Here is a 72089-nt window from a genome sequence, read left to right as displayed (position 1 = left end):
AGGGTCTTTGCCACTCTTGGTGTATACATGGAGTCTGTGGGTTTTCCTGGGGGTGTCTTAAGTTACTATGTACAAAATAAGTCGCCCAGAAATCACTGCCATTGCAGAAGTCTGGTAGCAAATCCCAGCCTACATTATAAATGCCAATACTCCTCTGATACTGACTTTCAGCAGTGCCAACTTCTGGACTTTGAAATATACCTCCAGCTTGGAATATAGGGAATATGAAGTTAATCCTATTTTTGGAAATTTACACTAGACCAAGTCTTTCCTTCTTTTACTCCCTCTGATTTCTCCTGAAGCTAGAACTTATTTTGCCAAGAAAACTATTATTCTTTTTTTTTAATGTTTGTTTATATTTGAGAGAGAGTGAGCAAGCAGGGGAGGGGCAGAGAGAGAGGGAGACACAGAATCCGAAGCAGGCTCCACGCTGTCAGCACAGAGCCTGATGTAGAACTCTCACAAATGGTGAGATCATGACCTAAGCCAAAGCCAGATGCTTAACAGACTAAGCCACCCAGGAGCCCCAAGAAAACGATTGTTCTTTAGAAAAATTCTGCCGCTGCATTTACTTCTCTATTCCAGGATAGTTTAATCACATGTTTGATGCAAATTTGTCATCAGCTAGGGACTATTGCCTTAAGAATTATAAAAATCTGGCCCTGATGATTTTTTAATTGGTCTAAAAATTTGGAATACATGAAAACTAAGAAAAAAGATTGGCTCAATTGCGTAAATGATACTTAAACAATTGCTTCATCTCCATAAATAGGAAGCAACAGCTATTATCACAAATTTTCATCACCACTTTGAGCTTCTAAGACCTAATTCAGTTGAATTAGGTTTCAATACCTGCTGATAGTTCATTATAGGAGAAGAAGTGAGTAATTTTATTGGGGAGCTGGCAGGGAGGGAAAAAAGAGTATGAAAGATAAATATATGTAGTATACAGTTTAGAGAAAAAATTTTGATCCAGACAAAATTTGAGCAATCTAGTCAAGTTACTTAACCTTCCTGTAATGCAATTATCTAGATAAAGATAAGGTACTGATACCTAATAATACCTTCAGATTTTTTCATAAGAGTTAAAGAAAATCAGTCTTACAAGTTTGACTTTGAGCCTGACATAGTTATGTTTATTGGGATTTAGTGAAGAGTAGTATTTTAATATGAAATAGTAAAGACACATAATTAAAGTTGAAAAAGTGGAATTCTATAGGATTCAATGAAAAACAATTTTGTTATTTTCCCCTCACCCTATCTTTAGTTATTTTATTTTATTTATTTATTTGGGGGGTGGGGAGGGGCAGAGAGAGAAGGGAGAGAATCCCAAGCAGGCTCTGTGCTGTCAGCAAGGAGCCTGAGGTGAGGCTGGATCCCACAATCCATGAGATCATGACCTGAGCTGATATCAAGAGTCAGGTGCTCAACCGACTGAGCCACCCAAGTGCCCCATACCTCATTCTACCTTTAAAGTCAGTATTTGGACTTCTTTCACTATACTCTTTGAGAAGATCTTGGCCCTACTTCAAAATATTCCAGTTAATCTTGGGAAATTTTTTAAGCCTTCTGGTCACATCTAGTTATAAAATACTCTCCTACCAGCACTAAAAAATGTTTCAATCCTGTGTAATAGTCAAAGGTCCAATCTTCATTTATGGTTCAACTCCTGTAGTTTGGGTCAGCTTCTGCTAAATGTATGCATGGGGCAAACTACCTTGAGATGACCCTCCTCACCTACTCAAACGTTTCTAGCCATGGTTCTGAGCCTGACTTTTGCCCAGAGATAATCAGGTTAAAATTAGGTCATTAGGGAAGGCCCTAATGCACTAGGATAGTTGTCCTTATAAAAAGGAGGGGCACTGAGGGTAGGTGGGGTGGTGGGGGAGAAGAGAAAATGGGTGATGGGCACTGAGAAGGGTACTTGTTGGGATGAGCAAGAAAGGAGGGGCATTTAGACCTAGAGACAGATACACACACAGGGAGAATGCCTTGTGAAGAAGACAGCGAGATGAAATAATGCTCCCATAAGCCAAGGAATGCCAAAATACTAGCAAAGCACCAGAAGCTAGGACACATGCCCACAACAGACTCTCCCTCATAGCCCTCAAAAGGAACCAACTCTGACAACACCTTGATCTCAGACTCCAGCCCCCAAAATATTCAAACAATTAAGTTTCTATTGTTTAAAGCTATTCGGTTCGTGATATTTTGTTACAGCAGCCATAACAAGCTATACATGTATTTTCCTAGTATATACACACTAATTTGTATATATATACTTAAGTATACTCACACATACATGTACCTGATATACAGAAATATTCAACCCTTTTGAATATTTCTTTTTGTGAATAGCCTAAGAATGTTTTATTTTACCTCAATTTTTTGCTCCAAGTGTGGTCTCATTCAATACTTTTAAATAGTTATAAAAGAAGAGAGTCAAATTCTGGAGTCAATTTGTCGTTTTTAGATGGTTTATCACTTCATGTCAAAGTTTTTAATTTTATTTTTAAATATTTTTAAGAGTTTATTTATTTTGAGAGGAGAGAGGGGCAAAGAGAGAGGGAGAGAGAGAATCCCAAGCAAGCTCTGTGCTGTCAGCCTAGAGCCCAACACAGAGCTTGATCTCATGAACTAGGAGATCATGACCCGAGCCAAAATCAGGAGTTAGACACTTAACTGAGCCACCCAAGCACCCATAATTTTTTTCAAGATAAAATTTATAATTTAAAATGGGAGTGGCAGGTATTAAAATTTGATGACATAGAAAGTGCTCTTCCATTTTAACAATTCAATATCACCAAACACTTGGACGATGAGGTTTAAGACAATTCTTAAAATTCATGGGTTAGAAATTAAGATTTACTCTGGAGAGTTAACTGGTCCATAATAAAAGAAACAGAATTGATATTTAAAGATACAAAATAATGGAATTACTAATTTCAAATAGCAACTGAGTTGAAATCATTTTTTCCCTTTCATTCAAGCATTTCCTGCTAATGTGGGGAATATCTTCTAAAAATAAGGGTGGCAAAGAGCCAGACGAGGTATAATAGGGTTTTGGATAGTCCAGATGTACCTCTCTTCTTACCAAACCCTTATCAGGTTAGGCATTCTGGAAGGTGACTTACTGGGAGGCAATTTAATTTATCTTCTCTGAAGTAACATCAGTCATTTATTTTTCCTAACTTGGCACACGTTATTTTCCCAAGAAAGACAAAGAATTAACTTCTTACTCATTTAGACATCCACTCTAATTGTTTTGAACTTTCTTGGCCATTTTTCTAGTCTTAAAATAAAACAGTAACATTTTTCCCCCAAAGGAGAATTAATTCAGACCACAAAAGGGATGCACTCCAGTTCAAGGGAATGTGTGAATTAATTAGTGTTAAAAGAAAAATGCTTTTTCTTATTCACATACCTTTTGTCTTGGTTCTTCCAAACAATGGCTGCTTTGTGCAGCATGTAAAAGAAATGGGGTACATTTTTCAGGCATGTTTGGCACAGAGAACGATAGACAGCATTACACCTCTCAGAGGAATTTCTATATGTTTGATTTAATAACTTTCTCCACACATCAATCAATTTGAATTCTCACCCAATCAAAACTTAAATTACAATTAAAAACCTATTCTGACAAATCAATAGTGGAACTTAACAGAAGTCTTTCAGGCTCTGCTGACAATATCAGCCCAGGCTCATTAAAACAATCAAGTCCTAGAGTTCCATTTTGGGGGTTTTAAGATTAAAGAGTAGGCATAAAGAAAACAACGAATTTAAGCAGGAAAATTTGGGGTGCTTCAGCAAATTGAAAAAGGCTTCAGCAAATTGTCAATATAACATCTAATTTCCAAATAATGTCTCAAATAAACAGGGCTCCCCTGAGGCTTTTGTTTTCTGGAAGCTGCTAACAAAGTTTAAATGTTGTAAAGCTTTGTCATTTTCATGCTAAGTCATTTCAGAGCACCTGAAAACCAATTTTTGAGTATGGCACATGAATGGGAATTAATCTTACAGTACCTTGAAAGCTCCAAGTAAGCTCTAAACCAAGGAGAGTTAGTGGCTCCTTCCTCATGGACAAACAACACAGTATCACATTGGGAGAGCACAGCGTTTCCTGGGTGACCCATGCTATTTATAAGGCTCAACCCAGGATTATACCAATTCCAGGTGAGTCAGTGGATGAATCGATCATTACTTAGATCAACCACCCTAATTTCAGCAACTCCTTCACAGAGCTGTGATAATCTACCGAAAATAATGTTTCCCTAATAAAGTTAAGAAACGCTGGCTTTTTATAGCCAGTTATTTATATCTGGCCCTTAGAAGACAAAGAAGTAGAATGGTCGTTCCCAACATTTGCAGCTGATTATTAGAATCACCTTTAAAACTCCCACTGCTCAGATCCCACCCCCTACCAAGTAAATCGGAATGCTAGAGAATGGGAGCCAGGCGTTGGGAATTACTAAAGATCTTCAGGTGATGCCAATGAGCAGCAAATTTGGGGATCCAATGAAGTAGAATTTTAAAGGAAATTAATGGCAGAAATACAGACAAGGGCTCAGGAAGAAAAAGACTACCCTACCTAGAAACCATAGGTCCAAATAGAAGGATATGTTTCCTTTTGAAATGGAGAATGAAAATGCATTAACATGATGTACACATGTGTCCCCACAACCCAGTGAGAATAAAATAAATGCCAATTTGTAATTCTATGAGAATGACCATAAATGCAAACTGCTTCAGCACACATTTCATAGTGTGTCAAAATGCTATAAGAAATATAAAAGGTACTGACTGATAAATCAATAAATGAATGACCTAGAATACATGACCTTGCACACTTTATTACTTAAAAAGTGGCAGCGGCCTTTAAGATCAGCTCATCAGCTCATATTCTTTGCCCCTGCTGTGTTCTCCCTGTAATGAAAGCTCCTTAAAAGGACCTTGAAAACTCCTTCGAGCACAACTGCCATCAATAGATTGATTTCCAAATATAACCAGGGGGTGATAAAGACGCTAGTTTTCAGAGAATATTGGGGGAGGAAACAGGAAGAGGACTTGTGCCCCGAGAACATGCTTGTCTTCTTTGGGAACTATCTTGAGGTCTATCTCTCCTCTCTACAAGGAAAGGCAGGAAGCATTGTGTACACTAAGACCAGGTAAATGATTAGCCAGCTTATTTGAGGGTACCAAAGAAAAATAATTTTTTTCTTTAAAATATTTACTTTATCCTGGGGCGCCTGGGTGGCGCAGTCGGTTAAGCGTCCGACTTCAGCCAGGTCACGATCTCGCGGTCCGTGAGTTCGAGCCCCGCGTCAGGCTCTGGGCCGATGGCTCGGAGCCTGGAGCCTGTTTCCGATTCTGTGTCTCCCTCTCTCTGCCCCTCCCCCGTTCATGCTCTATCTCTCTCTGTCCCAAAAATAAAAAAATAAAAAAATAAAAAAAAACGTTGAATAAAATATTTACTTTATCCTTAGGAGAGCGCAAGTGGGGTTGGGGCAAAGGGAGGGGGACAGAGGATCCGAAGCGTGCTCTGCACTGACAGGCTAACAATAGCAAGCCCGATGTGGGGCTCGATTTCACGAACCTGGAGATTATGACCTGAGCCGAAGTCAGATGTCCAACTGACTGAGCCACACAGGCGCCGGGGAAAAATAAATTTGACAAATAATGTCACGGAGAAGAAGCAGAGCTGAAACCAAAACCACATGTAAAAACCTCAGACTGTAGGTGACCAACCTAGTTTTGCAAATTGGTTTATAAAGCCTTCAGAGTTGGTGATCTACCTAACAGAGGTTGGCCTGTGGTAAGATAAACCAGCTCCGACTATGCCCCCCTGTTAGTGTGTTAGCGTACCCTGGAACATTTGCTTTCCTTCTCAGTCTCTGGTCATAGAGAAAACACCAATGTCCCTGTGGCATGTCCAGAGTCCCCCACTTCTGTTGCTTCTTGGACCACATGAACAACACTCAGGAAAATATCTGCTCCTAGGATCCTTTTGGATCTCAAGGGGCCTGATGAAGTTTCCTCAGGACTTTCTGCCTCCACCCAACGAAATACCCTGTGGCAGAGCTTTCTCCCCCTCAGGCCTGTTCCCTGCTACTCTTCGAATCCATTCTCTCATTCCGTCAACTATTTCTGTTGATAGCTACCATCTCTATTTGCTCCTCTAGCTGGTCTCACATGTCATAGGTGGAAACACTGCTCAGAGTGAGTTCTGCCCCTACTTTCTCACGCGACAACAAGTCCTTGTGGCGATAGTGATGCTGGAGAAGTGCATCTGTATCACTGATGACTGGGTCTGTAGGAGTACTCCCAAATTCTCAAGCACATTTGAGTTCACAGGTTTTACATACCCCAGACCTTTTCCTTTTAGGGTCCTTTTCTTAACTCTATCCTGGATTTCCACCCACTACTGAGGAGAAGCTGTCCCCCTAGGTAATACCATAGTGCTACCACCACACAGTACAAGTTAGTTGGTACATTCAGTTCTTGCTTTGCCACTTTTATATGATGGAGAATGATTTGGCGTCCTGGTCAAACATGGCAAGCTCCTGTACAATCTTTTGTTGATGACAATCATAATGCTAGTTTATTTTTTTCCATGTTATAGTTTGCATCATATACTTCTATGACCCAAAGTTTGGCAAAATATCAACTATTCACTTTTTTGGCATCTTATATTCACCAACTGGTATTAAATTGACTTAATTTTCCATATCCTCCTATTTCTTAATCTGTTGTTTTTTCAGGGGAGTCTGTTTTTCTTCAGATGGTGAGTCTACTGCTTTCTAAAATTTGATGATTTGACTATATTGGCATATTTTATGTCAAATTTACCTTTTATTTCTTTTTATTCCACAACTTAATTATTGAGCATCTTATATTTTCCAGGGAAGGTGACTGTCTAGAGACAAAAGTTTAGAAATGACCACATACAAATGATGATTCTTCCCACAGGGCTAGAAGGTGTCACCTAAGAAAATACTGTTGAAAGAGCAGAATAGAATTTAAAGTTTGAACCCCAAGACATTGTAATGATTCGAGATCAGAAAAATGAACAGACTCTACCAAAGGAAATTGAGATAGAAAGATAACCAAGAGATAATAGTGTCCTGGAAGCCAAATGGAAGAAAAATTTCCAAGGAAGCTGGAGCAATCAACTGTGTAAAATGCGCTGATAAATTGAGTAAAAGGAGGGCTGAGAATTTGCCAGTAGATTTCACAATATAATGTCACTGGTGACCCTAGTAAGTGCAGTGATGGACATATAGAAGCTGTGCAGTCATGTCTTTCCCATTCCCAACTGCTCAATTCCAATCTGTGATATACCTGATATTGAATGAAAAATACAATGCTGGCTCTAAGAAATGGCCTGTTTATTAAGTCTGAATAAGTGGCCCCCTAGTCGGTGAAATAGACACTTGTAACACAGGTTGTTATTGGAATGGGTTCATCTCCAAATAAGCAAAGACCATATCTTTATGCTTTGCTATCCTTCTTTTTCCCAACTCCTGGCAGTGCGTAAGACCCCAATGTGCAAAGGCCATAGCACCAAAGAAGACAGGTGCTGTTTTTGTCTTCATCCACACCATAAAGCTGGACACCAAAAAAAAAAAAAAAAAAAAAAGTGCTTAAAATGATTATGACAGACCATCTGCCCTTGATAACAATGGGGAAGTGATTTAAAGAGATTACTTCAGAATATGAGAAATAATGTACTCCCTATCAGTATGATTGGGAATTATTCCTTTGAATTGGTCACATCTGATGCTCTAGATCCACGTTGTACAAGGAGACATAATCTGTGTCAGAACTCCAGCTCTCTGCTTTTGCCACTAAATTACTGAGTGACATTGAGCAGGTCATGGAATCGTCCTCTGACTTCATTTCCTTATCTATTAATGGAACTGTAATGATACTTGCCCTTCCTTCTTCATAGAATAAGTGTGATGATGCAAAGCTAAAATTAATGTGAAAGAGTCTGTAAAAGCATGCATTGCTATGCAAAAGCAAAGTGGTATAATAAGATTACGATTAGATCCAAAGCCATTACACTAGAGACAAAAGAATATTTAAAAATCAAAATCCATAAATTCTTTCCTGTATACCTACAAATACTTCAAGTTATGGCAATGCAAAATGAAGAACACTCTCTAATATCAAATTTGTATTTCTATATGGGCTAAATACACTTGTTCTATTTTGTTTTTGATAAGCTTCAAATGCTAAGACTATATAATGAGTTCAGTACTGTAATATGAGGAAAATTCAAGAGAAACTCAAGATAGAAATAAAAATTTAAGGTACTAGATAAGACCTATGATAGGGATGGAAATTTTTGGTTAAATAAAAACTTATATTTGGGTGTTGAAGAGATATTTGTACTCTTGTTTCAACTACTATAACACTGAATATTGGATTTTTAATTTATGGATGAGTTCTGTGTTTATATGCCTTTTTATTTTATTACACAAAGCCTTGAGGTGCTCGCATGAGAAGGTACCCCATAAATTATGCTGTGCAACTTCATACAGCATAGCCATTAATCACGAGCGTTAAACTTTTCTTTTCTTCTGGCATTGAACAAAGAAATCTTGGACACATAAAGGAAACAGGTCAGGATAAGCTGCCATGACTATTTATTTAACTTTAAAGAGTTGCCTCAGAATAGGGAGAATGTGTTCAATTTATTGTTTCCGACTTCACTAATCGTCTTAGGTATGGGCAAGAGTTTTCTAAAACATCCCCCCCCACACTCAAATATTAGTTGTTGCATGAGATTTTCAGCATCCAACCTAGGATAATCTTCAAGACTGTTTCTAAATAAAGTTTTTAGTCACCCTTCTGCTCTTATAATATTTGGGGACATAGAAAATCAAAACCCTTATAAAATTGTTGAAATTTCTTATTACAATTATTATTCTTATAAAATTACAGACACAGAATGTTAATGTCTCATGGACCAGATTTTTAACTGAATACACAAGGGCATCTAAGTCTCTTAAGATCATAAAGCATCATTTATGCTTTACCCATATATGAAATAGCACTGTCCTTTCACTAGTAAGGAAAAAGATTAAATTTCTGATACCTAAAGTGTTTCAAACAGTTTAGTTGGCATGTTACCTTTTTGATAATCCCTGGAGAAGGTATCACATGTTGTAAATCCTCATTTAAGGATATATGTAGCAGAGAGGTGTGTGGGTGGCTCAGTAGGTAAAGTGTCCAGCTCTTGATCTCAGCACAGGTCATGATCTCCCAAACTGTGAGATCATGCCCTGCATCAGGCTCCATGCTTAGTGTGGAACCTGATTGGGATTCTCTCTCTCCTTCTCTCTCTACTCCTCCCCACTCATTCTCACACACTCTCAATCTCTCAAAATAAATAAACTTTTAAAAAAAGAATATATATAGTATAAAATATCATTTGTGAGGATGTGGTTAAAAGGGAACCCATGTGGACTGTCAGTGGGAATGTAAAATGGCATACTGTTGTGCAAAACAGTATTGTGGTTCCCCACAAAATTAAAAATAGGACTACCATCTGATCCAGCAATTCCACTACTAGGTATAATTCCAAAAGAACTGAGAGAAATTTTCCAAAGAGGTATCTATATATCCATGTTCATAACAGTGTTATTTAAAATACCCGGATGGGGCGCCTGGGTGGCTCAGTCGGTTAAGCGGCCAACTTCGGCTCAGGTCATGATCTCGCGGTCCGTGAGTTCAAGCCCCGCCTCGGGCTCTGTGCTGACAGCTCAGAGCCTGGAGCCTGTTTCGGATTCTGTGTCTCCCTCTCTCTGACCCTCCCCCGTTCATGCTCTGTCTCTCTCTCTGTCTCAAAAATAAATAAACGTTAAAAATAAAATAAAATAAAATACCCGGGGCGCCTGAGTGGCATGGTCCGTTAAGCATCCGGCTGGACTCAGGTCATGATCTCACGGTTTAGGAGTTCAAACTCCACATCGGGTCACACTGTCAGTGTTGAGCCTGCTTGGGATTCTCTCTCCCTCTGTCTCTGCCCACCCCCCCACTCATACTCTCATGCTCTCTCTCTCTCTCAAAAATAAATATATAAACTTTAAAAATAATATAATAAAATAACCAGGAGGTGGAAGCAACCCAAATGTCCATCAATGAATGAACGGATAAATGAAATGTGGTATATACATACCGTGGAATATTATCTAGCTTTAAAAAGGAAGTAAACCCTGGGCACTTAGGTGGCTCAGTTGGTTGAACATCCAGCTGCAGCTCAGGTCATGATCTCATGGCTCGTGAGTTTGAGCCTCACATCAGGCTCGCTGCTGTCAGCGAAGAGCCCACGTCAGATCTTCTGTCCCCATCTCTCTCTGCCCCTTCTCTACTTATGTTCTCTCTCTCTCTCTCAAAAATAAATAAATCTTTAAAAAAAAAAGGAAGTAAACCCTGTCACATGCTATAACAAGAATGAATCTTGAGGACACTATGCTAAATGAAATTAGCCAGTCACAAAAGAGAAAAATACTGTATGATTCTGCTCACATGGGGTATCTAAAGTAGTCCAATTCCCAGAAACAGAAAATATATTGGTGATTGCCAGGAGCTTAGGGAATGGGGAAATGAGACTTACTTTCTAATGGGCATAGGGTTTCCATTTTGTAAGATAAAAAATTTCTGGAGATCCATTACACAGTAATGTGAATATACTTAACACTAGGGTATACTTAAAAATGGCTAAGATGATAAATCTTATATTGTGTTTTTTAGCACAATAAAAAAACATGTAGCAGCTATCATAACAGCATCTGTATGTTTTGATATGCGTTACTATTTCATCTCCAAACATTATCTTAAATGAATGTCTTAAATTCGTAGTAAGAATCTGAAAATAAGCAATAGATATAAACAAATGGTAAAATCACCCAAGATAAGGATAGGCCTGATAAGAAAGGAATAGAAGCTGTAGAAGGGTGGGGGGAATATTTGGGTGATAGATAATAGCAAATGTATTATAACAGTCAATGCCTTAAGCTTTACAAGAATGGAACTATATTTTAATGACAGTGCTAGAGACAGCAACCATGTGGTTTTTATATACAATTTTAATTATTTGGTTGTGAAACCAAAAAAAAATGATTTTAGTGGGTTGTGATATTATAGTTTAGATAACTTCTTAATGAAACATTGTGCAATTTCTTGGTAGTTGTTTATTTAATTTGCGTGTATATACAGAGAGATATGTAAAACAATAATTTCTTGATCATTTGTTATATTATACATATATAAAATGATAAACATGCTAGAAAACAAATTTTAATTACTGTGTGATGTTTCTTTGGTTCCTTTATTGCTTGCTGTATTGTTTAATAAATAAAACATTACCAAGAAGAAGAAAATTCTTTTGCCCTAAGGAGCCTGGCTTGATTATTAACACATCAACAATAACTGCAGAGTATCCATAGAGAATGAGGGAACTGTGACATAAAAGTCCTTTTTTTGAGGGATATTTCAAGGAAAGGAACAAAGGGGGAGAAAGTTAACTTTTTTATGAGAGAAAGTGCTGAAGCAAGAACTTTATATTTTTTGTATAAGATATTTTACCATTAAAAGACAATTAACAGATGATGTAAAGAGGCAATAACATATAAAATATATAGAAGTTTGAAGGCCTAAAAGTTGTTCAGAGAAGGAGACAAATGGCAAGAACCAAAGGAAAGGAAATCTAGTATGTTTTGTAGAATGCTAAATTTAGAAAATATAACAGAAATACCAGAGTAGAATATTGTAAGAAAGAACAAAAAAGGAAGAGTGAGAGAGAGAAAGAAAAGAGCAAGCCAAAAACATGCAGACAGGTCTTTTCAATTACAAAACTACTGTAAAGGTTTGCTCCAAATAAAAATGAAGGGTAACTTCATGTTTACAGGGGCACCTGGGTGGCTCAATCAGTTAAGCATCCGACTCTTAGTTTCTGCTCAGGTCATGATCTCACAGTTCATGCTGATAGCATGGAGCCTGCTTGGGAATCTCTCTCTTCCTCTCTCTCCACCCTTACCCCCATCTAAATAAATAAATAAACATTTTTTAAATGAAGGGTATTTTGTATAACAAATAAAGCAATCATATATAAAACAAAAGACATCAGAGGGTGTGCGAAGATGGAAATGTCAGTGTGCGGTCCCTAATTAAGTCCCCCCCCTTTATCCAGTACATGGCAACTCTGTGATTGGATAAGATGTGTTGTTCTTGAGTGATGCCACTCTTTCTAGCTGGTCCCCCACCAGCAACCCCCAGGTAATACACCCATCTAAAGCTTCCTTCAGCAAGTGATCATGGTGTTTTTGGTGGCTCCCTCATCCAGCCTGGATTCCACTCTACCCTTGCACAGAGAAGTTCCTGGACATGTGGCTTACTTGTAGATAATGCTGCTACTCTGTTCCTTGATGCTAATCTTATTTCAAGAGTCAAATATTAGTGAGCTTGCAAAATAAATACATATAGATAATATGCTCCATTCAAATAGTCCAGGGCCAGGAAGTGGATGCAGAGGATCCCTTCTGAATGATTGTCTGGCTCTTCCAGTCCCATCATCAGGAGGTGCACTTAATCCTTCCTCAGTGGGTTTGCTTGAGAAAGCTTCCTTCCCTCTCCTCACCCAAGAGAGAAAATAAAAGCCACCTTCAACCTAGGGGTGAGGGGCGGGGGGGTCCAGAGCAACCACAACGTGTTCCACTCTGATTGGATACAAATGAAAACTCCATTGTTCTTTTTTCTCAATTAGTGTTTCTCAACTGCTAGGAGTTGACAGAAATTGCATGACTCTCGGTCTCATTTTTTCACTCTTCTCATGATGTTTTCACTCCAAGTGTCAATGTAGAAAATTAAAATAATTTGCTTACAACAGCTATGGGTTGGAAACACTATTCTCAATCATTTGATTGTTATTATAACTACTTTCACAATTTCTTTGATGCAACAAAACATTAATCAGGATCAGAAACATGGCTTGTCTCCTCAGTCTATATCCTAACTCAAACACCCTGAGTGTCTATACCTTAATCTATGCTGGTCATGCCTCATTCTATATTGCTGTATTCTGACCTTACCACATGATACTGCACTAGCAGGCTTCTATATTATCCCATATTTGACCTACAAGTCCTTGGAACTTCTCTTTACAATATCTGGCAAATTCTAATAACCATACTTCAGTATAATGGTTAAGGGAACAGACTTTGAAGATGAAGTAACTTTGTTTGGAATCCCAGTTCTGTCACCTCCTAGCTTTGTAATTTGCCTAGCTTTGTCTTCCTAAATTTTTAAATGAGACCCCGTTTTCTTCTGTGTAAAATAGAGGATATAGTACCCACCTCAAATACTTCTTCTCTATACCAAGTGATATTATATATGTAAAATATTCAATAAACAATAGATGTCATTGTTTCATGTATTAAAAAACAAAAACAGGGACATCTTGATGGCTTAGTTGGTTGAGCATCTGATTCCAGATCTGGGCTCAGGTCATGATCCCAGGGTCATGGGATTAAGCCCCACATCAATCTCTGTGCTGAGTAGTGGAGCCCGCTTAAGAATCTCTCTCTCTCTCTCTCTCTCTCTCTCTCTCTCTCTCTCTCTCTCTCTTGCATGCTTTCTCTCTCTCTCTCTCTCTCTATCCCTCTGCCCCTCTGCCCCTCTCCCCTGCTCATGCTCTCTGTCTCTAAAATAAAGTAAAATATTTTTTAATGCAAAAACAGCTATTGTTCATAATGTTACCATTGAATCAAAGCAAGATCTTGAACTGCCTTTTAAGGTATTTAAAAAATCATGAAATTACTTTCAAATTAGCAGTAAATGTACTTTAAATACTTTCTTTTGGGGGGTGCCTGGGTGGATCAACCAGTTAAGCATCCAACCTTGGTTCAGGTCATGATCTCCCACTCTGCGAGTTCGAGCCCCGAATTGGGCTCTGTGCTGACAGCTCAGAGCCTGGAGCCTCTTCAGATTCTGTGTCTCCCTCTCTCTCTGCACCTCCCTGCTCACATTTTGTCTCTCTCTCTCTCAAAAATAAATACACATTAAAAAAATACTTTCTTTCTTGCATTTTTCTTTATTTAGCAATCCTGATAAATCATATTAAGTAATTTTCAGTAAACCAAAATATTTGAAAAATTGAAGTAAATGTTTATACAACCACACAAGCAAATAGTTTATTAAACATCTTCCTCTGCTTACTCATGATAATGATTATTATAATTTTTACTCCTAAAAGCTCAACTCCCCTAATCATATTTTTCGAATGTAACATTTATAGATTTATATTCCCAGATATTAACAATAAAGAAACAGTCTTATCAATTTATGGGATACAGGTGAAGATAGGAAAAATTGGATAGAGAGTGAAATCACTACTGCATATACTAAATGTAGTGGGCTTTTTTCTAACCAGAGGAGGTTTTTATTAATGTTTTTTACTAAAACAACAACAAAAACAAAAACAAAACAAAACAAAATTTAAAAACCCTTGTGACAAAAACCAGGTGATTTGTTTTTAATTGCAGGTAACTAAAAGTTTGCTAATAGATGTTAGTAAGATTGATATGGGATAAATTGTATCCCCCAAAACTCATATGTTGAAGTCCTAACCTCAGTACCTCAGAATGTAACTGTATTTGGAGATACAAGATTGTATTTGGAGTGCCTTTAAAGTAGTAAAGTTCAAGTAAGGTCATTAGGGCAGGCACTAATCCAACATGACTGGTTGGATTATAAGAAGAGGCAATCAGGAGGTAGATATTCACAGAGAAAAGACCTTGTGAAGAAACAGGGACAAGGCAACCATCTACAAGCCAAAGAGAGAAGTCTCAGAAGAAACCAAGACTTTTGATACCTTGATCTCTGACTTCTAGCTTCCAGAACTATGAGAAAATAAATTTCTGTTGTTTAAGCCACCCAGTCTGTAGTACTATGTTATGGGGGCCCTAATAAAATAATACAAGATACGACCTTAAAGAAAATAAAATTAAATCAAACCTGTAGACTTTTATGATATATTAACTTATATCAAAGGTCAAGATACAGATACAAAGAAGTAGCACTCACAAATTTATGGAGTGCAGCTAACTCCAGGCATGTGTGAAATAGAAAGACTTACATGATTAACCCATGTGGAGGAGGTCAAGTAAAAACAAACTATTAAAGTTAAAAACTAGTGTGATAGAGATCTTTATAAGGTACTATCCTATAATGAAAGGTTAAAAATATATATAGTTCTAGAGAACAATAAGTCATAGCTGCAAAGTCTCATGTAAATTGTAAACAGTGTTTTAGGTATTGTTAAAGTACACTAACAAAAAAAATCAACCAAAATTAACTGGGATAAAATGGTTGCTTCTGGACAGAGGACAAAATTATTCATTCTAATTAGTATGGAATTATATATATTCTAAATATATTAATTTCAACCTCAAATATTTACTGAACTCATCCTCATTTACAGTAAATTTTCCCAATTAAATTTTCTCAGCCCTCTCCGACGTCACAGTTAATGTTTCAAGGAGCATCTATGATAATGTCTACGTTGCTATTGGCATCCTACTCAGCTAGTCAGAATTCACCAGCAGCCTGAATGACTATGTACATATGCCATGCTAACTGTTCTGTAGGTTTCAGCTCTGCTCTTTTCCTTATAGATGTGCAAAAGCAAAATGAAAAAAGAAATGCTTATTTTGAAAGATTTTAATTTTACCCTTATATACAGTATGTATATGGAAAATATTTTTAAATTTTCTATTTTACCAATACTGGGCAACCTCGTAGTGTCTTTTCCCTTATTTGTCACACATGTACATACATTCACCCGCACACAAATACATACTCAGAAGTTTAGAATTAGCACGCTCATTTTGTTCTCACATAAATAATGTAGCCTTTTTTCAACAAGGGCACAAAATTAATTCTGAGACCAAAGAAATAGATGGGAGATGTCTTAAAAATATCCAGGTGTCCTGATATTTAGATGATATGTAAGTCTTACCTGCCATGCCTACCATGAATATTGATTGGGCATCCTCCAATTTGACTCCTGCTAACACTCACTGTCTGGAGTTAGTGCAGACCTCACAACTAATTCTTTTCCCAGAAATTGTCATTGGCAGGAAAGAACGGCTTTACCCCGGATGTAAAATTGTAACACAATAAGGACTGTATATTTGGGCCTTGTCCCTGGTTCCCAGAACAGAGCTCCTAAAACCCTTGTAATTTCCTGGGTGATAGGAGTGCTAGGAGTACCTTTTGTTCTAATAATTGGTCTTCGACCCCTATTCCTAACACAGAGTTCCTAAATCCCTTGACATTTTCCTGATAAGACTGTCTTTTGTTTTAATAAGGTGACTCTTGGGGAGATTCCTGGAAAACTTTAGGACAGAGGCTGGTCACTAGAAAGACCCAGCCATGATTAGAAGCTTGAAACTGTTAGCCTAAGAGAATTTCTATCTAAAATGGAACCAGAAGATACAAAATGTAAAATCTCATGCATGTACCCTCAGAAAAACAAAACTTAAGGACTGAGATTGATTTCCCATAAATGCCTGATTTACAGAAAACTGATAATATTGGGATTTTCTTAAGTGATAGGGAGTTGGTCAGGAATTGTCTCATATCAACCTTGGGAAGATTTACATATGGTGTCCAAAGGCATGAACAAGGAACGACCCAGATTGGGTTGGTTTCATGAAAGAAGTTGAATGGAGATTTGTATGACTGGGCTGTTTTTTTCTGCTTGAGGAATTTTCAAAGTTGGTCTGGTTTTGTTTGTTTCTTTGTTGTTTGTTTTTTTAATGTTTGTTTATTTTTGAGAGAGGCAGAGTATGAGTGGGGGAAAGGCAGAGAGAGAGGGAGACACAGAATCTGAAGCAGGCTCCAGGCTCTGAGCTGTCAGCATAGAGCCTCTCATGGGACTCGAACTCATGAAAGGTGAGATCATGACTTGAGCCAAAGTTGGACACTTAATGAACTGAACCACTCAGGCGCCCTGGTCTGCTTTTTATTTTAACAGATTCTAACTGAATTCTCTGTTTTTTACATTCTCTGCCCATGAATACAGCTACCCCAAACCTACAATGGATTTGTCTATAGCTTGCTACAGTTTGCATGTCTCAAATTACAATTAATCAGCTATTCCAGAATGAACTCATTTTTTTCACAGTCTTGTGCTTGATTCAGTTTACTTCTATATTTAGGTGGGTCAGACCCCACTGCCCATTCTCTAGGGAAGGGATAGAATCTGGTTTCAGTCACCAATGGCCAATTATCTAGTCAATCATGCCTCCATAATGGAACCTCCATAAAATAATACTAACCAAAGGGGTTTAGAGAGCTTCCAGGTTGGTGAGCACATGGAGGTGTCGGTAGAATTCAGACCCTGAGAAGGCCTGGAAGCTCGGTGACCCTTGCCCAACCCTTACTCTATGCATCTTGTCCACGTGGCTGCTCTTGAGTTGTATCTTTTATGGGTAACAGTAAAGAAAACACTTTCCTAAGTTCTGTGAGCCATTCTAACCAATTACCCAACAGAAGAAGATGGTCATGGGAACTTCCAGTTTGTAGCTGGTCTGTCAAAAGCCAGAGTCACAACTGGCACCTAAAGTGGGGAGCAGTCTTGTAGGACTGAGCCCTTAACCTGTGGGTTCTGCACTAACTCTAGACAGTTAGTGTCAACATGAGTTAAATTGGAGGATACCCAATCAGTGCCCACTGAGAATTAAAAAATCACCTGGTGTGGGAAAAGCCCATTTGGTGTCAGAAGTGGTGAGAATAGCAGGCAAATAAAATAGTGTTTTCCTTTATAAGGTCATATCTCTTCCTGAGAGAGGCTAGTCTAGTACTCAGTGGCTAGTTGATATGGGGGTAAAAGACCTAGCTCTTTTTTTCAACATGTGATAACAGGGTGCTCCAGAGCTCCCCACTGAATTGGTTGAAATGTTTGTGGTGTACACATAGCAGTTCAATTTCTCTCATTGCCCCACCTTTCTTTCCCTACTCCTTCATACTGTGTCCAATTAATTTCTTGCATACAAATCCCCTTCTCAGAGTCTGTTTTCTGGGGAACCCAACCTAGGGCACTTATAATCCTAATTATGTAAAAATAAGCATTTAAGTACTTTTTTTTTAATTTGACTATGTATAAGCTAATGTATTAACAAAGCAATTACATGTAATATGGCCCTTCATATGTTAATGTAAGGTCTGACAATCAGATGGGATTGCAGGGGACCTTTTATTCTTCTACCTACTTCTACTGATTTTTTCAATTTTGCAAAGATCATAGTTCATTCTTACATTCAGAAAATACATACTTGCTATCAAAAGTTGTACAAGTAATCAATGGCATAAACTAAAATCATATTGTTATTATAAATTGAGAGGAAAATGAAAATAGGAAAATAATTCCTTACATTTCATCGCAGGGACTCATAAGATTCTTTGTAAAGATTATTAATCACAAAATGGTAAATGAGCACATTATAAAGTTATTGAGATAACCTCTAGAAGAAGCAAAAACTAAAATTATTAAAAATTATTATTTCTGGAATGTAAAACTCAAGGTATGAAGGTTGAGTAGTGATACTTCCTTTTGGTTTTCATTTATGATTTTTGGTACTATTTAAATGTATTTAATTATATGTGTTATTACTCCAGTAACATTTTCTTAAGTCCTTTGAAAAAAATAGCACACATGAAAATGGGCCACAAATAAAATTTTAAAGATTACAATAGCGATACTAGAGATATAATAGAATTTGGGGTCATTTATATCTTTACTGTCAAACTACCCTAGTATTATTTTCTGTAATTTATATAAATACATAAAATTTTGAATCGGCCTTTACCACCTCCTAGGTATGGAATCTTGGAGAAGTTATTTAACCTCTGTACACCATATTTTCCTTATTTAGAATATGGCAATAATAATAATAATACTTCACGTGAGAGGGTGAATTAAATGAGATAATGGATATGCATCACTTAGTAGTCTCTGCCCATAGGAGTGTTTGGTAAATGCTAACTTAAACTAAGGCCTGATTTTTTTCAACTTCTTCACCAATTTCATTTATCCATGTAGATTTATCAGTAGGTACCATATGTCCTAGTTAATACCTATCAGCCCAAAGTAATTATTTTTTTAAAAAAAATTAATGTTTATATATTTTTGAGACAGAGAGAGACAGAGCATGAATGGGGGAGGGTCAGAGAGAGAGGGAGACACAGAATCCAAAGCAGGCTCCAGGCTCCAAGCTGTTAGCACAGAGCCCGACGCAGGGCTTGAACTCATAGACTGTGAGATCATGACCTGAGCTGAAGTTGGAAGCTCAATCAATGGAAACACCCAGGTGCCCCAGCCCAAAGTAATTATTAAATAGTACCACTTTCACTTTCCAAAGTGTCCCAATTAAGTTGATGAATTATATGGTTATTCTACTCATCAATAATAACACTAACATAAAAAGAGAAAGAAATCAGATGTTCTTTTTTTTTTTAATTTTTTTTTAACGTTTTTTATTTTATTTTTGGGACAGAGAGAGACAGAGCATGAACGGGGGAGGGGCAGAGAGAGAGGGAGACACAGAATCAGAAGCAGGCTCCAGGCTCTGAGCCATCAGCCCAGAGCCCGACGCGGGGCTCGAACTCACGGACCGCGAGATCGTGACCTGGCTGAAGTCGGACGCTTAACCGACTGCGCCACCCAGGCGCCCCTCAGATGTTCTTTTCAAATTCTTAAGATACTTCTTTCCACATACTACTTAGCTAATATATGGTGAATCGTGAGTGAAGACTGTCCATTATTCGGAATAGACATTTCACACACAAGACACAATTACTGAAGGGCATCTTTGAGCAATCAAAAATGCCAACACTCCTATTAAAATTTTATAATGATACAAATAAAGTATTTCAAATTTGAGTTCACTGTCAACAATTCTAGAAAAGGTTAAATTTGGCAGTCATGATTATTTTTCCCATCAAAGCACTAGGTAGGAAAAATAATCACTAGGCTGATGCAGGATTGAATCCTGTTATTTCTGTCCTCTTCATCCTTCCTACACAGCTCACTGTGTTTCTTTGAAGTACATTTCAAGTTACCTGAATACAAAAATATACAATTAACTTTTATATTATGATGAAGCCATATGTGCACACTAGGACATTATGAGTTGACTCTCTTCTTGTTTTAAAAAGACCGTATCTTTTGAAAGATTTTATTATCAATGTCTTATTTTTTAAAATCAGGCGCATTATCTACTAGAATTACATTGATTGAACAGAGAAAATTAGAGTTTTACCTGTGCATTTTTACATGACCTAACTGTAATGTCTAATCACCTCAGACAAAGATATTATGTTCCAACAAAGTTGTACTTAGCAGAGCCTCTGCAAGGCTAGTCTTAGTAATTAGGACTCAATCTTCCAGCCATTATGCTCCCAACTACCAGCGACCCAGAAAACTCCTGCTGACATTGGAAGAACATAATGAATGCATAATAGGTCATTCCCAATCTATCCTCTTTTCAGATTCTGTGTATCTCTTCTTCACACAGACTCTCTTCTACCTAAATGAAAACACCAGATGCTGAAATATATGCCACAGGCATAGAGAGAATAAAATTGTAAGTAGACAATGACTCCAAATGGTCAATACTACTTAATGGCTCTACTTTTTAGTGTGAGCAGCATTAAAGGAGCTGTGCTCCATTCCAACCTCCCTAGTCATCTTTAAATTTTTTTTTGATCTCTAAAAGAAATCTATTATAGGCAAACCAATCCTCTCACTGCCCCCTCACACTGGTCTCCTGCCCCTACACATTTACATGCAATGTTTCCTCCAACAGGAATGCATTCATTCACAACTTCTGTACAACTTTGTCCATTCTCCTCTTCCAATCATACCTGATGTCTTTCCTAATCCATATCATAATTGGTGTCTCTTGTCAAGCATTTCCCGAGCCATATCACAGGCTGAGCTCTTCCATCTCTATTGCTGGCACTATTGCCTACCCCCTGATACTGTCTGTTTACCTAGATTTTAGTCTGTGTGCTTAAAAAGGCACAACTGTAGCAGAGACCAGCTAGCTGTTCGTCACACTCGTTTCCTTTTCTTCCTAGGCTTACAACTCTACTCCATTTTCCAGGCTTCCTTACAGTCAGATTTGGCCATATGATTGAGTTGTAGCCAATTATATCTGAATGGAAGTGATGTGTACCATTTTGGCTTAACCCATAAAAAACCTCCCACATACAATTGTTTATGTTCTCTTCCTACATTTCCCAACTTGGGTTGGACAATCATATAAATCTTGAAAGGCAAGGGTGAAGATAATGGAACCACAATGTGGATTCACCTTGTAGAAAAAGGTGTTCCCTAACTAGAATGCCTGCTTTGGACTGTTACATGAGTGTAATATTTGTGTTGTGTTAATAGACTGGTATTTTGTAATTCTTGGGTCAACAGTTGGCAATCCCCAAATTACTACAGAAATTGGAATCAGATGTGGCATTAGTGGTCAGGTAGTCAATAGCAAAAGAATTGATACTGGAGGCTGAAAAGACAGAGACCTTTGTTACACAAGAACAAAAGCGTTAGTGGAATGACCACTTGAGATACTCTAGGGAGTGCAAATAATATGCCTATTGAAGCTGTATCTCCAAGGAAATGATTGCAAAAAGTTAAGAGTGTATATTACATATTTTTTCTGCTTTTTTGCAAGGTGTCACGGTCTGCATGTTTGTGTTCTCCCCCCCTTTAAATTGGTATGTTGAAGCCCTATTCCCCAGTGTGCTGGTATTAGGAGGTGGATCTAACTCTTTTCTTAGCATATCTCTTGTATCTCTTTATTTTTATAACTTGTGTCTTAGTCTGTTTGAGCTGCTGTAACAAAACAAGAGAAAACATATATTGAGTGGAATAAATAGCAGACATTTATTTCTCGTAACTTTGGATTCTGGGAAGTTCAAGATCAAAGTGTCAGCATGGTTGAGTTTAGTGGGAGCTCTCTTCCTGACTGGCAGATGGCCACCTTCTTGCTGTGTCCTCACATGGCAGAAAAAGTAGCCAGTGGTTAAGTCTAAATGAGATCATGAAAGTGGAGCTCTCATGATGGGATTAATATCCTTGTAAGAAGAGCAAGAGATAAGAGCTCTGTTTTTCTGCCATGTGAGGACACAGCAAGAAGGTGGCCATCTGCCAGCCAGGAAGAGAACTCCCACTAAAACTCAACCATGCTGGTACTCTGATCTTGAACTTCCCAGATTCCGAAGTTATGAGAAATAAATGTCTGCTATTTAATCCACTGAATATATGTTTTGTTTTTTGTTTTGTTTTCTTTTGTCATAGCAGCTCAAACAGACTAAGACAGAAGATATAAAAATAAAGAGATAAAAGAGATATGCTAAGAAAACTATTAGATGGCTTGAAGGAAAAATAAAGAGGGATAATCCAGGCATTCAAGTTTTTGAAAGATTGGAAAATTAGAAACAACTACTTTTAGATGTCAACTACAAGAATAAATGACTGAAAGTGATTTTGAAAGATAAAAGCTTGCTGTGATTGTTCAATTAAGCAGTGTCACAGCCTTGAGCAAATCAGATTTAGAACATTTTTTTCTGTGTTAGTCTTTTGTATTTTAGATGTCCTAATTATAGTCCACTTAAATTGAGAAATATGGGCAAGAGGTTTTGAAGCCCTCTCTCAAACACTACTAAGAAAATATATTTACCAAACAAAGATAGGTTTTTTAAACCTATTACAATAAGGAAGGATATCTTCTTGGCTAAGTCTTAGTTGCATCTCAAATTATGAATTCTGGAAATTAGGAAATGATAGAAAGGTTTTAGGGCCTGGGTTGAGTGAATTTAAAGTAGATGTTGCAAGGCAGGGATCTGGTTTAGAATGGCCAGATTATGACATACAAGCTTTGGATATGTGTGTACAGTGGGTCAATGGCCTTGAAGCAGGCTTCATAAGCAAGCTGTTGTTCTTAATGAACATGTTAGTTGCTTTATAGTCTAATATTCCAGAAAAAGGTATTTTCTGGAGAAAGTAACTAACTTGTGCTTGGTTTCAGTACTACTTAAATAAGGACAGAGATCTATGCCTAGTCTCATCATTTGTTAATTCAGAGAAAAGAAATTATATTCACAGGTAGAGGAAAGTTTGGTTTAAGTATTGTTTAATATAGAGACAAGAAATTATGTTGATTTTGGTTATTCAATTCCCACTTTTGGTCTTCCTCTAACCTATTCTATAGGATGGATCATTTATCATCTATGGTCATGATCAATCCAAATGTGCATTGCTATTTGATAAGACACAGTGATATATTAGGTTTCCTTGTTACATGATAATCTACTGAATCCTTGGACATGAAGATAGCTGTATAACATCATTTAGGACTCTGAAGATAACACACTTGAGCACTGTGACACAGATATAAATACTAAGAAAAGGATTGTGATCAGAGTTTATAATCTACTTCTAAGCCAAGAGTAAAGACTGCCTAAATTAAAGCAAGAGAATAAATCCAATTCCCAATGTGAAGAGACTATAGTATACAATTTAGTTGTTTCCCAGATATTTTAGAAATAATAAAGACTCTAGAAGACTCTTTAGGGTTAAAGAGAATAATATAACAAGTAGGGCTGCTCTATTTTGAATCACCATGAATCCGGTCTCATGAATTTCTTAGGCAAGGAAATCTACAGCCTTAATGGTATTATCATACTCTCCCACCAATATGTGAACTATCACATTTAAGATATACTCGCACTTTACAGGCACATTATAAAGCAAGAAATGAGGAGACTTGAGGACAGAGAAAGAAGCGCAAAATTCCCTCTTAACAGCTAAATTTTGGGGTCTCAAATCAAGACCTAGTTTTTGAACTAACTTACCTAAAGATTTCTTTTTGTTTTTTTCTTTCATTTGTTTGAGAGAGGAAAAATGGTGCATCAAAATGGAGTCAGTACAATATCAGACACTATCCTAATATAGGCATCAGCTACTGAGATAACATCCTGATCCAGTGTAGCAGGTAGAAGCCAATGAATAAACTTTTCATGTACCAGTCTAATACCACTTGTTGGGAGTCAGTCACTCAATGTTTTTTTGTTTGTTTGTTTGTTTGTTTGTTTGGGTTTTTGGGTTTTTCAGAGACAAAATACCCTTGGGAGTTGTCTAATTATTTTGTAAATATTTAGTGCCACTCGGTAAGAGGGGATGGAAGTCAAATGGTGAGATTTAAATTAGCCAGATCATTGGTTAGAGCAATAGTAAAACAGCCTAAGATCAAGTTTAAGAAGTAAGACTTCTTGCAGCTCTGTTAAAATTAGGTGGTGACTTAGTTTGGCCCCCATAACAAAATACCATAGACTGGGTAGCTTAACCAACAGAGTTTTCTCACAGTTCTGGAGGCTGGAAGTCTGAGAGCAACATGCCATTATGGTTGAGTTCCAGAGATCTCTCTTCCTGGTTTGCAGATGGCTGCATTTTTGTTATGTCCTCACATGACAGAGAGACAGAAACAGAAAGAGAAAAGACAAAGCTCTCTTGCGTCCCTTCTCTCATTATTTGGGTCCCACCCTCATGACTTCAGCCAATCCTAATTATCTCCCAAAGATCCCTATCTTCAAATACCATCACACTAGGGAATTGGGGCTTCCACACATGAATTTTGGGTGGATAAAATTTAGTCCATAGCAGGTAGCCTTCGCTTGTAGACTATATTTTTTCTAGTCATATTCCAAGCTGTATTTCTGTGAAAAGTTTGTTACAAAGGTTAACTAATATGAAAAATTCCTAGATGTTGCTTTAATAAAGACAGAAACTTCCTACCCTAGGCATGATATCTAAAAGCTTTGGACTTTCGGCTGTCTGGCCTTTTGCATTGTTGCATTCGAAGAAGTTGCTTAGTAGTTGAGTCCAACCAACCAAAACAACTGGCTCATTAATTAGGAGAAATTGGTACTAACTGGGTCAGGTTGATTTATAGTTTAGCTAAATGACAGGAAAATTGTAGCAAGGCACTGGACATATATAAAGGATATGCTAGTGATGCAAAGAGCAGTATTGATAGGAGCTCTGTGAACATCATAGTTAAAGGATAATGAGTGAGGGAGAAAATAAAGAACAAGTGAATGCAGACTAAATCATGATAATATGTGGCTCTACTCAGTTGGATCTTAGCCTGTGGGTTATGCAGAAACTGTCTACTTCACACAATTGTTAACCTGATCCAAATATCTAGAAGCTGTCTTTTCTCAAAGATTATCTGCTTCTGGAGGACACCTAAAAATCAGCCTCTTAAGGCCTTTGTCCAGGAGTCTTCCAATGAGCTGCATATGGTTTATATCTCTTAAACTGGCAGATATAAATCAAGGATCGATCCCTCAAAGTTTTACTGTGGCACTAATGGTTAACAATGGCTAATAATGTCTATTCCATATGAATTCAAGGGCTGTCCATCTGTGAAATATCTTCTAGAAAAGCAAATTTCCACATGGAAATTAGCTACTTCCTCTGGGTTCAATTATTCAAAGATTCTTTAGGAGGATCTAAAGAAAGGCTGCCTGTACCTGATGATGATAAGACTGTACTACATAAACCCCATGAGATTTTGGCTGTGTCTGCTTACAATAGGACAGAGTCTAGGATTAAAGGTAATATTCCCAAATTTATGAATCAGTCTGTTCCTAACCCATAACAAAAAAAGGCAATGAATGTGAAAAAAGAGTCAATTTCATAATCATTAAGGTCAGTGGAAACACTTGAAACAACAGAAGTTCAAAGGACTTGGACATCTTTGAAATTTTTCATTTTAAGATTCCATTTGTGCTTTTCCCCTTTCACAAAGACTGAGCATTTTAGAGACTATGAAGTTTCTCAATAAGTAACAAGTCCTTGAAAATCTCTTGAACAAGAGCTCCAGCAAAATGGATGCTTCGTCACTAGAGAGGTAACAAGAACAAAAATAAAGCAGTTATTTGACTACCATTGCACCTTAGTTCTCTAGCTGAAAAACCTCCAATCAATTCTGAGAATAAACAAGAGATGGCCAAGATATAATTAAAATTTATTCTAGGTGTTTGGTAAATAAAATACATTTTGAGATCTTCAAAGTTTTGGAGCACAGCAAGGTAAGGGGCTTGATGAGAAAGGTGTGAAATGTGGCTGATTTAGTTGTTTCATAATATTATCTCTCATGAGCAAGAATGTCCTGGAGCAAGCAGCTAAATTATTTTTCACTTGGTCTCAATATTGTTTAACATAACAACAGGAAAGTAGGCTTGGTCTCAGTAATGTATACTACAGGGACAAGAAATTATGTTGGTTTCCATTTCCAAGAGCAAAGGACTAAAAGAAAACAAACAAGAGAACTATGTAAGAACCTTGGGAATTGTTCCTGACATTAGAACCTGCCAATAACAGATAGATCATAAGTCTACTATGTCTGTAAGATAAATACATTTCCAACGAAACTTTGGACTGGGGTTTAAAAATCTTTTGATTTCTTCAAGCCTTAAAACACCCCTCAGGCACAGTAAAATTGTACCAGCACATAATGATTGTGAAAATTGTATGTCCCAGGGAGGATATACTCCCCAATTCCTACTTCTGTTGTGGCTATGGAGAATAATGGACAAGGAAGACTCCTTCATTTGAAGGAACTAAGAGCTTTAGAAAATGCTAGACAAGGGAGCTCCTTCTAGAAAACAATCAAAATCTAATAAACTTCCTCCACAGGCAAGATAGAGGGTTTTCTCTATGTCCCTAAAAACCATTAATGTTGTAAAACAAAGACAACTGTGTCTTTCTCGATATTCCATATTGGTAATGGGAGTTTTTAGCCTGTTACTTTGTCTTTGTTTTACCATTGTACATAGAGCATGTGGGAACCATGGGTATGAGGTGGGGAGAGTAAACAGTTTGTCCTAGTTTTTCTTTTTAGTTCATAGACCACCAGAAAACATGGATTGACATCTAGATCTGAAAATGAGGATACTGCCCAACAAGAGATCCTGACTTGGAGCTAGGTGCTACCTTAGTTTGACTCGTTTGGGAGGTGTAAGGGCACAGTTTCCTGACCCTGTGTTAAAGTATTTTGATACCAAAGCAAAATTAACTTAGCTACTTGCTCTGGGACATAGTTGTTCCTGAAAGAGAAGATTGTGAGACAACCATCGATTGATATAGATATATAGAGATATATGTGTAGGTATACATGTAGACATGAAGGATATATGACCAGAAGAACAGAGTGGCGGAGACTAACCAGCAGCTCACCAGACCATTCTTTCTCCTCCCCAAGCTCACAGCAGACCATATTTCCTATCCTTACCTGAGGTTAGGTGTGTCATCTCACTGAGTACTAACCAACAGAGCCTGAGCAGAAATGATGTGTGCCTCCACTTTTCTATCTTCCTACATATGATCTTCCATGTTCTCTTCCCTTATGTGGATTGAGGTAGACAACCACAGTCACAATGGAAATCATCTAGCAAAAATGGTAGAATCACAATCCCAGAAGGGCCACCTGAAGGAAAGCCATCGGCTGACCAGAAATATAAATTGGATAGTTTTGTCAACTAGAAATAAACATTCTGTTGAGCCACTGAAAATTTGGAAAAAGATTGTTACAATAGCTAGCACCATTCTGATTAATAGTTTAGTTAAGTGACTTTTGGGACAGAGTTAACCTCAAACGCACTTGGTTCAGTAAGCAAAACAGAAGCAGGGGTTTCCTCCCTGTACCCACTCAGCCACACCCACACATGCTGGGTACTCTGAACAACTGTACAGAGTTGCACTCTATGCAACTACAGTTGCAACTGTACAGATTTCACTCTTATGTGGAGTAATCTTCATTACTCACCACTCCTTTTTTAAATAGACTATTTGAGCCTACAGGGCAGGAATTGTATTTTACATTTCTTTTTATAGTCTATCCCGTAAAGCACAGGGAGGGTACTCAATAATATCCACTGAGTCCAATGTAATTTCTTGATGCTTTGCATTCAAACAAACTCTTCTCCCTAGTAGCTTGAGGTGTCTCAAAGTCCTTTCCAGCAAAGATTGTGCTTCACAAAGTTCTTCTACTTTGGGGAAAAGCATGAATTCAAACAAGTTTCTAGTAAAGTAGACAGAAAACCTTACCAGGAAAACAAGGTTTTCAAATGACAGGTCAGTACTAACCTGTCAATATCCGCCAAGCAGTTAAGAAAAATCCTTAACTCTTACAAGTTCTATAAATAGGTGTCAGTCTCAGGTCAGGATACCCTGTTCACACTGCCCTCAAAGTGAATGTGCATGAGGAATTTCTATGTTTGGGACCACAGGGAATTCTATATACAAAATCAAATAGTAAAAAAGTTAAAAATCAATAAACATAGTCACCTATATGTAGTTCAAACAGCCTGGATCTTTTATTTTTAACATATTTGCCATTACCTCATAAGTAGGTAGTTTACAAAAACTGGCACATTCTACCAAGCAAAATCCAAAATTTGTACCAGGTAAACAGCCCTGAACCAGTCCTAATAATAGGAAAATCTAGCAAAAACACTCTGTAGTTAGCTAGCCATTTCTATAAAAGTATGATGTCTCTACACATAGACCAATGGAATAGAATAGAAACCCCAGAACTAGACCCACAAATGTATGGCCAACTAATCTTTGACAAAGCAGGAAAGAACATCCAATGGAAAAAAGACCGTCTCTTTAACAAATGGTGCTGGGAGAACTGGACAGCAACATGCAGAAGGTTGAAACTAGACCACTTTCTCACACCATTCACAAAAATAAACTCAAAATGGATAAAGGACCTGAATGTGAGACAGGAAACCATCAAAACCTTAGAGGAGAAAGCAGGAAAAGACCTCTCTGACCTCAGCCGTAGCAATCTCTTACTCGGCACATCCCCAAAGGCAAGGGAATTAAAAGCAAAAGTGAATTACTGGGACCTTATGAAGATAAAAAGCTTCTGCACAGCCAGGGAAAGAACCAACAAAACTAAAAGGCAACCAACGGAATGGGAAAAGATATTTGCAAATGACACATCGGACAAAGGGCTAGTATCCAAAATCTATAAAGAGCTCACCAAACTCCACACCCGAAAAACAAATAACCCAGTGAAGAAATGGGCAGAAAACATGAATAGACACTTCTCTAAAGAAGACATCCGGATGGCCAACAGGCACATGAAAAGATGTTCAACGTCGCTCCTCATCAGGGAAATACAAATCAAAACCACACTCAGATATCACCTCACACCAGTCAGAGTGGCCAAAATGAACAAATCAGGAGACTATAGATGCTGGCGAGGATGTGGAGAAACGGGAACCCTCTTGCACTGTTGGTGGGAATGCAAATTGGTGCAGCCTCTCTGGAAAGCAGTGTGGAGGTTCCTCAGAAAATTAAAAATAGACCTACCCTATGACCCAGCAATAGCACTGCTAGGAATTTATCCAAGGGATACAGGAGTACTGATGCATAGGGGCACTTGTACCCCAATGTTTATAGCAGCACTCTCAACAATAGCCAAATTATGGAAAGAGCCTAAATGTCCATCAACTGATGAATGGATAAAGAAATTGTGGTTTATATACACAATGGAATACTACGTGGCAATGAGAAAAAATGAAATATGGCCTTTCGTAGCAACGTGGATGGAACTGGAGAGTGTGATGCTAAGTGAAATAAGCCATACAGAGAAAGACAGATACCATATGATTTCACTCTTATGTGGATCCTGAGAAACGTAACAGAAACCCATGGGGGAGGGGAAGGAAAAAAAAAATAAAAAAAAAAAAGAGGTTAGAGTGGAAGAGAGCCAAAGCATAAGAGACTGTTAAAAACTGAGAACAAACTGAGGGTTGATGGGGGGTGGGAGGGAGGGCAGGGTGGGTGATGGGTATTGAGGAGGGCACCTTTTGGGATGAGCACTGGGTGTTGTATGGAAACCAATTTGACAGTAAATTTCATATATTAAAAAAATAAATAAATAAATAAATAAATAATTAAAAAAAAAAAAGTATGATGTCTCTAGAGTCAGCCAGAATGCTTTTCCTTTTTTTGTAGTCTACTAACAACCAGAGACCCAAGAAAATAAAACTATTTTAGTCACAATATTTCATTCTACTTTTGTTTTGTGTATCAACCACAGAATCTAAGCAAACCACACCTTGTGTCAGCATTCTAGGGAAGTCAATGGAAGAATATCAAAGAATTTCTGTGCCTTTAACTTTACCACATTAGCCAAGAATAATTAGCAATGGTCTGAAAGGAATTGTTTTTTTTTTTTTTAAGGCAACAATTCACACTTCAGCATTTATGCAAATTTGGGTAATTTAAATGTATGAGATGATTAAGAAAGAATCTTCTCTTTAATTCACCAAGAGTGTGCATGTTCTTTTCTCCTTATGCAAATTTCTAGGATAGTCTCTTCTTTGATTCTTTTCTTAGATCACCACACTGCTTAAAATAAAACATTGTAAATATACACAATAGAATAAGAATCTTGCGTATGGCTTCATATGAGACTATGTAAACATTTGGCAAGAGTAGCATTTTAACTATTGCTGAATTGTGACATGCTTGTGTGGGAAAATGGTGACGGAGGAAAATATGAAGGCAAATATCTATGGAAACTCTTCAGGATAATTTGTCAAGTCTGATAAATGTAGTGCCCACATCCCAACCCTTAAGTGTCTTACTGCTTTGTGCCCTTGCATCAATTAACATTTAATTTGACTTTTTAACAACCTCACTTATCACTAGTTTTTTCATGACTGTGAAGCTAACAAATGTTAGCTTTTCAAAGCTGACAGTTTATGATTACTTATAACCAACACAATTTCAGCGTAATGCAATAAGAGATTAATGGACCACAGGGATGATGCAGCCACAGGGCTTACTATAAAAAGAGAGATGAACTACAATCCTGGTGAATGCCTCTTCTGAATAAATATATTTGAAAACCATCTACACCAATGTCAAGAGGGAAAGCTTCAACCTAATTATATTAACAGGGGTTCTAATTGTACACTTCAGAAGTGATTTAAAGCCCTTGTTTATAAAAATTCTTTCACTAAATAACATATCTTGTATTGGAAGTGAGGTGAAAAATGTGTCAAGGAAAAGTTTGATTAAACAGTGTGAAGAAAGAAATAATTTTAGATTCAATTTAATAAAACAGTATCATTATCTGGCTACAGGAGAAAGCAATGGATTTGAAATGTAGATAGATAGATAGATAGATAGATAGATAGATAGATAGATAGAGATAGAGATATATGTATAATGTATCCATATGTTCAAAGTATATGTATAAATGTATATTTAGATCTAGATCTAGATAGAGATAGAGATAGATATAGATATCTCTTTGGTGTTTAGGAAACATACTGAGGTATTAACTGCATTGAACTGAAAAAACAGTTGCAGTCCTGAATTAATTAAGGCCTGAGAGAAGTCACTGAGCTCTCTTGTCAAGGATGCTCATCCATTTTACATTTCTAAAGGAAATTCCTTGAATAGAGGACAATGTTCAGAAGAAGGAAGAGGAGGAGGAGAGGGAGGAGGAGGAGAATAGTGGGGAGGGAGAGGAGGAGATGGTTCATGTAGGTATTTGGGTATCACCCAGAGATAGACAGATATAGATCATATTTATAAATACATAAATAACATTACTTTACAGGAAATCAGGGAACTTAGTATCACCACATGCTAAAGCTCTTCCTACGCTTCAAGATTCATCCAATAACTATTAGTTTTTCAATGCCTTGTCACTATCCCTCTCTCCAAATTCCCCAGAGCTTGTTATATGTTTTCTGTACATTTTAATATCCTTTAAAATTATTTGTATAGAGGCTTTCTCCTATTATTACATTGTAAGCTCCTTTTGCCAGGGCCAACAATAGTAATTGCTTTATGCATAGCAACTGATCAATAATTTTTGTTAAATGAAAGAAATATATGTATTTGTAATATATATGAAATACATGTGATTGGGTACTCAAATGGATATATAACTGAACAAATGGATATGTAACTAAATGAGAATATGAAAGCTTAAAAAATGAATACACAAGAGAAAAATTATTTTAAAAATTCAAAAAACATGGTTTGATTTAAGTGGTCTGAGTCAATTTGCTTTAACCATATATAACACACGTAGGTTATATAAAATATTACACATAGTCTTTGAAAAACATGAAAGAAAGAAAGGCAGTTGTTTTCAAATTAGACATTGTGTTTAATATCTATTATCAGCCAGGCACTGTGCTGAGGTCTAAAGAATCTGCAGATACATAAGACAAACTTCCCACTATCAAGGAGTATTGTTTAGTTAGAAAGGGAGTCATAAATGTATATAACTGATCAATCTGCCCTCCTAATTGGCCCTTCTCCAAAAAACTAGGGAAATGTCATTCACAGATAAAAAGTGTGCAATTTCTAAAAGCTATTTTCTAAATATAGAAAAACATAAAGGAAGCAATAATCTTGATTAGAAAGGCAGCTCCGTATAATGGTTAAGGACTCAAGTGCTGAGATCAAATGACTTAGCTTCAATTCCTCTCTCTCCTACTCATCAACTGTTATCTTGAACAAATTTCTCACCCTCTTTTTGCCTCCTATTTCCCATCTGTAAAACTGTATCATTATAATACTAATCAACTCTTCAGCTAGGAAGCTGAATACATTACTATAATAGTAAATAATTCCCATCATGCCTTTCAAATAGTAAGCCCTTATATAATGACAGATGATATTATTATCGTTAGTATTTCATTATTATAATTCCTTTGGGGAAAAGAATCTCTTAAGAAAGAACAGATCTTCCCAAAAGAACACTAGAATTCCCCCAAACCAAAGAAGTAGTGGCCTAGAAGAGGGGTACACTAGGGAGTGTCAGAGATTCTGACAAACAAGACACATACCATATCTAAGAAACAGGCATGACTTGGTTCTGGCCTGTCATTTCCAGTCAATCTGGTCAACAAAGTCTGGGATTTGCTAGAGTTTCATACTTTCTAAGAAAAAATTAAAATCTACAATGTTACATAAAATTTCCTAATTTCCACTGCAGTGATTGTTTTGTGGCCTCTCCTCTAAAGGAAAACTATGTTGTGATGGAGTTCAGGAGACACATTACCCCCAAATGTGGCACCTTGGCATATTGAATATTTTAAGCTGTAAGAGGTTGAGAAAACATCAAAAGCAAGAATGTCTCTCTGACCTTCCCTAGCCCTTCTTCTCTGAAGCAGGCCAAAAGACCCTCATGTGAGAGGTGCCCTCTCTATACCTGGAAAAAAAAAAAAAACATCCTTTTCTCTAAGAAGGAGTAATGCTTAGAAACACCCAAATAAACAGGACTTGCTAAGTTTCCTCATACTCCTTACTTGAACTTAACTCATATTCTTCAACCTAATATATTTCTCTATATCTTTGCACTCTTCATCAAACACGACATAAACACACAGAGGTTTAGCCATTTCCTTGGGTCTTATCTCCTTATGAAAGCTCCCATATCACATAAAATTTACATTAAGTAGTCTGTATGTTTTTTTCTTGTTCATCTGTCATTGTCAGTTTAATTTTTGGATCCCACTATAGACTTTAACAATATTGGAAAGGATGTTTTCCTCCCCCACAACTGCAAGAATTTCCCTAATCCTCACACTCATCCAACCCTGCTTTCACTCCCAAAAGAATAGAAGTCTCACTGAGGCTGTAGAAATATACACAAGCTACTAGTAGTAAGCAAATTCTCATCTATGTAAACAAACAACCAAGAATCACCAAACATTTGAGGAAAAGCAACAAGTGTTACCAAACCCCACAAAAGGAAAAAGTAACTTATGAAAACAACTTTCTTATATCAGAAAAATAATCAATTAGTATAATGAAAATATTCAGAAATTTGTGAATATTACAAAGAAGAAAAGAGAAGAACAGATTGAGAAGAAAAAAAGAAGAGGAAGAAAATAAAGAAAGGAAGCAAAGGAGAAGAAGAAACTGCTATGAAAATGAAGCAATGAGAATTCTTATTTCCAAAGACAATAGATTAATATATAGACCAAAATAGTAGAAGAGTCAAAGCTAAAGATAAATCAGCTGAAGAAGCCAACACAAGGATAATCTTCAAATATAATACAATAGAACAAAAAGTTGGAAAATTTTAAAGTAATGTAATTATATCTGGGAAGTCTGCAATAAAACTAATAGTGGCTTCAGAGGAAGAAAACAGAGAGAGGAAGAGGAAGAAATAGACCTGGGAAGAAAATTTCCATGACTTAAAAATAATTAAAGATTCCAGATAGAAAGAGTCCTGTGAGTAATTAGTAGAAGTTTACCTAGACAGTACATGAATGGTAGCAGTATATACCATCCCAAATATGTCTCTTTGGCAAAGGGACTATTGTGAGCTAATCACTTTGAGAAGGAGCAGATACAGGAGAAACTCCAAAAACAGAGTAGAAGTTATCCTTCTGTAAGGAAAATTTACATTTATCATACAGATTTCCATTTGTAAGTGTATCTCCTTCTCTATATTGGGAAGAGAAGGATTTCTCCAAATCACACACAGAGAGACACACACACACACACACACTCACAAACACACACATATCTTATCAATGGAGAAGGTACTAATTTATATCTGCATAACAAACTTGACCTTTGTTAGCCAGGCTTCTTCTGGTACCCTTCTCGTAACTGGCCTCCCTCACACTTTTCCTTTGTTTTTAGCCGAAGATGGTATTTAAACCAAACTTTTAAGCCACCTGTAAGAGGTACACATTTGTTCCTGGGTATCCTCCATGGACACATGAGTTGTATATGTTGATAAACTTCTGTTTCTCTCTTGTTAATCTGTCTTTTATTGTAGCATCTCAGCTAAGTACTTAAAAGGCTAAAGGGAAAATTATTTCTCCCCTACACATTTTCTGTTGAAATTTCTGAATTCCAAGGATACAGAGAAAATTCTAATATAATCCATAAAGACAAAAGAGGTTTTCCTAAAAATTAACATAATATTTTTAAAGAATACTAAAAATAAAATAGAAATATGTCATCAAAACTCAAGTATGAGGATAACTTAAAGACATTTTTAGGAAGCTCATTGAATGTTAACTCTTCTGAAGTAATTCCTTGAGAATTTACTTAGTGTTGTACTCCATGAAAATAACTAGATAAAATAAGTAGGATATGAGTCAGGAATATAGAAATATATAAAATATTAATAATATATTTGCAAACATCTGTTTTTTTAACACATAGAATGTGAAATTGCAAACAGATTTCTCAAAATTTAAACCTCTGTGGAAAAAAAAGGGAGGAGGTAGAAGAGGAGGAGAAGAAAAGTAAGCATAACAAATAGATACAACAAACAAAATGATACAGATACATTAAGAATAAGAGATGGATATATATATATATATATATATATATATATATATATACACACACATATATATCTCCAGATAAATGCTCACCCCTTCTCTTTGCCATAAAAAAAGCAGCTGTGATAAGAGAATTCAATGTCCAGAAATAATTTTAAATGATATGAGAAACAATCTACCAAAAAATACTTACAAATAGTTATATATCTTTATGGAACATAAAATATTAGCATCAAAACATAAGACAAAACTCTAGAAGTATAACGAGAAATTTATAAACTAGTTTTCATAGTGGCAAACTTCCATACATGCCTCTAAAAATGGTTAGATGAAATACATAAGAATTAGAGAGGATTTAAATAAGGTAACTTGTAAGTATAATATAAGTTAAAGTAAAAAAACTTTCACCCATTAAACAGGGAATAAACATCTCCATGTAAGAATAGAACTTTCAAAGATTGTTCACAAAACAACTAAAATTTCAAAAAGTACAAATCACACAAAACTGTTATTTCTTACCAAATACAGTAAAACTGAAAACTAAGAACTCAAGGATAAACTAAAATAAATACCTAGGCACTTGTAAATTTAAAAAAAACACACTTCTTGTTTTTTCATTATCCACCGTCTATGGTTTTTGTTTTGTTTTGTTTTGTTTTGTTTTGTTTTGTTTTGTTTTGTTTTTTTTAGAGAAAGCATGGATGAGCAGGGGAGGGGCAGAGGAAGAGAGAGAAAAAAGTCTTAACCACTTTCCACACTCAGCTCAGAGCCCAACATGGGGCTTGATCCCATGACCCTGGGATCATGACCTGAGTCAAAATCAAGAGTCAGTCATTCAACTGACTGAGCCACCCAGGATCCCCTACCATTTACATTCTTAAATCACAGGAAATGCTTAGGATTTGAAAAAGAAAAATCTATTTTGGCAGGGATTCTCAACACCTGGGGAACTTTAAAAGTTTAAAGCCCAGATCTCAGCCCCTGAGCAGCAAGCAGTATATTAAAAAGCTTTTTGAGGTGATTCTAAAATACTGTGGGTTCAGAGAAGCACTGGTCTATGCAATAACTAGTAGATAATCTTTCATGTGGGGTTGAAGCTTTGGGGAAAGGCTGACAGGTCACAGATTTGGGGATTGGGAATAGCAAGTAAGATACTAAGGTCTGAATTCATCTGGCAGACCATTTTATTTGACCCAGCAGAGTGGGGTTTTTTCCCCTAAGTATAACTTTAGATATCTTTAGTCATTTTCTGTATGTCACAGGCCCCGTCATTTCCTATTTCTTGCACTGATCCAATTCACACATTTAATTATCTGCCTGCCTCCTGCTATTCAGGGTAGTTAAAATCATGAGAATATGTAAGATGACTCAGAGAAAAAGAAGGCCAGAGAGTCCTGTAACTACTTTGAATAGATAGGCAGTGGGAAAGACCCAAGAAAGAAAATCAGAAGATGGGGCATGTGGGTGGTTCAATTGGTTAAGCATCCGACTTCAGCTCAGGTCATGATTTCGTGTTTTGTGAGTTTGAGCCCCACCATCAGGCTCTGTGCTGACAGCTCAGAGCCTGGAGCCAGCTTCAGATTCTATCTCTCCCTCTCTCTCTCTGCCCCCCCCCCTCCATTCACTCTCTTTCTCTCTCTCTCTCTCTCAAAAATAAATAAACATTAAAAAATAATTTAAAAAAAGAAAAGAAAACCAGAGGAATTGTAGAAGAGGAGAAATCAAAGGGTAATTCATTACATAAAATTAGTAAGAGTCGTGGGGTGCCTGGGTGAGTCAGTTAAGTGTCCAACTCTTTATTTCAGCTCAGGTCATGATCTCATGGTTCACGAGACTGAGTCCCTCATAGGGCTCTGCACTGACAGTGCAGAGCCTGCTTGGGATTCTCTCTCCCCTCTTTCTCTCTGTCCCACCCTCCCTCAAAATAAATAAGTAAACAAACAAACAAACATTTTTTTAAAAATTAGTATGAGTCAATGACTGTATATGCAACTAGAAACTTAATTTAGTCCTTAATTTATGGTCCTTGGTGCCACCACTGGTTGGAAGGGTTGAAAGGGAAACATTTGATAAAATTCTATTTTATGTGTATATGTTTTGCACGAGAGGAAAAGGAAGTTTGCAAAGTCATGGGTTGAGCTCATAGCGAATCTTTGACTAAATGCTCTACAACTAGTAAGTAAGATCTGTAAGTTTCTACCTAAAAATAAAGTGATTTGGCAAGGTCATCCTGCCCTCAACTGCAGCGAGCACCTGCTGGATTTGATGTTAAGGAAACACTCTCTTTTTCATGTCTAATTAATATTGTCTTACATAAAGACTGTTGAAGAGACTGCCAATTAGTGTCACCAGCCAGCAACTAAATTTTCACACAGTTTTAGACTGCATGGAAAATCAGGTAAGTCCTGGAATGAAATGGAATGTTTGGTCAAACTTTTTCTTCAATTTATAATAATTAAGAAAATAATCACACATCCCTAAATACTTATAAACTTCCATATAATAATTCTGGAGAGAAAATACCAGATGCAGGAAGACTGTGAACTCAAATACATGGCAAAATTCCTCTTTAATATCTTAAGGTCAAGGACTGGTCATCTTTGTATCTGTACTACTTACATAGCTTAAGATGCTTATTGTCCCAAAGGCTAACAAGAAGTGTCCTTCTGATTTAAGTCATTGTTGCTCAGATTTTGTTTCTTTTACCTAAACATTCCAATACAATGTTATACACTGAGGCAAAAACTGTTTGTTACTTACCCATAACCATTCTACCATTACCTTCTTTGCCAGGACAGAGGCAGTCCCCTCTGAGACTAAATGTGTCAGAGACTTGCTTTTCCATCTTCACTTGCTCCATCATGAGTATATAAAGATGCCATCCTCTCCTGTGACTCTTGCTGGGAAGGTTATGGGAGTAGTTCTTGTTGAGAATTTCTCCTTCATTAAAAGATGGTTAAGAAGTTTCTATTTCCTTTTCACATTTTAGCATGCTGTGTGAAGATGCAAACTTGGAGCTATGCAGCCATTTTGTAATCATGAGTAGAAATAAGCTGACCAACATCCCTGACACCTTTGAGCAGTTAACACCAATACTGTAATCACCTGCCTTACTCTGTACTTGTGAGTAAGTGAGCAACTAAGATCCTAAATGTAAGCTACTTTTAGTTTAATGTTATTTTATTGTAGCTGAAAGAATTCTAACTTAAACACTCATCTAATAGGATTGTTGTGAGAATTCAATGACAAAATTTATGCAAAGTGCTTAGCATAATGTCTGTTATGAGTACTAGAAAACTTTAGCTAATATTACTAGTTTTAGTAAGTATACATTATAATGTCTGCCCAGACCCTTCCCTTCTTCTGGTGCCATCAGTCTCCTTATTTCGAGGAACTGCTCCCCCTCTTTCAAATTTCCATCACATACTCCAATGGGAACTGCCTTCTTCTAAAAAGATCCAAATTCATAGGTTACACTGTTGGTCCAGGGGTGGAAATTAGTACCAGGCTGAGCTAAGCAGCATGCTTTATCACACTGGTTGTATTCATTGGTCCATTAATTGATAATGTGTGCTTCTTGATCTCTGGGCACTCACAATTTTAGTTAGGCTCATGGGGAAACCCTGTCTGAGAGGATGAAACCAACACACAGAGAAACAGAGGTAAGAGAAAATAAAGATAGCCTGATTGCATCAAGCCCCTGGTTTTAGTTTCTCAGTTCCCATTGCTGCCCTGGTTATTGCCTTCCTGTAGCACCGGTATATATCCCTTCATTCTGTGAACTAGCGCAGGATCATCTTAGCATCTCAGTCAGCATTGAGTTCCAGTCACTGACCCATGGCAGTTATGACGAACACATTGTTCTCTACCTTACAAAATCTCACTCACCCTTTATTAAATGTCAACTCTCTTCATTCATCAAATATCTATGTAGTATCTACAGTATTGCAGGCACTGCAATAAGCACTACATACACAAAGACGACAACCTGCCTGTAAGTTGCTTTGACCGTCACTGATATACACGGGTCATGATCATTACCAAAGAGAATATTGCGTGCTTGAAAGAGCTGGGGAAATATGGAGTGAGGGAAGCAGGTAAGAAGGCCTTTCACTCCAGACTCAGATGCAGATCCAGGGGATAAGGAACAGTTTCCCAAATGGGATGACAACTGAGAGTCTGCCAGGGAGATTTCAATCAGGGAAGTAACTCTACTTCCCTGATTGAACTACGTGTTGAATCTCCAGGACTTGGTGACCAGTTAAACGGCAGACTGAAATAAACTTGGCTTTCAAAACTTGGGTTAACTTGGGGTCATCACTAAGTTAGCAACTATAGAAAGAGAAGTAGCTTGTGGGAGATAAGAGGATAAATTATAGACACAATGAGTTTCAAGTCAAATAGAGATAGTAGGAACTTTGCTATATGGGCTGAAACTAAATTTTTTAAAAGTGGCTTGGTGTATATATATATATATATATATATATATATATATATATATATATGAATTATCAGCATATAGATGATAATTGGGGTCATGAAAGTGAATGGCATTGAGAGAAGAGAATGTGGAGGAGGAGAGAAGAGGTACAAAAATGGAACCCTAGGGGACATAGCATGCCTTGAAAACCAACAGACGAGAATTGCAAGAAGAGAGCAGTCAATAATTCACACCCAGAGAGGGAGAAAGTAAAGTAAGTCTAGTATTAAAATATGTCCTTTGATTTCAGCAACAACCTTGACAACAGCGGGTTCAGTTTGTAGAATATGGATGGGCTGTAATTTATGAAGCCTTTGAGAGGCTTCATTATCAAAAGCAGGAGAAAGATCAGGTAGTACCTAAAGTCTTTACTTTTGTGCTTTGTTGATTTAATCATAGGATAGACAGTTGAGCATGCTTATATGCTTAGAGGAAGATCCATTAAATAAAATAAAAGATGAGTCAAACAAAACAGGGCAAGAATACTGAGGATGAAGATGATGTCAACAGGAATCAGATCAAGCTGGATTCAGTCATTCCTCTACTTTAAACCTTCCACAGTCTATAAGGCCCTACATTACTTTGTCCCCAAATAGCGCCCCAGTGATACCTCTCCTTCTATGTCCCCTGTTGTTTGCTCCACTTTAGACACACGGGTCTCTGCTATTCTCAAACATGCCAACACACTCCAGCCTCTGAACTTGTGGACTTTCTCTCCACTGCTCCTAGAAAGTGCTTTTCTCAAAATAAGCATGGCTCCTTCCCTAATTTCCCTCAAGTCTCTTGGCAAATATCACCTCATCGGTGAGGCCTTCCATGACCACTCTAGTATGTTAAGTAGCAACAACTCCCTTGTGCCTCACATTCTCTAGCCCTCTGAACTTGCTTTATATTTTTTCATAGCTCTTATCACATTCTGGTTTATTACAAATCTTTGTGCTTTGCTTATTATCTGACTTCTTCCCCTAATATGTAAATTCCATGATGAACGTTCAATTTATTTTCAATGCTATAGCTCCAGTGTCTAAACAGTGACTGGCAGGGGCGCCAGGGTGGCTCAGTCGGTTGAGTGTCCAACTTCGGCTCAGGTCATGATCTCACAGCTTGTGAGTGCGAGCCCCACGTTGAGCTCTGTGCTGACAGCTCAGAGCCTGGAGCCTCTTCAGATTCTGTGTCTTTCTCTCTCTCTTTCTACCCCTCCCCCGCTCACACTCTGTTTCTCTCTGTCTCTCAAAGATAAATAAACATTAAAAACATTTTAAACAGTGATTGGCAATTGATAGATGCTGAAATAGTGGTTAAAAAAATGAATACATTAATGAAAAGGACGTTTTAGAGAGGATCACTACATTAGAAGAAAGTGAAGCCTGCTGGATGGGGAGGAGAAAAAGGAATAGAGACCAAAAATCAGACTTCCAAAAAGTAAGAGACTCTAAGCAATGCAGACATAAGGGGTTATAGTCAAAGCTTCAAGCACTCAGGCTTAAGATCTCAGAATACATGCAGTCATGAGGGATGCCAACATCCAGAGTGGGCCTGAGGGTTGGATACCTGATGTGTGGTTGAAGGGAAAGCTCTTTGGAATTAGGGAACCAAAAGCTTCTTCTGCTGTTTTGGGTGTGTCAGGGACATAGTAGCAGTTTACTGAGGTTGTGGCCAGAAGTGGTGTATAGATGTAGACAATGAAGGGCACCTGGGTGGTTCAGTCGGTTAAGTGTCTGACTTCAGCTCAGGTCATGATCTCAGGGTTTGTGAGTTCAAGCCCCACTTCGGGTTCTGTGCTGACAAAGCCTGGAGCCTGCTTCAGATTCTGTGTCTGCCTCTCTCTGCCCCTTGCCCACTCACACTCTCTCTCTCTCTCAAAAGTAAACAAACATTTAAAAAAAAAAGTCTATATTTAGACAATGAATGAATACTATTCCTTAGTGAACTAGAGATTTCCAAGGAATGAGTGGTGATAGCAAGGTGTGAGGTGGAGAATGGGGGCAGAGATTGTTGGGATGCAGCCACACGGGACAGTTTTGAAGCAAGGTGACAATGGTTGGCCTGGATTTCTAGAAAAACACAACCTGGTGATCTAAACAGCTAGAAGGCTTTTTTGGTTTTTGTTTTGTTTTATTTTGTTTTGTTTTGTTTTACATGGTGAGCTGTCTAAAACTTTTCTTTAAGCTTGAAATAAAAGAAAAATGATGATGCCCCTATAGAATGGAATCCAGAGGAACCTCGCTGTAATAAAGAGTCCAACTCTACCTTTAATGTTTGACTGCTGACACCTCTTAACTTCCCTCCTGCCCTTGAGATCCTCATCTGGGCAAGCTGATAAGAAAGCCTGGGTGCTCTCTCCTTTAGTGTTAGTAAAAGACACTCAATCCAAGCAAGCCCCTGTGTATGCAGGGCTACCCTCATTCTAGCCCCTCTCCCCTTAACCACAATGAAAATCTCATGCCAGTCTTCTTTCCTTGTTTTCACAAGCCATTTTCAGGTCAGCTTAGGAAGCCTCCCCCAAAAGCTTCATTATATAATTAATAAACGTTTCCATATCCTCTGTGTGAGTATGGCACTCTCAGTCCTGACGTCTGATCCAAATACAGGGTAAGGGTCCATCCTGTTTCTGCAGTGTGCCTGCAGAACCCAGCTACAAAGGAGACTTTCAGCAAAGCCCTCACTGATCTCATCAGGCAGAATTAGTCACTCCTTACCTTAATGCTCTCATTTATGTTTATTTATATCATTAGGGCTCACTAAGTTCTAATATTTATTATAATTGACTATGCACTCATCTATTAGTCTCATTAAGATTCTTGAGGATAAAAACTGTATCTTATTTATCTCTATATTCCCTGGAACCTTAATACAAATGCTTAATAAATATTTGATTTATTGAAATTTTTGGAAGGCGCAAGGGCAGAGTGGCATACCCTTGGGGAATTGGAAGTTTCAGTTTTGATCTGTAGCTTTAAAAATATCCCCTGAATGTATTTTGTCTCTTCTGGGCTCTGAGAGTTCATGATATGGTTCAAATCATGATATAAAAACAGCAAAGCACAATATAAAGACCACTTTAAAAAGATCAATTCCTCCTAAGCTGTTTCTCCTTATGGAATTACTAAACAGAAGGCTTAGTTGAAGATCCCTGAAAGTTCATTTATTTTCTGTAAGAGCTATGAGAATGCTCATAAAACCAGTTTTGAATAGGAACCCACCCATATGGTTTATGCTGTTTTTCAGGCAGTTAGCCTAATTAAGCCTCCTAGGCAGGTTAGAGTCCCCCTGTGGAAACTAAATTGAGTTTAAATACAGAATTATCTCAAAATCTATGAGCTTTTGATTGATGCTCCAGTTAATTTTGACAGTTGAAGTGGCTTCCTGCTTATCTTCGCTTTAGGAAGATGAATAATTATGGAAATGACCTCATTAACTCTTTGATGCCAGTCAATGGAATTTATAGGAGTTATTATGTCTAAACTGGAGAAAAATAATGTCTATCAGGCATATTTGTTTCAAATTTTAATCTTGCTTCACTTCACTGTCATACCTACAGGCACTGCCAGAAATGTTACATTGTGTGTCCAATGACATAAAATGAGGTTAAGAAAAAAAAATCTCCACTCAGATGAACATGGCTCTCACTAGTAGCAAGACTCCTTATATCTTAAGATATTTTATCTTAGTTTGGTAAAAGATTTCATCCTGTGTGCCTTCATATCATCTCAGTCTGGATAAGCAAGCACTGAATCACCCTAACACAATCCTTACTGTGAAGAAAGGAGTACCTTATGAGAAGTCTAAAGGAAAAAATAATAATAATACATGCAATTGAGGGGATAACCAAATATTTCTTGGAGCTAATTTTGTTGTCATAAAAAGAGGGGGTTAGACTAGGAATTTAACCTAAATGGTGCAACTGAGGTTATACAGCTAACGTTTCCTAGGTTCATCAAGGCTGCATTGCTAGCAGTGCTCCGTACATTTCCATTCATTCCTAACCCCTTACAGAGAAAAAGTTTACTCATTTTGCTTTTTGAGAAAGGAAGGTGTATCGAAGGTGAAAATGATTTAAACAAGAATTCTCACACACAACATATAATCCTCAATTTTCTCATTTAGAACATAATACCAACAATACCATTCCAGAGAGGTCTAAGAATGATCTCAGGTGATTTTAGTGCATGTGAAAGCACCTTTTAAATGAGAAATTACTAAATCAATGTATGATATGTAGAGCAAACGTTAGGCAGATTTGTTCATTAACCACTTGGATCCCTGAAAGCACAACTTGGGGGAAAAAAAGGAATTCTACAATGGGATTCAACAGATTTAGATCATTTGGACTAAATGATCTTCATTTGGATTTCATTCTAATGTTTATTTATTTTTCAGAGAGAAAGACAGAGTGCGAGCAGGGGAGGGGCAGAGATAGAGAGGGAGACAGAATCCAAAGCAGGCTCCAGGCTCCGAGCTGTCAGCACAGAGCCGTATGCAGTGCTCTAACCCACGAACCATGAGATCATGACCTGAGCTGAAGTCGGACGCTCAACCGACTGAGCCACCCAGGCGCCCCTGGACTTCGTTCTAAGAGCAATCACTTACCCTCTCTGAGCCTCATCTCTAATGAGAGGCCAGGGTGTTATGATCACTATGGTAGACTACAAAAATGATCCCCATTTCTTCCACTCCCTCTATCCCAAGGTACTTGGTGGTCCCTTCCCACTTAATTCCTGGGGTTTGGGGCTCTAGGTCTTAATTTGGCCAATTGAATGATCCAGAAATAACAATGTGCCAGTCTGGAGCCCATTTCTCTAGAGGCCTTGCATACCTCCATTTGCTCTTTCACCCCTGTCATCACTCTGGCCTGCTGGAGGGTGAGAAACACACGGCACAGAGCCCCAGTTGTCTAGCTTGCCCCAGCCCAGCCCTTCCTAGCTCAGTCAACAGCTAGCCAACACACAGTCAACTCTGGCCACAATTAGCTGAACTGCCTAGTGGACCCGGATTCATAAGCAAGAAATGGTTATTCTTTGCCAGTGAAATTTTGTGGCTCGTTTAATGACAATATTTTGCTGATAGATACCTGATACAGTCACCAGCTTCCCAGGCAAAACCATAGCATCACTACATATCTCAAATAAAACCACATAAGTAAAAATTGTTTTAAATATTATAAAACTCTTTGCAAATGATAGAGTAATCTGGATGATGTATCATCTTACAAATCTAGGTAAAATCTGCGATAGTTCCCTAGTATCTATGGGGTACATATTTTCTCAATATTTCAGAGTATTGTTTTATACAATTTATTCATTTATTTGCTTGTGTATGAGAAGTCCAGAAATACTTCAATTTCAGAATTCTAGTAAAAAGTATAATAAAATTGCCTACAAAATTATTTTATGGGACTGTGACATAGTTTTTGGATTAGAAATAAAACACAATAATTCTAGAGAATGAGTATGTCCATCTTACACATCTTCAAGCAAGAACATGTAAATCATTCCAGACAATTGTCAATCATTCCCTTTAAAAATCTTCTGGGGAGTCTGCATCTTTTGGTTAATTATATCAGGTTTTGACAATCCCATCTTTCAGAAATATTATGCACTTATAACTTAAATTTCTTTTGTATTTATCTAAGATATTTATTTTTTAATTGCATTTAACATAGAAATTAAAGAGACTAATTGTATTCTCACTGTAATTCTTTGAATACACTTCAGGATAGTTACGCCCTGTCTTTTGTCTTTAGGCTTACCAGTAGCTGATTTTATTTTAATTACGAGAGCATGTATTCTAACATATACACCTACTAAGCTTTTAATATTTCTATCATATAATCTCACATTTCCAGTCCTAGAGTTTTGAATCTATAAAATGGAGATATAATATTTCCAACTTTGGAAGATTTCCCTTTGGGACACAGACATCCCAGTATGTCCCTAAGCACACTCAGTCTTTCATGTTCAGTCAGCTTTCTAAGTATAGTACCAGCTCTGACAATTATAGTGAATGAAATTCTCTAAACGCAATTGGGAGAAAAAATGTGCATACCCACTAGGAATTTGCTGGAAATTTTGGAGCAGTGCTAGTGGCCAAATAGCAAAATTCAAGCTCCCTCCTACAGTCATGATTCATGGACCACCATCAGTGCTCAAGAGCCTAGGAGTAGACTATGCCCTCCCCCTGCTCTGATACACCCCCTCACCCGTGTACTTTCAAGGCTGCCTATTGGTTGTTACTATCCCCAAGGACCATTTTTCTAGGAGGTTATCTACTACTTTCAATAAGAGACTTTGCCTAATGAAGGCAAGGGGGTTAAACAGAATACTGCTTGGTTTTCAGTGCCATGCAGGGTTCTAACAGAAGCATGTTAAACAATTGTGTTGAACTGGAATTGTATTTAAGAGTTTATTCAGCTGGTTAAATGTCTTGCCTTACGTAAAACACAGCACCTCTGAGAAACACCGGTGAGGATTGTGTTTTCACAAAAATATTGGACTTGCTTTGGGCAATGGTACAAGAATTCATAGAAGTGGTAGAATTATGCTTTAATGAACCATACAGAACATCAAAATTGCTTCATCGCATTAGAATTTCACTTAAGCAGAGAATTACAACTGCTAATGCACAGAAAAGGAGGCTTTTCTGGGGTTTAGATTGTTGGTTTTCTTTTTTTTGTTTTTACTAAAATATACAGAGAAACTCTTTCCCACCATCTCTTCTCCCTACCTGAGTACTTCAGAAGGTATTTTTAATCAAGTTCTGTTATCTGCCCTGTAATATTGGAAAAATAGCAATGCCAGTTTCTATAACATTTGTCAGGGTTCAAGATTCATATCTACATCAATATCCCTTAATCTCTCCTTAAGCTCCAAACTTATATTTTCAAATGTCTGCCTCTGCCACTGACTAAATATGTGATTGCAGATGAGGACATTTACCTTCCTGGGATTTAGTTTCCTCCTGTGTAAAATAAAGTCATTAAATGATGGGATAACCTTTATGATCCCACACAAGTTCAAGAGCCTGTGATGCGAGCACCACCTCAATCTGAAAGGTACCTCATACCCAAAAGACCAAAAATAAAGCTAGATGTTTTATAAACCCGATTATTCTCAGGTGTTTTCAATTTGGGTATCAACCTGGGATCGCTCAGCATTAAAATCTCAGAGTAACGGTGCCTTCCTTACCCTTCTCTCAATTCTAAGCCCACAATGTCCCTCAAATGCCACTTCTCCCCTTCCCTTCTTTGGAGAAGGCACATCTTCATTGCCTTTCCTGAATTGGTGAAATAGTCTCCTGACTGATCTACCTGCTAGCAGTTTCTTCTACTTCTAAATCATCTGTCACCTCAATATCAAAGTCACTTCCTTCAACCACAGATTTGATGAATCCATTCTTACTACAAATGGGTCTTCTTGTCTTTCAGGGGAATACGTTCACGTTTATTATTGTGGCAAGAAAGTTGTTCCAAAATATAAACCTACACTGACATTTTTATTTCTATTTACTGTCCACCTTCTACAGGTTACTATTCCCCAATCCGAGGGATGATGAAGCATCTACTTTTGCACGTGGTTATGAAGATCAAGTGAGACAATGCATGCAATGCAAACTTAGAACACTATCTAGTACAAAAAGAGTGCTCAATTAGTGTTAACTATCAGGACAATTACTGTCCCTATCCTAAAAACTTTCCATGCCTGCTTTTCCCTGTCTCATTGCTCCCCCTGGAAGGGCTCTTTTCATTGACTTTCCATCACATGCAACCCTGCCTATTCCTTAAAATCCAATTGAAACACCTCCTCCTCTGTGAAGTCTTCAGATGTGTCAAAATTAATCTCCCTTGAACTATGTCTACATGGCGTCTCCCTTAAAAACCTACTGTATGAATTTTCAGCATGCCCCAACCTGCAGACTATTCATCCATTTATTCACTCATTCTAGGAACATATTTTGAGTGCCTACTATGTAGCCAGCGTTGTTCAAGGCTCTAGATATAAGGAAGTAAACAACAAAAAGTGTACTTTCTGCTTTCATCAAACTCACATTCTAATGGGGAGAGAGAGATAATGAAAAAGTAAACATGTAATACAACAGCTATTATGAAATGTCTAGGACCGAAGCAGAAAGACCAACACTGTAAACCCAATCATTTCTTCCCTACTGGAAGTGCCTTGTCTCCTGAGACCATCTCATTCTCCTTTCTGCTCCTCATCATGACACTGTGTGTATTGCTTGAACTTGAGTTTGTAATGAAAATAATATTTTACACAAAATCCTTAAACTTTCTGTTTCAGTTGCCTCCTCTGAAAAAGAAATTAGCAATGCTTATTTACATGTTATTAGGGAGATAAAATGAGATGTCTATAGAGTACTGGTATTTTACACTGGCAACAGAGAAGCTCTATCAGATGCCATTGTTGTTGTTTTTAACAAACATTTTTTTTAAGTCCTGTAATACTCAACTCATAGGAATATTCCTTTTAAAGCCTATTTTGAAAACTTTTAATAGATTCAGTAAAATATTATTCTGGGCCACCTGTGGAGAGGTGGAAATAGACTTATTATATCAAACTGGACATTTTTATGGTGTTCATTAAAATCGGGTTATGCTCAGAAAATATTTAAACATTTCCAACAGATTTGCAGACAAAAAGGAATTAAAACATTACTTTTTGAATGAGCTATTTAAAAATAATAATAACCATGTTCAGGAATAGCTATAGATACTAACTGCAAGTAACTATAGAAAAGCCATCAACCCAACTCAAGGGGTTATTTATGATGAAAGAGACCTTACAAATCTTTTGATCTCACCCTTTATTTTACAAATGAGATCCATAAAGGAGAAGTGACTTCCCGAATATCCCACAAAGAGTTGGCAGAACAGGCACCGAGCTTTGACTTCTAGCAGTCCCCTTCAAAGAAAAGCAAAAACAGCCCTGCTTTTTCTTCCTTCTGACTAGAAAGGAATCTGTTGCCTCACAAAGCAAAATTATTTCAGTCCACCACACTCAAAGACTTTTCTGAAGTACGTGCATATATACTTCCATAGTTTCTGCCTTTGGGTAAACATATGACATTAAAGAGGGACTTTCTGTTAAGACCCAAGTGGTCTGTTTGGGCGTTTAAAGGTTTCCTTGAACTTTTATTCTTACAAGGGAGCATGGTGAACACTTTTCCAGGCCCACCCTTTATGCAGCAATCCAACACATGTTAATCAACTCTCAACACTCTTTATTATGCAGCACTCCTAGAGACTGCCTCTCCAAAAGAGCAGACAATGAGCACTACAGGACATAGGCCTTTTTTTCCACATAATAAAGTCTCAAGAAGGAGCAGAGAAGCAAATGGAGTTTAATATAAACACTGAATCACAGATGAAAGAATCCAATCAAATGCTGACAAAAGAAAAACATCAGAACAGGGTAGGCAAGCAACAACCTGCACAAAACCCCATAACCACCCTGACAACCAAGCTTTCACACCTACTCTGGGGAAATTCAACACCCCATTAGAGGGGCTGGAGCATACTTCCCGAAGGAAAACTCTATAAGCAGTAAAGAGAAGTTGATGAGACATTTTCAGAATCATCGTTGTACACATGACACCCAAGATGTTTACACTCCTTTCTCTTTTAAGTTCTTTGGGGGATTTATAATGAGGAAATATGAGAAATCAAAAAAGTAATAAGCCTCACTCCCATATAGCTGTGAGGAGAATAAAATAAGGCCACTTCATAAAATTTCTCCTTCGTGATATTTCCCTTTCAAAAATGCCAAAGAACTTCTTCAAATACAGTATTTTGGGAAAGGTTAACTTGCATTTCTGTTGCTTTGAATGAAATAAAAGTTGTTTTATGCTAACAATATTAGTAATAATTATAAGCTAAAATAAATGATACTAGTAATGACAATATTTGCAATCAGACACTGTCAGCATCTTCCTCTGCACAACCCAGTCCTGGCCACCACCATTAGGCTCATTTTCTGAATGAGAATCCTCTGTGCCCTCCCTGGTTCCAAACTTGCCCTGCTAACTGAGTGAACTTTTAAATGAAAATCAGAGTACGTCTTTTCTGTTTATCCTCTACAATGGCTCCTTCCACTCAGAAGAAAACCCAACATTTCCCCCTTGCATAGGCCGACCCTGACTGATCTGCCCCCTGCCAGTCTCTCTGACCCCATCCTTCCTCTATTGGTTACCAGTCTCCTGCCACGTTGGCGTTTCACTGTTTTTCACACCTGCCAAGCTTCCTCTCATCTCACGGCCCTTACCCTTGTTATTACCTCTGCCTAGAACACATTTCCTCCCTGGCTTTGTGTTGCTCTTTCATTCTCCCTATTCCAGTCTCTACATGCATGTCGCCTTCTCTTAAAGGCCATCCTTCCTCACCCTCTCCAAAACCACCAGCCAGGCCTCCAGTCTACCTCCTCGACCTTATCATCTCATCTAGGCCTTCCATCTCCAATGCACTTATCACTGTCTAATATTAGACTATGCATGCACAAGTTCACTTATTTATCATGTGTTGTCCTTCACTCTAAGATAGGCAGCAAGCAGCAGGGACTTGTCTTATTCAAAACCATCTCTCCAAAGTCCAGAATAATGTCTGACACCTAATAGACACTCTATAAATAGTTACAAAATGAATCAATGAACAATAATAAAAATTTGGCAAGTATCTACTATGTGCTGATACTTTATTTATATTACCTCTAATCCTAAACACAAGAAACTCTGCCAGATAAAGAGTGTTTCCATTTTCTTATCTAAAGAGAAAAGAGTTCAGAGAGCTTGAGTAACCTTCCCAAAGTCACGCAAATAACAAATGCCTGAGCCAGGATTTAAATCCAGATCTCCCTGATTCGAAGGTCTATTTTCTTTCCATTATACAACACAATGCTTTGAAGATACCAACAAAGTTAATACTAATAATAGCAAATATTTATAAGGTACTTACCAAGTGCCAAACACTGTTGTAAGTACTTTATATGTATCAGCTCACTTAAAGCTCACGACAACCCAATGATATTGGTACTTTTATCTCATCCCACAAATAAGGAAGCTGGAGCTCAGAGAGATAAAATTTGTTTGCCCAGGATAACACAGGCAGTCAGTGGAAGAATTGAGATTCAATCCTAGCCCATCCAGATTTAGAATCTGTGCTTCTAACTTCGATGCTATAAAGTGAGAGAAGATGTTTCCTTTGTATTATTTCTAAGGCAAAACATTTGAGGCACAAAATGGTGTTAATATCTCCATAAAGGTCACACTGAGACAACTCTGCAACAGCACATCTGCCCACCAGTGTCCAGGACCCTGAGTACACACAAGAGCTGAGGACTGCTTAGAAGAGGCATGATCAGGACGCCTGGGTGGCTCAGTCATTAAGCATTCGTCTTCAGCTCAGGTCATGACCTTACACTTTGTGAGTTCGAGCCCCATGTTGGGCTCTGTGCTGACAGTATGGAGGCTGGAGCCTGCTTCGAGTTCTGTGTCTCCCTCTCTCTCTGCCCCTTCCCACTCACACTCTGTCTCTCTCTCTCTCTCTCTCTCAAAAATAAACATTAAAAAAAAAAAGAAAGAAAAGTAAACACATGGTCCTCTATACTGGGAGCCAATAATAAATAAAAAAATAATATCCTGTAGAGCATTTCAATGTATAGTTTACATAGCACCTTAGCATAAACTCCCTTAATTGATTTTTAGAAAGGTATTCATTTTAAATAAAATTGCCATTCCAACCAACCTACTTTATACCAAAGTGCCTTGAACTAAATTTGTGCCAGATGACTAGTAGCTGGATTCCAAGCCCATTTTCCAAGTGAGGAAATTGAAGGTCATGGAAGTTAGTGGACAAACATCAAATATGTCTTTAGGAAATAAAACTAAATTATTGGTTCCAAAGCAATCCATAAATAGCTTTGCCCAATGGCAGTATCGTAGCCAATGAGGTTTATCTGAGGTGTGATTATTGCTAATTGACACCAAAGCAATCCATAAATGAAGTAGAAAAGTTTGCAGGGAAAAGCTAACACATTTGCCCTGAGGCTGTTACCTTTAGAAGGTCTTGTTTTTAAGACTGGACTTTGACTGACATCTGGAAACTTAGTTTTTAAAATACTCACTAATTGGTAAGGTCTGACTGCTGTGCCAGCTTGCCAAGACTGTTTACAAAAAGTTTTGTTTTCATCTTTTTACGGTCAGCACCCTCTTTAGAATCTTACAGTCTGGACTTTGGTTGGCCTGGGTGCCTCTGTGATCAACTTCTAGGGAAAACCATGAATGAATCACAGCCTTCCCTGGACAGGTGTTGATGTATTTTTACTGCAGGAGAGTATGACGTGTGTGACCCTTCACGGAAGGCAAAGGGCACAAGAAGCCAGTCCAGGGATTTCTCCAGACTCTGCCTGATGTGATTTTTCAGATGTGTTTTTACTGATATAGCTGTACATCCTTACTATGCTGCTGTAATAAATCTTAACTATGAGTATGATGCTGAAATCTGTGAATCCTAGCAAATCACCAAATATGTGGGTGGTCTTGGAGGTCCACAAAACAGAAAGGCAATAGAAGAATAATGGAGACAAGGGAGAATTGGAGGCATCTCTGGGGATAGACCTGAAAGCCAAGAGATTCAATGGGGTTACACACCTTGTAACTACCCCCAAAGTAGAAAACCAACACCCATGACCATGGAATTCACTCATGCAATTCCTCTAATAAAGAAGTGTTAGTACAATAGTCTCCTCCTAGTCATGGTTTCACTATCCCACAGTTTCAGTTACCCATGGTCAGCCGTGGTCCAGAAAGAGATGACCCCCCTTTTTTTTTAAATTTTTTAAATTATGTATAGTTGATACACAATGATGTAACATTAGCTTCAGGTGTAAGACATAGTGATTCAAAAACTCTATTTGTTATGCTATGCTCACCACAAGTGCAGCTGCTCTATCTTTTATTGGGAGTCTTTAGGCAGGGAGGGAAGAAAGGACACATATTTGTTCGTGCCAACATCACTACCCATTTTTAGGACATAAAGATCAGCCCTGTTTGCAGAGCCAGATCTTTCCCTCCTCCCTCTCCAAAGTATCTGCATCAGGGATGTGACTTGGTGAGAAGAGTCAGGAGGAAAGAGGAAAGGCCAAATTTCTGAACAATCTTCTTACCTGTGTTATTAAAATGGCTGCAGAGCAGACACACAGGATGATGTTGAACCTTTGGTCTCATTTGTGAAAACGTGTGCAATTTTTTCCCCATGCTACACTACCTACAAATCACCAAATTACAAATTAACCCTTTGTGATCCTTGGTGTAATGAGCCATTTCTTTGGGGCTTTCTCTTTCTGGGAATTGGGAGGGAAAGAAGCAAGGTATCATTCTGTTCCTCAGTATTTCGGTCCCAACATGCAAATACAATTTTCTATGTAACTTTTTTGTGGTACCTACCAAAATGAATATTTAAATTAGATAAGATATATGAAGAAAAAGAAGGAAAATACCATGTCTAAGTAAAAAAACAAACCTCATCCCCAAATCCAACAATGCTATTACAATATCATTGACTATATTCCCTATGGCGTACCTTCTGTCCCCATGACTTATTCATTCATAAATGGAAGCCCGCATCTCCCACTCCTCTTCCCTCATTTTGTTTATCCCTCCATCCCCTTGCCTCTGGCAATTATCAGTTTGTTCTCTATTTATGGTTCTGATTCTGCTTTTCACTTATTCATTTCTTTTAGATTCATGTATGAGTGAAAGCATATGGTATATCTCTTTCTCTGGCTGACTTATTTCACTTAGCATTATACCCTTTAAGTCCATCCATGTTGTCATAAATGACATAATCTCATCCTTTTTTATAGCCATGTAATATTCCATTATAATATATACCACATCTTCCTTATCCATTTGTCTATCAAGGGACACTTAGGTTGCTTCCATATTTTGGCTATTGTATGCAATAAACATAGGAGTGCATATAGCTTTCAATTAGTGTTTTTATTTTCTTGGAGTAAATACCCAGTGGAGTTACTGGAGTTACTGGATCATATGGTTTTCCTATTTTTAATTTTTTGAGAAACCTCCATCCGTGTTCCACAGCAGCTACACCAGTTTGCAGTCCCACCAAACGTGCATAAGACTTCCTTTTTTCTCTATATCCTGCCAACACTTGTTATGTGGTTTTGATTTTAACCATTCTGATAGGTGTGAGGTGACTTCTCATTGTGATTTTAATTTGCATTTCCCTGATTGTTAGTGGTATTGAGCACCTTTTTGTGTTTCTTTGTTGGTCAGCAGATGATCTTCTAAGGTATCATCAGAAGACCAATAATAGCCTAACACTGTATCCCAATGCCTACATCATTCACCTCACTTCATCTCATCATGTAGGCATTTTGTCATCTCACATCATCACCGGAATAAGGGTGAGTACAATACAATAATATATTTGGGGGAGAACCCACATTCACATAACTTTTATTATAATATATTTTTATAATTGTTCAATTTTATTATTAGTTGTCATTAATTTCTTACTGTGCCTAATTTATAAATTAAATTTTATCAAAGATACATATGTATAGAAAAAGCTATAATATAATAGGGTTCAGTTCTATCCACTTTCAGGTACCCACTGGGGGTCTTGCAATGTAATCCCCAAGGAAAAGGGGGACTAGTGAATCTACTCACAATCAGTTAAAAGGAGGAGAGGAGGCTCCCTGAACAATTGAATATAAATTCCAACACTTTCCAAGAGAGTTGAAATTATAGGAGAGAAATTGGCTTTTCTTTGCTGAAACACCGCATACTGATTAGCAGCCCAAAGAGGCAAATTTATTCAAATCTACCTCCCTAAAACAAATGTCATCTTCCCTGGGGGAGTAAAATGGTGTGGAACTATATATAGGGTACACCATTTAAAATTCCTTTTTTAGGAAAATTCCTCTACACATTTCTTCACATTAGACGTATTTGTAACCTGGATAGGAGCTGAACCTCATTTCAAAAGTGATAGCTAACTAATCCTTTGGGTCTCAACCTGATATCCTATTGTGTAATCTATGCATATACTATGCGATTTATATTGTACAATCTCTTTTTTTTTTTTTTTTTTTTATTTTTTTTTTTTTTTAAATTTTTTTTTTTCAACGTTTTTTATTTATTTTTGGGACAGAGAGAGACAGAGCATGAACGGGGGAGGGGCAGAGAGAGAGGGAGACACAGAATCGGAAACAGGCTCCAGGCTCCGAGCTGTCAGCACAGAGCCCGACGCGGGGCTCGAACTCACGGACCACGAGATCGTGACCTGGCTGAAGTCGGCCGCTTAACCGACTGCGCCACCCAGGCGCCCCTATTGTACAATCTCTTAATAGATGTCTATTTGATGGCAAATTCATTTTGGTGTTTTAATAATCAAGCTCATTTCTAGTACAATGCACATTAGCTTTTTTTTTTTTTTTTTAACACATCTCCTATATTAAGCTTCTCATAAAGAAACTAACCTCCCATACACTTACACACATATACACACAGGCACAAATCCCTTCTATCAGGAAAATTTTGGACTCAGAAAGCACTTAAATAGAGCTGGCACCCATCTCAAATGGCTAAGAGAGAGCTAATTAGAGCTACAATGGTAACTGTCACGATATAAGAAGGCCTAAGAGTCCAATGCTTCCATCACAATACTGACAGCGTTGTTATTTCACAAAGGGCAGGGCTAACATCATGCCAACAGGGGAAATATCTTTTCCATATACTAGAGTAGACTAGTTTTTCTTGGGGGAAAAGTGGATGAAAAAAATGTGTTCTCCTCTTAGGTAGCTGGGAGCAAAAGTGAATGTAATTAAACTCACACCATCACCTTTACCCACAGTACCAAGCCTACCAACACTCCAGCTCACCTTTGGAGTCATCAAACCCTGTGCTGTGGACTGCATGTGCTCCCCCCAAATTCAGATATTTTGAATAGGATTAATGTGCTTATAAGAAGAGGCATGAGAGCTTGTTTCCACCCTCTGCTCTCTGCCACTTAAAGACACAACAAGATGGTGGCCATCTATAAGCCTGGAAGCAGGCCTCACCAGACACCAGATCTGCCAGGGTCTTGATCTTGAACTTTTTTAGCCTCCAGAAATGTGATAAATAAATGTTTATTGTTTAAGTCACTCAATCTATAGTACTTTGTTATAGCAGCACAAGCTAAGCCACCCTAGTTATAAAAGGAGTATCAGGCTTTAGAATGTTCAGAGACAGAACCTGCTTCCATGAGAAGTGAAATTTCCTAAGAGATGGCAGGGTACCAGACTGCATACGTCTGAAAACATGGCTCTAGAGAAAGAAGGGAGACTTGAGAAGAGTGGAAAGCAGCACTGCAAGAATATGTACATAGCTTGCACTTCTGTAAGAGATCCACCTTCAGAACACCTCCTTCTCATTATGCACCTCCATCAGTGCAGTATAATTGGTTCTGAGGAAAACTAGCGACTGAAGATATCAATTGGAAACAACAGCTGAGAATTTCCCAGTCATCTTATGAAGATTTTGTAGGTGAGAATTGTAAGGTTTTTTCCCCACTGAGATTACTAAGGGCACTACATAAGAGCATAGATTTCCAGTATCAGAAAGAAACCCTCCTAGAACACAGACACAGTTAAGACAAGTCTGTCCAGATTGTAAGTTTCCAGAAGTCAGAAATAATGTATTCATTTTAAGGTGCAATTTTCTACCCCAGGCAAGTGGGCCATTAGATGCTTAGCAATTTGTTATTGAAAAATAAACAAGAGTTGATTGCTATATATAAAATGCCGCCATCTCTACCTCTGTAGGTATATCCATCTTGTGTATCCTCTGCAACATTTTCTTTAATTCTTCTGGCTACATACAGTCTCTTTCTCCTTAGGATGCCCATTGCACGCCATTATTTTGGTAGTAAGTATCTTAGTTAAGCTTGAAATAAAGACATCCGTTCATTTTTTCCTCATCCTTTCCCCTGCCGTACTTCATTCCTGACCCCATATACTATAAGCCCCTTGACTATCATATACATCTTTCTGCCCGTAAACCTTTCTATTATGGTACAGAACAGAATGCCTTACCTACAGGGAGTTCAGATTTTCTTAATTTGATTTTGTACACAAGCAAAATGGTCTGCAGGTTATTTTTTTCTGCTTCCACTCTACACAACAGATTTATCCTTAAATAACATCACAATACTCATTTCTGATTTTATTTTGTAAAATAAGTAATTACTGTTACACTTAATGATGCACATTACATAGTTATATCATAATATCGCACATTTTTCTATTCCTTGCCACTACTAACAACTAAAATCTCTTCATTTATAAACACTTTTATTATTTTTGGAAAGACCTATTTCTTCTAGCCTGTGGATGTGCTCATTTCATCTACTCACCTGATGTTATACCTCAGATTGAACTGGATATACTCTGTGGGGATTCTGAGGATAAAGTTTGACTCACTAGATGACTAGTTAATCCACACCGGCCAGAAAACTTCTGACTTCTCATTTGTAAAATGAGATTTAAAAACCTTTATCATTATTTATTAAGCACTCACACTATACCCAGGGAACCTAATAAAAGAAACTGCACTCAAAGAGCTTAAAAATAAGACCTGTACTTGCCGTAAGGGAACGTGGTGGGAACTCTCATCTCAGGTCATTCCATTTCAAGTGCTTTACATATTAAAAGGTTCCGATAGCATATGGGTTCAGATACACAATTTGTAAGAAAACTGGCAAATTATTCCTAGGGGAGAGATTTCATCCTAGCGACACAAAAGTGCCAGGATTAGAGACCCCACAGCTAGAGAGCCCTAATGACAGAGAGAGAAAGGCAGAAAATACTAGAGGTTAATTCAGAGTAATAAAAGTTTTGCAGGGAAAATAAGGCCTTTTCCTTTGCAGAAATATGAACAAGTTCTACACATCATGAGTAATTCTCTGAATACTTACTTGTATTTTCTATAAGTTGGATCCATTTAGTTTATCATCGCACTGAGTACAATAACCATCAACTCTTTATTCAGGTCACAAAATTCCACCCAAAACAAATCATGACCAGACTCCTAAACAGACACATATTTTTAAAAATCCTAATTTGTCTACTTTTCACTCCAGAGAATGAGGCAGATCATGTCTACCCTTAGCTGCCTTGTATTAAATCAAGTCAGAGAGTGTCAGCTTTATTTACAAAACTGATTCATCAAAAAAAAACCTCTCTTAGAATTGAGAATTCATTTTTATCTTTGGCCTTATTCCCTTTATTTACTTCCACTTATGTTAATGTAGTATTTCTTGTTCTCTCTTGCTGTGGAATTAATAAATTAAACCCAAGGTAATTGTTTTCATGTAATCAACAGCAGTAGTCCAAGCACTAAATAATTCTAATAAGAAGCATTTATGGTGAAGTCAAAGTTTTTTAATGAACAACTCTTTTTTCAGTTTCCTTTTCAATTTATGCTTAAAGAAGATCATTTGTTTTTATTGTTTCAACCTATTTGTTTTATAGTCATAGAACTTAGACCTCAAGGGAACTTTGGAGATCACATAATCCAATTCATTCATTTTATAGGTAAGAAAAAGTAAGACATTAAATAGCATGGCCAGGCCTCGTGATCCCAGCCTGGTTTTTTATCCTTTTATTGCATTTCCTCTCTGCTCTGTAGTGTTCCTAAGGGGGAAATCTTAAGCTTTATTTCCAACTCCCACTTGGAACGTAGCTTCCAAAGACAACTACAAATAGAAGTCTGCATATAAATCATGTCTGAATGATTTGGAATGTGCCAATGGGGCTTCACCCACAGCGTTTACCTCTAAAGTCCACACTTTATATTCATTAGTTAGTGTTTCTTACAAAAAAAAGAAATTCCTTACTGAGCAATTAATCCTGGTTATCAAAATCTACCTCCCAAGCATTTGAAATCACACTTATCCATGATATTTAACTGGTAAATGATTTCCTGTTACTTCTTAAATGCATCTACATGTTTATAGAAAAAAAATATTTCAGTTAAAACTCCAAGAAAGCATATCCTATTTGAAAAACAGCTTCTGATGAAATATTATTCTCTATTTTCTCAAATATAATTTGCAGCTGTGTATAAACAAACTTTCTAATTGCTATAAAAAGTCTAATTTTTATTTCCTTAAAAATAATTCATAGAGTATGAAGCAAGCAGCTAAAAGGAGATGTCTTTAAAAGATGGAAATTTCTATTCTACTCTTCTATACTTTTCTCAAAATGAAGCATCTTGTGTCAAATTGAAGAATTAGCACTAACTTTAAAAAGACATCGTTTCACTCTTGAGTAGTGAAACTGTTCTAGGAAGAAATAAAATCATCTGATAAGTATAGTAAAAGTAAAGTAGAGTTAATATTAAATACTGTAAAAACACTATACATGATAGAAATGTGTTCTTGCTTATTTATGTTTTTGTTTTTGAATGAAAATGAAAATAATTTCCATTATTAAATGTCATATAAATAACAGAAAACATTTATTTCTGAACTAGTATTTCAGAATGACTAGCTTTGTGGTATATATTACTGGTATACATTAAATACAATGAAGGGTAGCAGAATATGACCACCCAAAATGTGCCGCTTGGCCATTTTGAGCTGAAAGCAATTAAAAAGAAGCAGATACAAAGAAAATGCTCTCTGCACTTCCACTGTTTGCCTAAAAGCAGGACATAAAATTTGTAAAGATGTCCCTCTCTCCCTTTCTACCAGGAGGACAGAAGTTAATCGCTGGAGACAAGAACAGACCCTTACTGGCCCAGAGACGTCACTAGAGGAGCCTACACAACAATCCTTACTAACCTTTCTATTCCATTCGGTCCACCACAGGTTTATCTTCACACAATTTGTCACTGTAGAAACTCAAGGTCTCTTTCTTTTGTCTTATCATTTGGCTACAAATTTATTGCTCTTTTTAAGCTGCTCTATAAGCCCAAGCTTTAACCAGCCCTTTGATTTACTCATCTCTGAGTGCTCTCACATGAATGTATGATGCACATCTTAATCCACTCCTATTTGTTTTTCTCTTGTTAATCTGTCTTTGTCACTCTAGTTTACTGGGCCCCAGGTGGAGAACCTAAGATGGGTAAAAGAAAAATTTTCCTCCTCTACAATAAATTCATAAACAATGCTAACAATTTAGAATTTAAGGTCAAAGCCCAATTTAGAAATTAAGGTCATGTTCATGCCTATTTTTCCAGGATCCGGCCCAGTACCTATCGCACAGTGAGTACTTAATAAAAATGTCTCAGTGAATGTGTAAGTAGGCATACAGATTCTCAATGATTAACAACAAAACACATGAGGCAAGTTTAAGCAGAAATGAGATTTATCAAATGACATTAGGTAACTTCCAGGACTCCCATGAGAACTAGTAGGTAAGGCTTTAAAGCTTTGCAGCTGGAAACAGCTCCCAAACCACAGAGTGTGACTATTCTGGGGAAGAACCCTCTGCCACTTCACTGGATATAAACACTGTGGCTTGCACTGCTGATATTGGGTGGCATTGGTCTCTGAACTTATACACCAAAAGTATCATCTTTCTTGATATTTCTTTACCAGTGAAATCAGCAATCAACACACAGAACTCACGTTATTTTTTCCAAACGTTTCCCCCTAATGCAAGAATCACTAAGTACATGATCTGCTTCCTAGGTGAGACTATTACCAAATACTTCCTTTCTGAATATGACAAATCATCATGCTCTCAGTTTCTGTTTCCTTATCACCAATTGACTATTAAGCCAATACTACATAATCTACAGTTTTGTTGTAGCAGCATCCCAATTCTGGCTACAAATTCCAATACCAGTCAGGATAGATGAGGCCATGCTACAATAACAAAAAAAAAGTCAAAAATAACAATCACCTAACACAAGAGTTCAATTCTCATCTTTACTATACATCCAACTTAAGTTGGTATGGAGATTCTGCCTATTGTAATCACTAAGGGATCTAAGCTGACAGAAACTCATTTGTACCATATTTTTTTTCAAATATGTGAGCCAGATAAAGATGTATATGGCAGATCACATGGGCAATGAAGGCTTTCACCTGCATTTCATTGATCAAAGCAAGTCACATGATGATACCTATAAGACACATGATAACACCCAATTCATTTTTTTAATATGAAATTTATTGTCAAATTGGTTTCCATACAACACCCAGTGCTCATCCCAACAGGTGCCCTCCTCAATGCCCATCGCCCACTTTCCCCTCCCTCCCACTCTCCAACAACCCTCAGTTTATTCTGTTTTTAAGAGTCTCTTATGGTTTGGCTCCCACCCTCTCTAACTTTTTTTTCCCCTTCCCCTTCCCCATGGTCATCTGTTAAGGTTCTCAGGATCCACATAAGAGTGAAAATATATGATATCTGTCTTTCTCTGGATGACTTATTTCACTTAGCATAACACTCTCCAGTTTCATCCACGTTGCTACAAAAGGTCATATTTCATGCTTTCTCATTGCCAAGTAGTATTCCATTGTGTATGTAAACCAAAACTTCTTTATCCTTTCGTCAGTTGATGGACATTTAGGCTCTTTCCATAATTCGGCTGTTGTTGAAAGTGCTGCTATAAACATTGGGGTACAAGTGCCCCTATGCATCAGTACTCCTGTATCCCTTGGGTAAATTCCTAGCAGTGCTATTGCTGGGTCATAGGGTAGATCTATTTTTAATTTTTTGAGGATCCTCCACACTGTTTTCCAGAGTGGCTGCACCAGTTTGCATTCCCACCAACAGTGCAAGAGAGTTCCCGTTTCTCCACATCCTCTCCAGCATCTATAGTCTCCTGATTTGTTCACTTTAGCCACTCTGACTGGCATGAGGTGATATCTCAGTGTGATTTTGATTTGTATTTCCCTGATGAGGAGCGACGTTGAGCATCTTTTCATGTGCCTGTTGGCCATCTGGATGTCTTCTTTAGAGAAGTGTCTATTGTGTTTTCTGCCCATTTCTTCACTGGATTATTTGTTTTTTGGGTGTGGAGTTTAGTGAGTTCTTTATAGATTTTGGAAACTAGCCCTTTGTCCGATAATGTCATTTGCAAATATCTTTTCCCATTCTGCCGGTTGCCTTTTACTTTTGTTGTTTGTTTCTTTTGCAGTGCAGAAGCTTTTTATCTTCATGAGGTCCCAGTAGTTCATTTTTGCTTTTAATTCCCTTGCCTTTGGAGATGTGTTGAGTAAGGAATTGCTGCGCTGAGGTCAGAGAGGTTTTTTCCTGCTCTCTCCTCTAAGGTTTTGATGCTTTCCTGTCTCACATTCAAGTCCTTCATCCATTTTGAGTTTATTTTTGTGAATGGTGTGAGAAAGTGGTCTAGTTTCATGTTTCTGCATGTTGCTGTCCAGTTCTCCCAGCACCCTTTATTAAAGAGACTGTCTTTTTTCCATTGGATATTCTTTCTGGCGTTGTCAAAGATTAGTTGGTCATACTTTTGTGGGTCCAATTCTGGAGTCTCTATTCTATTCCATTGGTCTATGTGTCTATTTTTGTGCCAATACCATGCTGTCTTGATGATGACAGCTTTGTAGTAGAGGCTAAAGTCTGGGATTGTGATGCCTCCCGCTTTGGTCTTCTTCCTCAATATTACTTTGGCTATTTGGGGTCTTTTCTGGTTCCATACAAATTTTAGGATTGCTTGTTCTAGCTTTGAAAAGAATGCTGGTGCAATTTTGATTGGGATTGCATTGAATGTGTAGATTGCTTTGGGTAGTATTGACATTTTAACAATATTTATTCTTCCAATCCATGAGCACAGAATGTTTTTTTCCGTTTCTTTGTATCTTCAATTTCCATCATAAGCTTTCTATAGTTTTCAGCATACAGATCTTTCACATCTTTGGTTAGGTTTATTCCTAGGTATTTTATGATTCTTGGTGCCATTGTGACTGGGATCAGTTTCTTTATTTGTCTTTCTGTTGCTTCATTATTAGTGTATAAGAATGCAACTGACTTCTGTACATTAATTTTGTATCCTGTGACTTTGCTGAATTCATGTATCAGTTCTAGCAGACTTTTGGTGGAGTCTATCAGATTTTCCATGTATAATATCATGTCATCTGCAAAAAGTGAAAGCTTAACTTCATCTTTGCCAATTTTGATGCCTTTGATTTTCTTTTGTTGTCTCATTGCTGATGCTAGACGTTCCAACACTATGTTAAACAGCAGTGAGAGTGGATATCCCTGTCATGTTTCTGATGTCAGGGGGAAAGCTCTCAGTTTTCCCCATGAGGATGATATTAGCTGTGAGCTTTTCATAAATGGCTTTTATGATGTTTAAGTATGTTCCTTCTATACCAACTTTCTCGAGGGTTTTTATTAAGAAAGGATGCTGAATTTTGTCAAATGCTATTTCTGCATCAATTGACAGGATCCTATGGTTTTTATCTTTTCTTTTATTAATGTGATATATCACATTGATTAATTTGCAAATATTGAACCTGCCCTGCAGCCCAGGAACGAATCCCTCTTGATCATGGTGAATAATTCTTTTTATATGCGTTGAATTTGATTTGCTAGTATCTTGTTGAGAATTTTTGCATCCATATTCATCAGGGATATTGGCCTGTAGTTCTCTTTTTTTTGCTGGGTCTCTGTCTGGTTTGGGAATCAAAGTAACGCTGGCTTCATGGAATGAGTCTGGAAGTTTTCCTTCCCTTTCTATTTTTTGGAACAGCTTGAGAAGGATAGGTATTATCTCTGCTTTAAATGTCTGGTAAAATTCCCCAGGGAAGCCATCTGGTCCTGGACTCCTATTTGTTGGGAGATTTTTGATAACTGATTCAATTTCTTCACTGGTATATGGGTCTGTTCAAATTTTCTATTTCTTCCTGTTTGAGTTTTGGAAGTGTGTGGGTGCTTAGGAATTTGTCTATTTCTTTCAAGTTGTCCAGTTTGTTGGCATATAATTTTTCATAGTATTCCCTGATAATTGCTTGTATTTCTGAGGGATTGGTTGTAATAATTCCATTTTTATTCATGATTTTATTGATTTGGGTCCTCTCCCTTTTCTTTTTGGGAAGCCTGGCTAGAGGTTTATCAATTTTTTTGATTTTTTCAAAAAACCAACTCTTGGTTTCATTGCTCTGCTCTACAGTTTTTTTAGATTCTATATTGTTTATTTCTGCTCTAATCTTTATTATTCCTCTTCTTCTGCTGGGTTTAGGGTGTCTTTGCTGTTCTGCTTCTATTTCCTTTAGGTGTGCTGTTAGATTTTGTATTTGGGATTTTTCTTGTTTCTTGAGATAGGCCTGGATTACAATGTATTTTCCTCTCAGGACTGCCTTCGCTGCATCCCAAAGCATTTGGGTTGTTGTATTTTCATTTTCATTTGTTTCCATATATTTTTTAATTCCTTCTCTAATGCCTGGTTGACCCACTCATTCGTTAGTAGGGTGTTCTTTAACCTCCATGCTTTTGGAGGTTTTCCAGACTTTTTCCTGTGGTTGGTTTCAAGTTTCATAGCATTGTGGTCTGAAAGTGCATGGTATGATCTCAATTCTTGTATACTTATGAAGGGCTGTTTTGTGACCCAGTATGTGATCTATCTTGGAGAATGTTCCATGGGCACTCGAGAAGAAAGTATAACCTGTTGCTTTGAGATGCAGAGTTCTAAATATATCTGTCAAGTCCATCTGATCCAATGTATCATTCAGGGCCCTTGTTTCTTTATTGATTCTGTGTCTAGATGATCTATCCATTGTTGTAAGTGGGGTATTAAAATCCCCTGTAATTACCACATTCTTATCCATAATGTTTGGATTATGCTTATGTTTGTGATTAATTGTTTTATACATTTGGGGCTCCCGTATTCAGCGCATAGACACTTGTAATTGTTAGCTCTTCCTGATGGATAGACACTGTAATTATTATATAATGCCCTCCTCCATCTCCTGTTACAGTCTTTAAAGTCTAGTTTGTCTAGATACAAGTATGGCTACTCCAGCTTTCTTTTGACTTCCAGTAGCATGATAGATAGTTCCCCATCCCCTCACTTTCAATCTGAAGGATAATACCCAGTTCAAAAAGAAGCAGGTAAGTACAATCCTAATATTACCTCAGTAGAAAATCAGACATATTTAGTATATAGCATTTATGACCAAACACCTTTATGAGGTGGGATTAATAATGTAAGATATTTCTGAAATATTTTAAAAAATGTTTTCTAAAGATTCTGCATGGATATTAAAAAATGACACTTTATCCAGCATCTAAAATTGTTTCTCTCAGGGCACCTGGGTGGCTCAGTTGGGTAAACGTCTGACTTCAGCTCAGGTCATGATCTCATGGTCTGTGAGTTCGAGCCCCATGTCTGTGCTGACAGCTCAGAACCTGGAGACTGCTTCAGATTCTGTGTCTCCCTCTCTCTCTACGCCTTCCCCAACACACACTCTATCTCTCTCTGTCTCTGAAAATGAATAAACCTTAAAAATTTTTTCAATTGTTTCTCACAAATATTTACCATCAATAAAATAATATTTCCATTTCTTAACTTAGTTTAAATTGAAGATAGAAAATGATGTAGGAGTTGATAAATCACATTCGATTTAGTAATTCCATGCTGTGGCAGATAAACTTGACCACCCCCCAATAATACCCACTTTCTTGTGCCCACAGCTTTGTGTAATTCCCTCCCTAGAGCATGGAATGGGACCTGTAACTTGTTTCCAACAAATAGAATATGGCAAAGGGATGAAATGTTATTCCCTTGTCTATGCTGTAAGAAACTATCTCAGCAGACTGGAGTAAGACACTCTTCTGCTGGCCTTCAAGAAGTGAATGGCCATGTTTTGAACTGCCTGTAGAGAGGACCACTTGGCAGGAAATTGTGGACACCCTTTGGAATCAGTCTTTAGCTAACAGCCAGTAAAAAAGCTAGACTCTTAGTCATACAACCATAAGGAAATGGATTCTGTCAACAAATTTAATAAGCCTGGAAGCAGGCTCTTCCTCAATCAAGCCTCCAAATGAAAATGCAGCCCAAACAATATCTTGATAGTAATCTTGTGAGACACTGAGATAAGCTATACCTAGAATTGTGCCCCATGGAAACCATGAGATAATAAATGTGTGTGTTGTTTAAAGCTGATAAATTTGTGATCATTGGTTACACAGCAATAGAAACTAATACATTTGCTTATTGAAATTCAGCTTTACTACCCTTACTTATCTTTTGCATTTTTGCTTTACTTTTTTTTAGTTGAAACTTTTTATTTCAATTAAACCCACAGAAAAATTACAAAAATGCTGCAAGAAAATCCAATTTATCCTATATCCAGATTCATCAATTTTTATATTTTTCTCATTGGCCTTATCATCCTCTCTCTTTCTCATATATATTATATATATTATATAATATATATAATATATAATATTATATATATTATATAATATATATAATATATAATATTATATATATTATATAATATATATATTATATAATATTAATATTATATAATATCTCTCTTTCTCATATATATTATAATATATTATATATATATATAATATATGTGTGTGTTGTGTGCGTGTATGCACGCGCGCGCATATACACTTTTTTCAGAGTCATTCAAGAGTAAATTAGAGAAATGCTTCATTTTGTCTAATGTTTTTTTTTTATTTTTGAGAGAGAAAGAGACACAGAGTGTGAGTGAGGGAGAGGCAGAGAGAGAGAGGGAGAAACAGAATCTGAAGCAGGCCCCAGGCTCTAAGCTGTCAGCACAGAGCCTGACGTGGGGCTCGAACTCATGAACTGGGAGATCATGCCCTGAGCTGAAGTCAGATGCCTAACTGATTGAGTTATCCGGGCACCCCCAGAGAAATGTTTCATTTTTTAAACTTTTGGTGTGTTTTTCCTTTAAAAATTGAATTTTCTTGCATAGCAGTATAATTAGGAAAAACAGGAAATTTAAATTTAGTATTCTAACCCACAGTTAATATTCAAATATCATAAATCATATCAGTGAAGTGTTTTGCAGCCAGGTTTTTTTTTCCTCTCTCTCTCTCAGCCCAAGATTCACTTTGGCTTATGTCATACCACTGTGGTTTCCTTAATATTAGAATTGTTTCTTAGCCTATCTCTGGCATTCTTGACTGGAGATTTTTGAAGCCATAAAGATCAACATTTATTCGAGGTTTCAATTATTGAATTCAACATATGCATTTTGGACAGGATTACCAAAAAAGTGATGTTGTGCCCTCACTGCAGTATGTTAGATGCCACCTGATGTTTGTATGTCTCAATATGGGTGACGTTAACTTTGATAACTTAATAAAGGTGGTATAAACCAGTTTCTTCACAGAAAAATTACCATTATACTCTTTTTAATGGGTCTGCAATTTATAGGAGAATCTTTAAGTAACAAAAATTTCCCGTTCCTCATCAAACTTCACCTACTAATTTTAATACTTATCGATATCCTAACTCCAAAATCCTTCTATATCTGTTTGTTGACATTCTGTTATAAGGAAGAGATTTTTCTGCTCCTTATTTATTTATTCACATTATTATATATTCATGGATTTTTATTTTATCCAATAAAATCCTTTACTATCATTTTTAGAAGTCTAATTTGTCCCATTGGGAGCCCCTTCAAGCTGGCTCTTGTGTCCTTTTAACAAGTCTTCATCATTCTCTAAGCAATTCATTATTTTCTAGTGTAACAAAATATCTCAGATTTATCTTATGCTTTTCCATGTTGGTCCTGGATATCAACCATTTCTCCATGGGGCACTGGTTTCTGTTAGAGAGTAGTATTTAATAGCCAAGCACTAGGGCACTAGGTTTACTCAGAGCTACTGGAGTAGCGTTGTTTCTAAGCTTCCTCAGCGTGCAAAGCTAGGAAAGATAGAAAATATATGTATGTACATACGTACACACACACACACACACACACACACACACAGTGAGTTCATTATAATGCCTCCAAATCGAATGCACCACAGGGTGCATTTCTAGTCTTCCGTCTTTCCAAATTTGTAATTCCCTTCTCCAACATTTAGAAACCCACTCCCATTATCCTCAATATGTTTACTCATTTTCTCAAGCTGACAATATACTAAAAATAATTCCAGAATCTTTAATTCATACAGTGGTAAGCAAACCTATTAGAATTCAGTAGTGTTATATTGTTGTTGTTTTCTTTTTGGGAGGAAGAGAGTAAAATTTACATTCAGTAAAATGCACAAATGTTAAATGTTCAGACTGATGAATTTTAACAAATTATCCACACTTTCATTAAGATATAAAATATTTCTTTCCATAATTCCAGAATGTTCACTGATGCCACTTCTTAGTCAATCTACCTATTTTTTTTAACCATGGATTAGTTTTGCCTGTTCTAGAACTTCAAATAAATCTAATTACATAGTAAATAAGTATGCCTTCGTTTACAGCTTCTTTCACTCAGCAAAATGTCTGTAAAATTTATTCATATTTTCATGTATATCAGTATTTTGCTCCTTCCTATTGCAGAATAATATGCATTGTATGACTATGCCACATTTTGTTTACCTATTCACCTTTTGATGAACCTGGAGGTTGTTTCTGGTATTAGAGTGTAATGAACCACATACTATGAACATCCTTGTGCAAGGTATTTTGCCAATGTGTTTTTATTTCTCTTGAGAAAACGTCTAGGAGGGTAATTGCTTAGTCATGGTACTCATATATGTTTAACCATATAAGAAACTGCTCAACCGTTTTGCAAAGGGTCCCTTCAGGAGTATAGAATTTAGACTCCTATCTTCTAGCAGTTCCATCTGCTCATACACTTGTCAACAGTTTTCTTGGCCATTCTGGAAGTTTTGTAATGTCACTTCACTTTTCATTTTTTTTTTTTTAATTTTTTTTTCAACATTTTTTATTTATTTTTGGGACAGAGAGAGACAGAGCATGAACGGGGGAGGGTCAGAGAGAGAGGGAGACACAGAATCGGAAACAGGCTCCAGGCTCCGAGCCATCAGCCCAGAGCCTGACGCGGGGCTCAAACTCACGGACCGCGAGATCGTGACCTGGCTGAAGTCGGACGCTTAACCGACTGCGCCACCCAGGCGCCCCACTTCACTTTTCATTTTTATGTGTGGTTTTCTAATGTCTGATGATGTTGAGCTCTTTTTCCTGTGTTCATTGACCATTTTTATATCTTCCTTTGTGAAGTGCCTATTTAAATCTTTTGCATCAGATCTTTTTTACTGTAGGAAATCTTTATATATTCTGGACATAAGTTTTTTGCCAGATATATGTTTTGCAAATCTTTTCTCCAAATTTCTGATTTCTATTAATTTCCCTAGCAGTCATTTGATATGCATCTTTTTTTTTTAATTTTGATGAACTCCAACTTCAATCTTCTCTCTTATGATTATGACTTTCAGAATTTTTGTTTAATTTTGCTGAAGAATATGCAGGTTTTTTCTAGCTATCTTAAATTAGTTCCTAAACAAAAAGAGTATTAATGATTTTAATAACATTAAATAATTTAAAATTATTATAGTCCACTTAGTTTTCTTTTCTTTAAATTTTGTTTAATCTCAACAAACTAGAACTTTGTCTAGTTCTCAGTAGAAAGCAATTTTGACCTTCAGAGTACATTTGGGAATGTCTGGAGACATTTCGTCATTTTGTCACAACTGGAGGAAAGGAGTGCTATCAGCATTTGGTGGGTAGAGGCCAGGGATGCTGCTAAACATCCTGCAACACACAGGACAGTCCTCTATAGCAAAAATTATGTATCTCAAAATGTCAGTAGTGCAAAAGTTGAGAAACATGTGCCTAATCTGAATGGAATAGGGGAAGGATGGGAAGAGATATGGAACACTACACATATCTTGGTTTCATTAACTTATAACTGAGATGATTAAATGTTTGAGCCAAAAAAAAAGTAAATAATAACATGACTCAGATGCAAGTGCCTAGGTTGACCTGAAGTCATTGGCATTTCTTTGATCAAAGAAATCTAAGCTAATACTTTCCATGGCTAAAAAAACAAAAATGAAAGCAGATATGCCTCTTATAGAAGGAATCACATTAGTACAGGGTTACTGCTCAAGCTAAATTAAAACAAATCAGAGACATTTTTCTCTCCATTATGTGCACAAATCTCCCATAAAAATCAATGAAAGCCACATCTGTGTAACAGAGATCAGAATGCAGCTAATTCCGCCTCTGACTTGCTATCCCTTCCAGGGCTCATAAACCCCACAATAGTTGCTCAGGAACAGGAGGACCATGTGATGAATATAGCAGCTCCAGCCAAATCCTGGATGAATCGTCCAGATCATTCTGTTCTCTGGTTTATTAGGCAGCTGAGAAATCTTAAGGTTCTGGAGGTGATCACAACTGGAGCAGAACTCCAGGGGATAATCTCAAATTGAAGGAAGAGCCACTGCACTTATAAACAGTTTGTTTCTTTCAGTTATCAATGTGGCCTATATTTACTGTAGACATTTTTAAAATATAGAAAACTATAAATAAAAACATTATTTATGAAGTCGTTACCCAGAAGCTATCACTATTACCTCTTGGGCAAATCACCCTTTAGATGGAATTTCCCTATGTAATTCTTCTTTACCTACTCAAGATTTAACTTTATATGCAATTTTGTACCCTGGGTCTATCACCGAGCATTTCCCCACGTGATTAAGAAAATTTTGAAGTATTATTTTGATGTGTACCCAAATAGTCATCAGGTTTTATAATTTTTTCTTACCAATTGTTTATTTCTTGTTGGACACCTAGATTCTTCTAATTTTTCACTATTCCAAATGATGCAATGACATCTTTATGCAAATATACTTCCCCACATTTTGTATTATTTTCATAGTATATAATTTCCAAAGCATAATTGTAAGATATGATTTGTACCATTTTAATATTCAGATATATTGGCAATTTTTTTCTGAAAAACATTGTATTAATTTACTTTCCCCAGAGAAGCATATTGTCCATCAACCCAACATATTTTTAACCCTACTAACTATATCAGGGACTTTGATAATTTTTTTTATCTTCTCCCTCTCAGTGAGACGTAACAAAAAAGGGATCCCAGCAGGTAAAACTGTTAGCATTAATTTACCCTTGAGTTGATAATAATGGATGATGTATTACTGTCAAATGTCATAAAAGGAAACAATTCTAACAGCCTAGAAAAATACTGAACTGAAATTATAATGATCTTGTCTTCTAAAATAAGAGAAGTTTAGGCTTCACAGGTTAAAAAAGGATCTCCAAGTATATCTAGATACATAAAGTCAACTACAATTTTTTTTTAAAGAAACAGTCCTTATGCATATGGAGGTAAATACAAGAAATCACCATTGCTATTATTATTTCCTATACTTCTGCTGTAGGGAAATGATCCAACTTTAATTATGGTTAGTGCACAGAGTTCAGCTGGGTCAGTGAGACTCAGAATGGATGTTGAAAACTAAGAAATGATCAAGTTAGAGGAATAAGAACTCTTGATGGCCTGGGGCTGAGTATTTTCACCTGTAGAGCATCAATTCCAGGATGAAAAATCATGTTGACTACTGTTCTTTCTTCCCCATTTCCTACAGTTGACAGAATTACACTGGCCCTGGGAAGTAGGAAATGGATAGGAGACTAGGAAAAGAAAAACAAGATTGAAGGAAGAAAGATGGACTTCACAAAGACAAGAAAAAAAGTATCAACACAAAACACTGAGACAAAGAAAAAACCTTTAAAGTAGCACAGAAAGCTGAAGCTGAGGTTTGTCTTCACTAGTGTCTTCTAATCTTAAATTCGTCTTGTGATCTTGACCCATCTTGAGGGCAGGGGCCATATCTTAAACTCTTTTTTAGCTCATAGTAAAAATGTCAGTACTTTACACACGGTAAATATTTACATTTTCTTTCTTGAGATAAAAATAATTTAGAAATTCACAAAACATTTACAAATGCCTACTATGTCTGTAGCACTATTCTAAGCAGACACAGTGAAGAGTATTGATCAAAAGAAAGATCTCTGCCTTCATAGATCTCAGAGTTCAGTGTGAACTGAAACTTTATTGACAAAGGCAAGTAGCCCTTTTTTGGGGCCATTTTGCCAATTTCATTTTTTTAAAGATTTTTTTATTTTTGAGAGAAAGAGCAAGCAGAGGAGT

General features: G+C 37.2%; 1 pseudogene; it reads left to right on the top strand.

Annotated features, from left to right (window-relative positions):
• The first annotated feature begins 51836 nt into the window (after positions 1–51836).
• Positions 51837–51908, top strand: LOC131513225 (U4 spliceosomal RNA; annotated as a pseudogene).
• Positions 51909–72089: the final 20181 nt, after the last annotated feature.

This window comes from Neofelis nebulosa, chromosome 5 (genome assembly GCF_028018385.1).
Source record: "Neofelis nebulosa isolate mNeoNeb1 chromosome 5, mNeoNeb1.pri, whole genome shotgun sequence".
Lineage (NCBI taxonomy): Eukaryota > Metazoa > Chordata > Mammalia > Carnivora > Felidae > Neofelis > Neofelis nebulosa.
The sequence above is the reverse complement of the archived record's forward strand: the minus strand, read 5'-3'. Positions and strand labels throughout refer to the sequence as shown.